This window comes from Nelumbo nucifera, chromosome 4, assembly GCF_055504915.1.
Source record: "Nelumbo nucifera cultivar China Antique chromosome 4, China Antique-T2T, whole genome shotgun sequence".
In the NCBI taxonomy this organism is placed as follows: domain Eukaryota; kingdom Viridiplantae; phylum Streptophyta; class Magnoliopsida; order Proteales; family Nelumbonaceae; genus Nelumbo; species Nelumbo nucifera.
This window is the reverse complement of record NC_142652.1, coordinates 8,672,353-8,727,016: the sequence shown is the minus strand read 5'-3', so window position 1 is coordinate 8,727,016 and position 54,664 is coordinate 8,672,353. Positions and strand designations below refer to the sequence as shown.

Genomic DNA, 54,664 nt, shown 5'->3' with positions numbered 1-54,664 from the left:
CAATTTCCCTTACCTTCCATGAATGTAAATCAAAGAGACAACATGTAAGATGGAAAGATGGAAGGAATTGTGACACCAGAAATTTCTCGCCTCGTCCATGAGTGTAAATCATGTTCAAAGGTTTCTCCACAACCCTAATTGTGTTCATGAACTTAAACCTAACATCCTGAATGAAAGAGGAAGGAAAATGGTAAAATGGCTCTGGCAACCCTAGTTTTCTTGGAGATTTGAGACTCTAATTATTAGGAATTGAAGAATTGCATTACCTGTGTGGGTACGTTATAGTCGACAAAGAAAAATCCAGGATTCTCAACGACGAGAGATGGACCTTTTAACTTTGAGCCATTGACAAAGGTAGCATCCATCATAAAAGCCTAAAGTTCTACATCTTCGACGTTAACAGCTAGAGTTGTTGAGACTGTGCTTTGGGTCATATCTCCCTTCAAAGAAGCGTTCACCATCTTGTGCAGAGAGAGAGAGAGAGAGAGAGAGAGAGAGGGATGAATGGAATGTGATATAAAGGATATTTTAGAAATTAATTACTAGTCACATGTGAATGGAGTGTGATAGAAGGTTAATGGTAAGGGAGGTTTTAGACAATTATCAAAGTAGTAGGAGTAATTTAGGATAATATGTAAACAGTGAGGGTAGAGTTAGCCAATTAGCTAAACCATACGGATAGTTTAAGAAATTTGCCATCTTTCTATTCATGAGATTGACATGGTCTATTGTGTTTATGAGTGATCATGGGAGTGCAGATCTTCTGCTCACAAGAACTTTGCCCATGTCTACCCACATAACATCGCAGCCACAAATGGAGAATATCTCATCCCCTATATAGCATTATGTATAGGAAGATGTTCCCAATGCACGAAGGTAGTGTGTTGTGGGTAGACGTGGGCAAAGTTCTTGTGGGCAAGAGATCTGGAGTCTGATCATGGGTTGGGTCGAGTTGCGTTTAGTACCTACTTAACATAAAGCGAAAATCCTTGATTAGTACTTTGTACTTTGTGCCTAGTGCCACTTTGGTCTCCAAACTTTAAAATGCAACAATTCAGCACCCGAACTTTCAAAACATGACAATCCAGTACTTGTCATTAATTAGCAGTTAACCTGCCATTAAGTGACACTTGAAAAGGACACAAATACCCTTCAAATGTCATTTAATTTTCTTTGTCAACCATCTAAACATTGGAAAAAAATTAACAGTCCCAAATCCTTGTTTCTTCCATTCAAGAAAGTTGGGGTTAAGTTTGAGTGGGCATTCAGATGACCCCAACTTTGTTGAACAGAAGAAGCAAGGATTTGGGACTATAATTTTTTTTGTCAATATTTGGATAGTTGATAAAGAAAATTAAATAACACTCAAAGGACATTTATGTCATTTTAAAATATCACTTAACGGTTGATTAACAACTAATTAACAACTGGTATTAAATTATCACGTTTTAAAAGTTCAAATACTAAATGAACACATTTTAAAGTTTGAGGACCAAAATAACACTAGACCCAAAATATCGGGTAGGAATCGAAAATTTTCCCTAACATAAACTCAGGCTCAGCTGTACATGGGCTTAAATGAAGAGCGGGGAGCCGGGTGTCACGGGGTCTCGTGCGGCGCTCGATGGGTCGAGAAAGCCTACAAATGCAAGCAACAACACACAAAAGGAAACAAGAATGCACACAAATTAGACAAAAGGCAACTTGTATTGCATTAATCAGTGGTAAGCACAAGCACACAGTACAGTGTCGAGGGGATTTCGTGCTTAACCTTTACACGCTTATGAGCTCACTTGACTACTTACCTCCCCTCAAAGAGTACGTCAAGCTTTTGGGGGAGTGACAGATTGATACATCAAAATACTGAATATTCATGCTACTATTTACATAATTTCCATTGGCATACCCCCTTTACAAAAAGAGTACAAGGACCCAACCCAAGACACTTAGATGGCGTGCTGAGGGCGTTGATGGTGGCTGATCCGTCACAGTCTCCCCCACTCAATTTAATATTCGTCCTCGAAGATTCTTCCTCAGGTACTCGTCCAGCTTCACTGCGAATGGAAGGAGGTCTTCTGCATGCTCCCAGGTGGCTTCTTCTGCAGGTCCCTTCCACTTCACCAGGTACTCCCATTCTGATGTTTGGGAGGATTGGGACAACCTATGGTTGAGGATGGAGTCAAGGGATCGGTTCTTGGGTGGTTGGTAGGATGGATGTGGGCGTTGGCTTTGGCTTCGGGAGGTATCTTGGTTGTCGGCATGGTAGGGTTTGAGTTGGCTTACATGAAAGACAGGGTGTACTTTTAGCCATGGAGGTAGTTGAGTTTATAGGCTGATGCTCCTACTTTGGCTAGGATTTCACAGGGTCCCTCATATTTTCTCACAAGCCCGGGGTGTACTCTTCGAAAGAACCTAAGGCAATGGGTATGGAGTTTTACTAAGGCTAGGTCACCTACTTGGAAGTTCTCGGGCCGTCTACCCAAATCGGCCCATTTCTTCATTCTTTTGGAGGCTTTCTCTAGTGAGGCTCGTGTGATGTCAAGGCATTCTTTCCATTCCCTGGTGAAAGTGAAGGCTCGAGGGCTTCTCCCTTGATGGTCGTTGACGATGTTGTGTGGACATCTTGGTAGTTGGCCGGTGATGACTTCAAAAGGACTCTGATTGGTGGAGGAGCTCTTCTGTGTGTTGGCGGAGAACTATGCAATGTTCAGCAATCGAACCCAATTCTTCTGTGTAGCTGATACAAAATGGCGGAGGTACTCTTCAAGGAGGGAGTTCATTCTCTCTGTCTGCCCATCTGACTCTGGATGGCTGCTGCTGGAGAAGTTCAAGTTCGAACCAAGAAGCTTGAATAGCTCTGTCCAGAAAGAACTAGTGAATCTGGAATCCCGATCACTAACAATGTTCTGTGGGACTCCCCAATATTTCACCACGTGCTTGAAGAAAAGGTATGCTGTCTTCAACTGAAAGGTGCTTTGGTGCTAGGATGAAAGTAGCATACTTGGAAAATCTATCAACAACAACAATAATGGATGCATAGTCTCCCACCTTAGGAAGACTGCTGATTAAGTCCATGGAAACACTCTCCCAAGGTTGTGAGGGCGTTGGAAGAGGTTGTAGGAGTCCAAGAGGCTTGGCACGCTCAGGCTTGTCTTACTGGCAAATCAGGCATGTCCTTGTGTATTCTCGAACATCTTGCTCCATATGAGGCCAATAGTAGGCATGTTGTAGAAGTGCCAAGGTACGCTGCCACCCAGGGTGTCCTGCCCATAAGCTGTCGTGACATTCACATAGGAGAGTCTTCCTCAAGTCTTCAACTCTCGGTACAAATATCTGCCTTCCCTTTGTCAAAATAAGGCCTTCTTCAACCCAAAATCGCCTAAGTCTTCCCTTCATGAGTAGCTGTCAATAAGCTCTGAGCAATGGGGTCCTTTTGGAGTCATTCCTTAATGCGCTCAATGAGGTCCAGTCTGATCTGGCTTTTAGAGGGACCTTCGCCTGTGGATAATGCTGCAAGCTTGGCCTTCCTGCTAAGTGCATCAGCAACCCTGTTCATCGGCCCTGGCTTGTATTCTAGAGTTATGTCAAACTCCGCTAAGAAATCTTGCCATCAAACTTGCTCAGGGCTCAGCTTCTTCTGTCACTGAAAGTAACTAGTAGCTATGTTGTCAGTCTTGACCATGAACTTTGCCAAGTAGATAGTGTCGCCATGTGCGGAGGCAGTGGACGATGGCTGTCATCTCCTTCTCTTGCACAGTGTACCTCCTCTCTGTATCATTCAATTTGCGGCTCTCATAGGCGATGGGATGTCCTTCTTGCATCAAGACCCCACCAATGGCAAAGTCAAAAGCATTTGTGTGTAGCTCATACGGCTTGCTTGGGTCAGGCAAGTCGAGGACAGGTTCTGCCGAGACAGCTCTCTTCAAATCATCAAAAGCTGTTTGGCAACATTCACTCCAGGTCCACATGCTAGTCTTCTTCGGTAAGTTGGTGAGGGCAATGGCTCGTGCTGAGAATCCAGAGATGAATCTTCGATAGTAGTTCACGAGGCCAAGGAAGGAGCGAAGTTTGGTGACCCTGGTGAGAGGTGCCCAATCTTGAATGGCCCTAACTTTAGTTGGATCCATGTTGATTGTGCCTGCTTGAATTATGTGGCCGAGGAAGGCCACCTCTTCTGTGGCGAAAGAGCATTTTCTCCTTCTTAACAAACAGGTCATTGTCTCGAAAGACCTGGAAACACTACGGAGGTGGTCAACATGTTCCTCCAAGGTTCTACTGTAAATTACAATATCATCAATATACACAACAACAAATTGGTCCAGGTAGGGATGAAATATTCTATTCATCAATGTACAAAAGGTGGCTGGAGCATTAGTGAGCCCAAAGGGCATGACAAGAAACTCAAAGTACCCATATCGGGTAACACAAGCTGTTTTGTGTTCATCCCCTTTGGCTATACGCACTTGATAGTACCCCGACCTCAGGTCTAGCTTGGTGAAGTACTTGGCCCTACTGAGCTGGTCAAAAGGGTCGGCCACCAAGGGTATGGGATATTTGTTCTTGATGGTGAGCTTGTTGAGAGCTCGGTAGTCAATACAGAGCCGAAAAGATCCATCATGCTTCTTCTGAAACAGGACTGGTGCTTCAAAAGGGGCCTTAGAAGGCTAAATCAACCCAGCATCCAACAACTCATTCAACTGCTTTCGTAGCTCGGCTAGCTCGAGAGGAGACATTCTGTATGGCGGGCGTGCTAGTGGTTTGGTTCCAAGCTCCAACTCAATCTTGTGATCAACTTCTCTCCTTGGGGGAAGCTTCTTCGGCAATGTGGGAGGCATGACATCCTAGAATTCTTCTAGTGCCATTGTAATTGCTGGCGGGATATGCCCGGTTGGTGGGTCAGGCAGGTCGGAGTCCACCAATGTGGCTAGGTAAGTGGTCTCTCCTTTCCGCACTCCATCCTTGAGTTGCAATGTTGAAAGCATCTTGGGGGTGGACTTGGTCTCTGGCACAACTGGAACCATGCAAGGAGCCTGATCTTCGAATATGCACACTGAGTTGAGGAAGGGCATGGGCACCGCCTTTACTTGAGTTAAGAAGTCCATGCCGAGAACAACCTGAAAATCATCCATGGGCACGACTGAGAGGTCTATCATCCCTTCCCAGTCACCAAGTTGCAAGACCACCCCACGAGCTACACCTTGTATGGGTTTGGCATTAGAGTTCACAGCTTTCAACCATCCGACTTCCTTGGTAGGTGCAAGTTCCATTCGGGATGCCTCCTCCATAGAGATAAAGTTGTGTGCAGCACCTATATCCACCATGACCCTTGTGGGCTTACCATTCAAGGGAATGTCTACATACATCAGTCCCTTCGGCTTGAACTTCGGTGCTTCATGCGAGCTCGCCTTCTTCTTCATTGCATTGAGTCTTCGTAGAGCCCCCATTCTTGTCTCCTCTGGTTCCTTTTCCTCTTCGCTGTGCTCATCATCACTAAGCTTTGCAAGCAAGGCATTGAGCTTCCCCCGACTAGGACAATCCTTGGTCCAATGTTTTCCCTCACAGATGAAGCATGGTGCTGGAGGTGTTCTCTTCACAAACTGATCGCTCGTATATCCAGAGTCCCCTTTAGGTCTCCTGTAGAACTTAAAAGTGTTGGGTTTACTTGGCCCGGAGTCTCCCTTGGGCCCGTAGTAAGGTTTCCTATCACCTCCTATTTTCCCTAGGCCCTGATATGAGTTGGGTTTGGGGTCGTCTTTGATTGGTCACCTGTTGTCTACCAGTTGTTTAGCAACGACCATGGCTGTGGCGAGGTCCTTCACACCTCGTCTCTGGAGTTCAAGCTTGGCCCATTGTTGTAGGTCGTCCATAAAGTTGAAGAGCAAGTCCTTATCTGACATGTTCGTGATCTCGAGCGATAATGCGGAGAACTCTTTCACATACTCATGCAATGAGCCCGTGTGCTTTAGGTTTTTGAGCTTCCGACGGACTTGGTACTCCACGTTCTCTCCATAGAACTGGCGTTTTATCTCGCTCTTGAACACGGACCATGTATCAATGGAACATAATCCTCGCTCCGCATCGGCACATCTCCTGCGCCACCATAACATAGCAACATCAGTAAGATACATAACAACAGTACGCACCTTGGCCACCTCCTCAACGAGTTCGGCGGCGGTGAAATATTGTTCCATTTGCCACAGGAAGTTGTCGAGTTCCCAGGCATCATGTGTCCCTGCATATGAGTAGACCTGTTCATGGGCCGGGTGGCCCGACGGGCCGGCCCGGCCCGGCCCGACCCCCGGACGGGCTTGAACAGGCTTTTTGGCCCGCGGGCTTAACCTCGGGCCAAAAAGCCCGGCCCGCATAAAATTCGAGTCGTGGTCGGGCTTTGCCAAAATAGCCCGGCCCGACTTATAGTTAAGCCTAAGTAAAAACCCTATGTGATGTCCATTTGAATAATTTTTTTGATTTGAGAAGGTTGTTGATTCACTTGTAGGCCCATTGTTCATTTAAATAGGGGAAAAAAACATCTGAATTAAAATAGATAATGTCTATTTGAATAGGGAAAATTTTGATTTTCTTTTATTAGGTCGGGCTTCGGGCTCGGGCTTCGGGCTTTTTATCAGAGCCGGGCTCGGGCCCAAGTTTTAGGCCCGTTGGTCAGGTCGGGCTCGGGCTCGGGCCTATTATTTTTCTATTAATAAACACTAAAAGCCCGGCCCGGCCCATGAACAGGTCTACACATGAGGTATGCTTGCGGACTTTTATCTTTGGAGGGGCTGGAGCAGTAGGTGCACTGGCTGTACTGGCCATCAGCCTCTTCAGAAGGGTCACCTCACCCTTCAAGTCGTCGAGCTGGATCTGTAGGCCCTTCACCAGGTCTTCTAGTGGGTTGTTTGGCCTGTTGGAGCTGTCACCGGACTGATCCTCCAATCTTTCCACAACCGCTGCTATGGTCTCAAGGTTGAGTTGAAGCTCGTCCACACAGTCACGAGTTTCACCAATCACTGCTTCACAGCGCATGATGCGCTTGTCCATGGTCTCAAGTTTGTCAACTGACTTGTCATGCTTGCTAGGCTTTGAGCTGACGCCTTTGTCTTTGGGAGAGCTACCTCTAGGCTCGTCCTCATCATAGACCCGTGAGATCCCTTCCTGGATCTCCTCTCGCATATCACACTTCTTCATCGGGATGGTGTTGTTGCAGGGCACAACCGTTGGGCTTGACAGCCGCTAGTGTCAACGAGGCTCTGATACCAACTGTCACGGGGCTAATCGATGGGGCCCCGTGCGGCGCTCGATGGGATCGAAAAAGCCTACAAATGCAAGCAACAACACACAAAAGGAAACAAGAATGCACACAAATTAGACAAAAGACAACTTGTATTGCATTAATCAGTGGTAAGCACAAGCACACAGTACAGTGTCGAGGGGATCTCGTGCTTAACCTTTACACGCTTATGAGCTCACTCGATTACCTACATCCCCTCAAAGAGTACGTTAAGATTTTGCGAGAGTAACAAATTGATATATCAAAATACTAAATATTCATAGTATTATTTACATAATTACCATTGATATACCCCTTTACAAAAAGAGTACAAAACCCAACCCAAAACACTTAAATGGCGTGTTGATGGCGCTGATGGTGGCTGATCCATCACACGGGTGCAGAAAGTGATCACTCTTAATCGTAATTTGCCATTATTACGAGGAGAACAGTAGATAATTCCAATTCCCGGACTTATTAGTACTGTAATACTTATTTTCAGATGCCACGTCATCAAACTGATGTGGTGTACGGTGATTTATCTAGTATTACGAGTACAGAGGACGCGCATAATACTGTAATAGTGACGAGTGAAAACCGTATAAAGATTCGACGTCAAGCAAAGAAAAGATGAAAGAGAGAAAGGCTAGGGGTGGAGGGACCACCAAAACTACATATTATCAATCAACATATCCCACCGTCAGATGGACCACGTTCTTTATTGGTCAGTCAAGGCAGAATTATGTGGCGGAGTCCGGATGTTGGATGTACTACCCCCGAGACCAAATCAGCCCCCTATAAGATGCCCCCCACAACGTCCACAGCACATGTCGGCTGTGTATTGGAAACATTTTCTCAAGATTTGAACTCGCTACCCTCTCTCACATATGACTATTTTCTCGGGAAATTTATAGTTGAGTCCACCTTATGGAATTTTGTTTTTTTTTTTTGAGTTTTATGTACCCAGCCCCTTCTTTATCAAGTTTCAACAAAGTATGAAGCCCATGGGCTCAGGATCAGATGCACACTTCTTGTAAATAAGCCCGCGCTTGGCCAATACTATAGTAGATAGTGGAAATATATTAGTAAAGAGTAATATATATTACTATCCACTAATATTATATTTTTATATATTATTATGAATACTAGTTTAGAAACACGTGTTATGCATGTGCGCAAGAAAATATTAATCGTACATGATCTATACTCAAGGCAAGTATTTTCTTTGTATAGTAGTCATATAACAATAACAATATATATATATATATATATATATATATTGTTACCAACACTTGGATGGACAAAATTGTCCATTATTAAAAGGGACCATTTTGTCCCATCCAAGTGCTGGTAACTTCCTTGCAGGTGGAAATGTTATTTACCCATTTGGAGATGGGTAAGCGATTCTCAGAGAAATTAAATTTCATTAACCTTACATAAATTTGAAAAAAAAAATATCATGAGTTTTTTGGTCAATGGAAACCAAATTCTATTGACCAACTTCCCCCTTCTCAAAATCTAAAATATGGATGGACCCTTAGAGAAAAAATTCAAGAAATACAAGTGAGGGTATTTTTGTAGGGTGACATAAACTTTTAAAGCAGTTTTAAATGTTAGGCAACCACTTTTTGCTGAATTCAAATTTGGTCAGTGCAAGCCTGTGCTAACACCATTCAAACAACCTCTTGCAACATTTTATTGAGAATATCTCTCCCCATGAAATAAAACACATAAGTATGGAAATATTTCCAATATAAAACTATAAAAACTTTGCACTGACCGAAACTGAACTTTTTTTTTTATTGGGTTGGGCAACATTCGGCATAGCCCTTCTATTCCGGCCTACCTTGCCTCTGCTAAGGTCCAAAATGTATGCACTCTAATTTCTGAGTGAGTGAATTCATTCCTTTGTTACCTTCATATATACAGGGCTTTCCCATAATGATTTATTCTAGGAAGTCTGCTTGTCTTTAAAAAAAAAAAATCTAGGAAGTCCTCCACCAAATGCTTTTAGGCTGTGTTTGGTTGCAATGCAAATTTATTTGCAATAGTACAAATGCACGAGAGTGTAAATGTAAAAAATGCAAATTCTTGTTTAATTTTGTTTTGGATTTCACTTTATTCATTTTCATATCTTAATTTACTTCATTTGCACTGCAATCAAATAAAAATAAGCTAAAAATTGAAACAAAAATAGATTAGAATTTACACTCAAATGATTTGCACTGTCATGGTTTTGCGTCAGTTCAAATTTATTTGCATTACAACCAAGCACAGCCTTAAGGTTAAGGTTAGAAAGTCCACTTCTTCTTCTTCTTCTTCTTCTTTTGTCAAAATAGTTCACTTTATTAATCAAACGGAAAAGTTACGTTGGTGGAATTTTATGAAAGGGCAATTTTGGAGAAAATGGGTTTCTCCACCCCCATTAAGAAAGCTAGTTCATAAGTGCCTCTCAACAGTATATTTTTCTCTGTTAATTAATGACTTATTTTCATGATAACATCCACCCACTGGCACAGGCCACAGGGGTCTTCGGCCAAGAGACCCGATTTCGGCTCTTCTGTTTATCTTGGCAATGCAGGCCCTATCAAGCATGTGGCTCCCTTCTTACAGAGAGATTGAGGTTCGAACATAATGGCCCGAGGCTGTCCAACTTACTCATGGCAGATGAAAGGCAGATATCCAGAATTGTGTCAAAATGAAGCAATTACTGGGTGAGTTCTGTGAGCAATCAGGCCTACGCATTAACTATCAGAAATTTGGAGTGCACATCAATGCTAACACCCACCGAAAACTCCACAAGATCATGGTAAGAATTCTGAGATTCCCTGTAGCAGAAGGAAATTCCAAGTAACTCTGTAGTTTGGGAAGCAACAAGAAAGACCTTCACGCCGGCATTCTGGACAGCTCCTTGGATCAGTTGAAAGGCACCAAGTAGTGATCAGTTTTGAGCAAGGCAGGTTCAGAAGTTATTGTGCAAGAACGGAGGCCCGATCTCTTGAGTTCAACTTCAGAACTTCCTGGGCCTTGTCATGGGCGAGTTTGGCTTCAGTCAGGGCAAAGCCCATTTGGGCAGTTTTTATTGCCTTGCATTGAGAATGTCTCCGTACTTGTGTGCTTTATTTCATGAGGAGATATTCCTTATACAAGGTTACAAAAGGCTGTCAGAATGGTGTGGGCACAGATTTGCTCTGATAGAAGCCCATCTCATCATGGACTGGGCCGAGCTATGATTCTACCCAGCTGCATTAGTTGTTTATTCGTCTGCATGGAATGGATCGTGCGTATTATATATATATAGCAAGATGGTTCATGTCAGCTTGCCTCTCCTTACTCCACTACCCATACTCTCTCTCCTCTCCCCTTCCCACCACTCCCACCAAACCATGTCACTGTTCCAACCCAACTACCTAAAATCTATCTCCTAACTCCCCAATCAATATCCACGTCAGCATGCTCTTTTGAGCTGGAGCATGCCTCTCTTCTAAGCCATTAGGAACCTATCATGTTACTCCACTCTCCAATCAATTCCTAAAATCTCTCTCCCCCAATCTATATCCACTCTCTCTCATTTAAAGTATCCATATTAATTAATAAATAGTTAAATATGGTTACTATTTAACCTAACCCATATTCAATGAGTATTAAATAGTGTTATTACCAAAAGTTAATGAATAGTTAATAAATTACCAAAAATTAAATATTCTTATTAGTACAATTACCAAGTTAATAAATATTGTTATTAATTAACTCATCAGACTTTTTAAAGTATTTTAGATAAAAACTGTTATATTCATGTTAATTAACAATATTTATAGAAATTGAAAACTCTTTAACTAATTTCTATAAAATTGAGAATTATATTTAACAATTATCAAAAAGTATACAATTTTAGTTATTGCTATTGTTATAGTTAACAACCAAATGTAGATGGGGGAATAAAATATTATAATATTGGAAAATGAAATTATTAATTAATTTATATTGGAAAAATAAAAGATAAATTAGTGTAATTTTGTTAATAAACTACCTAATAAAAATAAATATTTAGAAACAATTTAAAACGATTTTCAATAAATCTCCATAATTACATAAGTGTAATGAATTTTTCAAAAATTTTCATAAAACTACATTTTTGTAAAATAGCATTTTGGAAATTAAAACATATAAAATTTTTGAAAGTTTATTTAAAATGTATTACATAATTATTGAAGTTTATTGAAATAATTTGGAAACTTTAGGAAACTACCCACGTGTTGCTCCCCTCCCCCTTCAAATTTTGCTAACCGACCCAGAGGCCGAACCGGTTTTGCCTCTGGGTCACAGGTCACTAGTTCAATCGATCGGGCCAAACGGTTCAAATCGTGCCAGAAAAGTTATGGCTTTTTTATGCCAAAACAATGTATACATATTTATATACATATGTATTTAGATATATTATATGTGTTTTATATTTAATTAATGTTTTTTAACTCAATTTTTAATTTTTTTTATTTATAACAATATTAAAATTTGCAATTTGAGGCCAAAAAAGTTTTTTTTTTCAAAAATAGCGGGATACGGTGCCTTGGGATGAATAGATCTCGAAAAGTTACCCAAAATAAAAATAAAAAAATCACCCCAATCGAACATCGAAGTGCAAAGTTATGGCCTTTGAAAGTCTGTATATATTGAGTGTGCAACCCGCGACCTAGTGACCGGGTCGAACGAGTCAATGGTTGAACCAATCGAATCGAACAGATTTTGACCATCTAATAGGTCTTGACTGAACCGAACCCAAAATCTTAGCCAAGTGATGGTTCGAATAGTTTGACCGGCCGAGTCAACGTCGAGTTGAAAACACTGGTTGACATAAACTCACAACAACTTTGTCGTTGACACTCATAAACTTGCCTTAATTTGCAGATTTAGAGAACAGTGGCAAAGCACCATTTTCCGACGTAAAAAAAAAAAAAAATCCATGGTTTTCAAAATCGGACCGGAAAACCAGGAACCGATTAGGTGACCGGTGGAAATTTGTCTCAAACCGTTGATTTTGGTCAACAAACCGCTGACCTGGGCGGTTAACCGTTCGAACAGTTTTGACCATTTTTTATTTTTTTTGTCAGAACAGGCTGATCGTTCAGTTCGAACGATTGGACCATTCAGCGCAGTAACCGGACCCCTGATCGGTTCGGTCTCCAGGTCATTTTTAAAAACTATGAAAAAATTAACCAAAAAACACAAACGTTAAAACCTAGGAAATTTGTTCTATGCAATGTCGATATTTTTAAGAGGTAAGAACAGAACCGTAGATCTAAAATGTGTTCTGGTTGTTGGTTAATGGCCGCTAGTGTCAAATAGGTCAATGTTTTTTGTTTAAAAAAAAAGTCAATGTTTTCAAAATTGAATCGGATGGTCAGTCCGAAAAAATGGACAATCATCAGACTGGTTTCGTTTTACCCAAAATTAATTTTGGCCAAAAATTGTTGATTTGGCCAACGAGCCGCTGACCCAGGTGGTCGAATCATTTAACCAGAAATGGTTTTTGATCGGTTTTTTGTATTTTTTATTTTTTTGTCAAAACATTCGTTTGGATCAGACAGTTGGACCATTCGATGTAGAACGATTCTCTGTGCAATCCGGTTTTAAAAACCTCAAAATAGGTTGCTTTAGTTTTTTTACAATAAAAAAACAAAGACGTCTAAAATCTTATAAACAAAGGAGCACTTGCACGTTTAAAACCAAAGACGTTTTTCTACAATCAACCCATATGTTTAAAACCAAATGGATTGGTTTTGCTATAAATAATTGCTTCTGGCATCAAATGGGTCGTTTTGTTTTGTTTTTTTTTTTTCCCTGCATTCAAAAACCAACCAAGATCTATTCCTGTCACTCTCTACTGTGGTCTCCCAGTTGAACGACCACTGTAGCACAAGATGGGTCAAGATGATGATTGTCTGGGACCGGATTATGAGTATTCCGACCCAGATCTGTTTCCGCATCAACATAATTTTTTACATTATCATTATTGTAATAATAATTATTCTTGCTAATAATAATTATGCTATTATGAGTATTCTTGAAATAACTATAATTCCAGTAATAATTATGAGTATTATTTAATAATGTTTGGAATATTAATAATTGTTCAACAATTTATTTTTAAAAAATAGTGTCATTTATTTTCATTTAATATTTGATTTTTTAATGTGATATATTATTAACTTCTTATTTTAATCATTAATTGTTGAAAATTATCAAAAATTAGTGCAAATTTATCCAAAATTAGTGTAACTTATTGTTATTTTAATATTTAATTTTTATTGTAATTTACTTTTACTTTCTTATTTTTAATCATGATTTGTTGTAATTTAGTATTTAATTTTTATTATAAATTACTGATTTTTTTTTATGTTTAATCAATAATTATTGAAAGGTATAATAAATTAGCATAAAATTAACCAAATTTACTGTCATTTATTGTAAATGTCATCAAACTCTTACTTAGGGTTGATCATTTATTACTTAATCCAAACTCAACTCAGTTAGACATATAAAATTTTGAGCTCAAGCAATTATTTTCTTCTAAGCTAGGTCTAGAGCAGATCTACACCAACCTCACACATAATACAAATAATAGGACTATAAATGGATTAAATCTAGATCAGATCCATTTACATCTACATCCGCATTTGATTATGAAATCTATATATTTGCATTCACATCCCATTATTATGTCAGATTTTGGATTAGATTCAAATTTAATTCACAACCATCTTATTTTGTTTAAACTTGCATCTAATCCAATTATTAATTGGATGGAAGTGCTATCATCTAAATATAGGATAATTGGATTTGGAGTCAAATCGACTATTGGATTTTTGGAATCTAGTGACAACACTAGCGAACAGGGACCAAGCTAACCCCAAACTAAACCTAGAAGCTACATACGTACAAGTAAAAATTTTCATATTAATATATAAATATAATTTTTTATATACTTTTATAATAAAGTAAAATTAAATATAAATTTTAATTAACACAGACAATCATGTCATTGTCCCAAGCACAAACAAATATTATTAGGCCTGAGGTGTGGGCCAAGATGGGCAACCTATAAAATTGTTAATACACTATCAAAATTTAGGGTGAGATCTCATATGTTTTTTTGGTTCATTAGGCTACATAATGAGGGTAGCCCATCCCCATAGCTCCTTCAAATTCAGCTCAGGTGATTGTCACATTGTTCCTACGAGTTCAACTTAGGGGATTGGGTCAAGTTGAGGACCAACCAAAGCTTAACCTAAAGTTTTAAACCTTGAACTTGAGCTTAGATTAATTTAATTATGACTAAAAATTAACCTAAAGAAAATCATGACTACAACCTAATTTGATATATTTACTAATATTTAAGTAACATCTACAAAGAATTATAACTTTTAATCATTAATAAAGTAAAATAAATAGATAAAACATTAACGGATAATATGGAAAAATAATTATTTTATTAAGTAATTAATAACATTTTATCATTTTTATTAAAAATTATTAATATAATTAATCCAATTAACTAAGTTACTAAATTATTTTATAACAAGTTAATAAAATAAAGATTAATTATTTTAAACATTACATTCTTTCCTTATAATAATTTTTAGGGTAAATTACAAAGACCCCCCCGTATTTTGTTTTGCCACAAAGACCCCCTTCAGATAATGGAATACGTTAAATTACCAAAATACCCCCACTAAACTTTTTCTATTTTGTTTTTTTTCCCTTTTCGTTCTTCAGTTGTTTCTCCACCTTACTCTGTGGCTGAATTTGTGCTTATTGTGTTCTTGAGCAATGCAGGTACTCTAAGATGGAGACATGCTTAACTCCCCTGCATGTGGTGTCCGACATAAAAGAAATTGCCGGTGGAAAGTTGGAATAATGGCCAAACAGATTACATTCAGTCCTGCCTAGAATTAGTAGTGGAAGCCTAGATGGAGTTACAACAGAGACCTCCAGGGAAGATACAGAGCTCTGGAAGAAGAGAGTAGCTCATTACAAGGTTGTCAACAAACAGCTAGCTCAGAAGGGAAGGTACCGCAATTTGCTTGATATGAATGCTCACCTGGGAGGCTTTTCTGCTGCTCTCATCGATGACCCGGTGTGGGTCACGAATGTTGTTCCAACAGAGGCGAAGATCAACACACTTGGAGCAATTTACGAGCGTGGATCGATAGGAACATATCAGGGCTGGTAAGCTCTCTGCTCTATCCCATTTTCCCAGTAATTCAAAGTAAACTCATGAGATGCAAATGGTGATCTTGTTCCCCTGAATTGAAGGTGTGAAGCCATGTCTACATATCCAAGGACATACGATCTCATTCATGCCGATTCAGTGCTCACTCTCTACAAGGACAGGTAAAGCCTACATCATCACATCGAATGTTTTTTAACATTTGGATGTTTCATCAGTAATAGTCCTTAATTAATTAGTATTTACAGTCAATGTACTACTACACCGTGGTGGGGTAGGTTAGCAACGTCTACATCTTACTGGAGGCTTCTTAGGCGGATTGCTTCATCTCACCTCTTTGCACCAAAGCGCATTGCAGCTCACGAGCCAGGGCGTTAGATGGACTGCTCTGCCATGTTGAATGGCATAGCCGGGGAGCAGTCTGCTCGTGGTGCCGTGACCTTGTGCAAGCACCTTCAAGCTGCTGCGCTGAACAATATCATGGGAAGTGTATTTGGCAAGAGGTACGATGTGGGGCAAGATAGCGAAGAGGTGAGAGAGCTCCGTGAGATGGTGAAGGAAAGGTTTGAGCTCCTGGGCACTTTTAACTGGTCCGATTATCTGCCGTGGCTGAGTTACCTCTACGATCCTTTCCGTATTAACCAACGATGCTCGGCTCTTGCTCCTAGAGTGAGGAAGCTCGTCCGTGGGATCATTGAGGAACACCGACGGCGTGGAAGTGGTAAAGTCTCTGATAACGCCGATTTTGTTAATGTTCTTCTCTCTCTCGACGGTGAAGAGAAACTAGAAGAAGACGGTTTTTGCAGATGTTTCTTTGCGAGGGGAAAGGGGAAAGGGGAAAGGGGAAAGGGGAAAGGGAAGAAGAGAGATCCGGGGAGAAGCAGTGATGCATTATTCGTGTATTGTGAGGTTAGATTTCAACGAAAAACTAACGGAAAAGGGTCTTTATCTTACGACAGACCCTATAGTACAAGGGGATCTTTACAATTTACCTTAATTTTTAATTTTCATTGTAATATCGTGCATCGCCCGGGTCCTTAAGAGTAAACTCCATTACAAGAGTTATGTATGGATCTTGGGTTGAATAGTGCATACGCAACACGTGGCATTGTTTAAGGTGATGCAAATAGAATTCACAATCGGAGCTCAACGACTATTATATTCCAAAAAACTACTATATTCCTCAATCCTCATCGCCATCGGTTGCGGTTCCATGTTTAGCTTGGCAAGGAAGCCAGCTTGTCTCCTCTCCCCCTGACAGTGCTACGGGTTTTTTCGGGCTCCCACGAACGTTCAGCTCCGGTGCCGAACCTGAGGCTCTACCAACGAGCAACTTGAGTAGTTGAGTGGCGGCTCAGGAAACTTGGTGGCTTCAGGCTTCTAGCGCGGTGCCTAGCCTAGATATGAAATTCTCCGCGGGAAAAACTGCGGTTTTATGCCCGAGCCTTTTCTAACGGCTCCTGACTAAGTTTCCCGCGCACACTTTTATTCGTATGGTGGAGAAAAGGAAAATCATATAAATGGTACTCATCATCCATATTCGCTCTCGCTCTCGCTGTGTGGCGGACCTTCTTCCTTCTTCCTCTGTTTTAAGTTAACAACAATGGTCAAGTAAGAGCTAACAAAAAACGCAACATTATCTTTGTATTTAAGCTGTAATCATAGTATTTTTCTGATTTATGTTTATTTTTTCTTCTCTACTCCTGTATGATGTCCATGCTTATAGTGTTTCTTGTTTCAGTAGCTTCTCAAGTCTGTTAAGTGCTCGATTTTTATTTTCTCTTGGCATGCTTTCGATTCATCGATTGTATAACACGTCTAGGATCGTCTTAATTTTTTATTTGAGTCGTTCCTTTGCTTGATTATCTCATTCTCATCTTGAGATGGACCACTTTTTGGGAGAAATGCCAATGTGGAGGAGTATCCGACTTCTTTTCTTTACCTTTGAATGATTACGATTTTGTGTTATGTTCCAATTGTTTTCACTTGAATCAACTCCCTTTTATTCGAGAAGATGCTTAGGATGTATGCATGCTCTACTGCGTACTTTTTGTTTATAACAAAATCCTCCTTACTAACCTCCCCCCTCTCACCCCAAATAAACAAGAGGATGTAATTGCTTCTTTCGTCCTCCATTTTCTAAGAAAAACATTGAAGCTTCCATTGGGGATGCCTCCTCTAGAACGTATTATAATCTACCTGCTTATCAGGCAGTATATTGGGTTCTTTAGAAACTCATATATTTATTCTTATCAGACTCCGGTTCTTCCATTAGTAATTTGAATTGACAAACCATTAGGGGTATCCATGCTAGAACCACTCAAGTTGTGTCTAAAATCTCTGATATCTTGATGAGATAAGGAATTCATACATTTGTAGATGGAGCTACTTGGATGCAAAATTACCACATCTCTCGTATCTTCATGATGCAAAAATTACTGTATCTTTCCTACTCCAGTTATGATTTCCTTCGAACCATTTCTTGTACCTAATCATATGTCCTTTGTTGTTTATAGTTGCTAAAGTTTACCAATTGACTTTTACATCTGTAACTGATATTGTGTCTCTTTTCATGCAAAATCGGTACTGTGTATAAGGATGTTTATTTTAGCAAGCAAACCTCTTGTCAAAATTTTTTAAATTTCTTTAGCTTTAAAAACACTACTTCTTCAGGTCGTGGCTTATCGATGGTAGAGGAATTGCAGCTAAAGTGAAAAATGCCACTCAATTCTCTTCACATCAGGTCAAAGACTTGGGGGCAAATCGACAATGCCCTAACTGCCACCATCACATTGATAACAGTGATGTAAGCTTGAAACTTATTTGTAGTTTGATGGGATTGTCTATTTCTATTTTTGTTAATGTTTAGTATTTTATTTTCATCAGAATATTATTTACCTCTGTGCAATTACTTGTCCACATTGAGTCGTTGCCTAAAGTCGTGTTTTATGAAGTTGCACCGGTTATGTTTAAAATTAGATTATGCACATTGGTAGTAGCAAACATTAGACTAGTACTTTGATCAGACTAATTCAATACGAAGACATCAAATGTAAAGTGAAATCATTATATTTCTTGACAATGTGAATAGATAGAAACTATGCAGACAAATGTTAAACATTTGAAGTTATCTGGTTGCTCACATCAGTGTTCTGTCCACTGGCTAGGTGTAGAATTGCAACACAACTGGGCCAAACCTATGTGGTTTTAGGTCTATACCACAGGTCTCCTTTACTACTACGGTTCCCTGAAACTTCTTGCAAGCCCTATGGGCACAACCCAAATTGAAGCCTACTCAAAAAGGCAATTACTGAAAATCCTGGAAGAAGATATTTGTAATTCTTTTCCTTAAAATGTGTTATATATACAAATTATAGTTTCTATTTTTAGCCTTGCCTATAAGTGCTAATATACCCCTCTTCTGCCACATTTACGAAAGCATTAAGATCTACTCTACAACTTGTTTGCTTGGAGAAGTGAGATTCTTCTTCCTCACTAATGGTGAGACTCCATCCTTCCTATTCTCTTGGTTAGTGGGACTCAAACCAAAGGACTGTAATCTAGTAGTGCAACTCTCTTTATGCCAAAAGTAAACAAATAATAAGAAGCTTTCACTTGCATATATTTTGTTGAGCAATTATCTTGTAGCAGGATTATAACGATCTTTTTTTTGGGTAGTCCAGAATATAAGATAATAATGATCTTTGGGATCATATAAATATGTTAATTTGGTTATGTTGTCAATCCTGCCATGCTCGCTATTAATGCTTCTTAAAGTTCTTGTAAATTCTGCAACCTTTGTTGTAAGGCTGTCTTGGAGTTAATGCCTGCCCATGTAACATCTCCTCCAAAAATAAATAAATAAATAAATAAACCATCTAGTTAACATGCATGGGAACATATGGGATATAGGGTACCAAGAATTATTGGTTAATTTTCTTGAATTTGTCGTTTAAATCTTGAGAATACATAGTAAACTTAAGTCATCTTTCCTTCTTGTTTTCTAGTTTTTCTGATTCTATTTCTGTCAAGTAATTAAAAGCATTCTTGTCCATTCTATATGCCTTGATGTTTCTTCCAAGAAATTAATTTGGAGGTACTAATGGATGCTCACCTCTTGTACACCCTGCTGAAGGAAGTGCATTCACTCTGAAACTAATCATCATGTCTATAATTTCCTATTAAGTAGTGGAGAATAGCACTTAAATTCTCGCAATACTGTTTGCTTGGTGCATGCCATGATAGAAGTCCAAAATTTCTTTTGCCGACATACATGAGGGGGGTTGATGTCTGTGGAGTTCTCCACTGCAAACAAACCACAATGATACTAATTTTCCATTGAACTGCAGAGCCACAGCATGAATGAGTTTGTTTGCCCCCATTCAGCAGATCCCTGATCATAAATGTCAGCTCTTCAAACTTGCCACTGATGGAGCCTAACTTTAGCCAACCATCAATGATAAAATTCTGTGTCACTTATGCTTTGTTAATCTGAAGAGGAAGGATTTCTAAGTGACTGAAACACTTTTTACTTTTCTCCTTACAAATGTTAAAGCATGTACGCCTCTGGCATACACCTCCCACGCCGTTTAAAACACTGGCTGTGAATTATCCCCCCCAACATGCTTTTTGAGTTTCTCATTAACCATGAGCGATTATATCTTTGAAATTTTCTGATCATGTAGAACTTTGTCCTGGAACCAGTGGCTAGAAGCATTGAATGGAAACCATTTATTTATATGTGCACCATTTGTGTATCTTCATCCTGTTTCATGATTAGACTGCCATATGACCTTTTTGTCCCATAGTTATAGCATATATAGAAACACCTTTCTGGATGTAATTGAGCAATTCTAATGTTTAGAATGGATATGAATGATCTCATTCTTAGTTTCTTTGTAATTTGCAGGTTTCACTTGAATGGCCAGGCTTGCCTGCTGGTGTAAAGTTTGATCCATCTGATGTAGAACTTTTAGAACATTTGGCAGGAAAAGTTGGAGTTGGAGATTCAGAACCCCATTTGTTCATTGATGAACTCATTCCTACACTTGAGGGAAATGAAGGAATTTATTATACGCATCCTGAAAATCTTCCTGGTGAGAAAACAGATAGATATTGATGAAATCAAGTATTATAGATATCAAATGGAGAAAAGAACTATAAAGATGAATATTAACAAAAATTGTGGCTTTGCTTAACCCTGGGTAAAATAGGTTCTTGACCTTATTGTGTATCTTAAGATCCATTTTAAATTAAGATAACATGTTGAAAACTTAAGATTTGAAATAGATTCTGCTTCTGTTGAGTTCAGTGAGTGTAATCTTGATGGGTTACCTCAATCCTGATGAGGTCCAATCCCCATTAAGTCTTGATTGAGCCAAAAACAAAATGTTCAAGACAAGGTGATCCATGCACTCTCAAAACTGTCCTATATTCAAGTCCCATCTCAAGTCAATGAATAAATGGTTTGGTTTCTACATCTGGTTTGTAATCTGAATTTAGAAATCATATTTGGAACATAAAGTAGCTTGGTTTAGTTGTTTTTTTCTAGGTGAAGAAGTTCAGTTGACTTATGCATTGGTATCTTGATTCATGTCAAATGATCCATAGTTTTTATTATTATGTTTGGTTTTTCTTCAGGTGCTAAGAAAGATGGAAGTAGTGTTTATTTTTTCCATAGAACAGCCAATGCATATTCAATTGGACATCGCAAGCGCCGCAAGATTCATCATCAATGTAACAAGGGAGAGGAGCATGTCCGCTGGCATAAAACTGGTAAAACCAAACCTGTGGTTGAAAATGGAATGCAGAAGGGCTTTAAGAAGATTATGGTTCTCTATAAAAGTTCAAAGAAGGGGTCAAAGCCTGATAAGTACAATTGGGTGATGCATCAATACCATCTAGGGACTGAAAATGATGAAAAGGAAGGTCAATATGTTGTTTCAAAAATTTTCTACCAACAGAAGAAGAAGCATACTGATAAGAGTGATGCCGAAATAGAGATGGTCCAAGCTAGTCCAAGGACTCCCAAAACAAAGACTCCTGACATACGTCAACCAAGAAAGGGTGCTCTATGTGATGTCATCAATGAAGAGAAAGTAGACCACTCATAACTCATCTTAGCTAGTTATTTACTTTTTTACTTGGCAGAAAAGAAAATCTTGGTGCTGGACAGTCAGACTAAATGATCAACCAAATGCCCTGCAGTAAATACATCGGAATTGAGTGGCATTAAATTTGGTGGTGCCACATTAGGATCTCCCAGTCTCAAAGTTGACCCAATTGAATGACTAATCATCTCCATCAGTTGATTTTGATCATCAATCAGGTTGACTTAAGCTGTAAGATCCTTGGTGGAATCTAAGCATTGGTTGGTCCTAAGTCCTAACATGTCTGCAAGCTTCCAAAAGCATATTCTGTTGTAATTCTAAAATAAAAGTTGATATATGAATTCTTAATAGAGATACTCATGCATGGCAGTATATTTGGCTAGATGGGCTTCCTCACTGAAATTACTTTATGTGAATTAGGAAACAGAGTTCATTGAAAATGCACCTCAGCCTCCTCTCTCTGCTGTTAGTCTGGATGACGATAGGCTGGATCCTGCGTGGTGGGCGGGCGAATCTCAGCCTGTTGAAGACCCAGATCCAAATGCCATGGATGACTTACTGTTGTGCAATGAGATTTTTGATTCTTACACTCCAATAGATAATTCAGTGGGTCTCTCAGATTTAAGTTGTCACAGGAATGATGCACTCACAGATGTCAACACAGCATCTGGGATCCCTAACCTTGATGATGTAGAGATCGGTATAACAGATTTTCAGCTTGCAGTAAGTTTCATCTTCTACTAACCAGTCACCAATCGTGGGCAGTTAACCATCAGAGCAATACGTCTTGATATATATACCTAGGTTTCTGTTTCATCAATCTATTGATCTTGTGAACTTGGTAATTATACCTGGGTGTATGATTGACATTTTTTTTGCAGGATCTGCAGTTTGGTTCGCAAGAAAGTATTATGGGTTGGTTAGACCGACTATAGAGAGCGGACACGACCTAAGCTTCAAGACCAGTATGTTAGTATGTTTCTCCCCGCCCGTGCTTGGTGGGTTCTCTTTAGAAGGTTATGTCCATGGGTCTTAAAATGTATATTGTATGATGCAATGCCTGCTGCCAGCCTAACATGTTTTATTGGATTTGGGTACTTTGCTCATTCTTCTCCATGTCTCTGTTGAATGAAAGTTTTTTAACGCAGAGGGAGGTATTTTTCATCCTCTTTTAATCGTCATCAACATCAAAGGCATGCTAATTAGACGATGTAAAACCCTTGTGTATTCCCTTCTCTGTGTCTGGTTTGAAAGAAAATTAGAGAGCAACAGAAAATGGATAGAAAGTTCTCAAGAAATTTTACAAAATTTATTAGCAACTTTCCCTCAAGTTTTTATTTCTCTCTTATTTTCATTCAAATCAATCATATACCTCTTTTTTGGTATTTTTCTTCACCCTGCCCTTTCAAGCATGGTTAAAGTATTGATAAGCTTGACACTAAAAATTCACTATCTTGCATTTAAAAGCATCAATACATTGTTCTTTTAGTTCCAATCAATACCCACCCTAATATTATTTTTTGAACATGAAAAAATTCCCCTAATTCCCAATATATAGAGTATTACTAGGTTCAAAAGCCAATACATATGCATTGTGATATTTTAAAACTTGCTTTCAAGACATATACAGTTGTATGATTGTATCCCCTACAAATGGAGAAAGGTTTGGCTGGTTGGAAAAGAGAAACAGCTTGGTCTGTTCTGAAACTTTGACACGTTACCCTATTTATTTTTTATTTACTTTCTTAATTAAAAGAATACTGTTTTATATAGCTTCAAAACAGTAGCTTTTTCTTCCAAACAAACAGCCAAACTCATACTCATCCCCTACAAATGAGGGGTAATAAGACCACACAAAACCGGGATTGGAAGGACCCGTGATGAAATTACGCAATGTACCAGATGTGCGATATATGACGCATTACAAGGGAATAGTGCAATGTGTTATGATTCTTTTAATAATTCTATTAGTTCATATTTTGGCTTTGTTCGCTTTTCGGTAAGTTATTTATTCAGGTAAATGCAGTTATTTGGGTAAGTTTTTCCTGGGAAATACTTATCTTTGTAAGTGCATTTATTCATATTCTTTTATATCTCATGTAAATAAGGCAATGACCATTTTAGCCATAAAAAATCTATTATTAAAAGGGATATTTTTGTTCTATTCAAGTGTTGTCAACTTTCCCTCAAGGTGGAAAAGTTATTTGTCCACCCAGTAGATGGGTATCATTTACTTACATAAGTGGTACCCACTAAAAAAAGAATATAGGATTCTTGGTCAATGGGAACCAAAATCACACCCCCCTTTGTTAAAGTATGTTTTATGTTGAGCCACACAATGTACCAGATAGGGACATAAATATTACATCTCATATTCTTCTCGAGGAAATGATTTGAAACCTCCCTCCGCTTTGCTTACAATGTCAATGACTTAAGCTTTCAGATGCTTCCAAAATGGCCTCTCCTGTCAAATGACAATCAGAAAATATAAAGTAAATCAAAAAATATAAAGTAATTATCACTCAATAACCTTTAATATTGAGTAACCCGTTCAGCAAAAATGGCCAAAACACCACTAGCCTAGATGGGGGACCTACCGGATGTATCAGCTGTTTTTATAGGTGCCTGAATGTACCAGTTTGAGAGCAAAATAATGCTTGTCCAGGCCCATTTAATGTAGTTTCTAATCAATCTACCTCTTTGTTTGCAATCACATAGTTAGAGATGGAAATGGGCCAGGTTTCGGGAGGGTTTTGTAAATTTTAGATTCTATTTGCCTTTCTAAACCTCTTAATCCATACCCTCTCAAAACTTGTAGCAGGTTGGATTTTCAAAACCCAAACCTTCTCATACATGAAATGCAAAACCGTCCTTAACCTTACCCAAATGGTGGGTTGGGTTGGGTCTATAATCGATATCTAATTTCCTATTGTTTCTTATAATATATAAGTAATAAAAAAAGCAAAATAACATGAACAACCATCAAAATTTCCAATTATTTGATTAAAATATGTAGAAAATACATAAACTATCAATTGCCCTTCACATAAAATTCAAAATATTATGAAATTCAACACTTGATACATAAATTCATATGCCTTCCAACAATATACGGGTCAAGTTTAATCCAATACCATACCCTACCTATACCTGTAAAGGTTGTAAAATATCAAAATCCATCCCTGCCCCAAAATCCATTTTTCAGGAAAAAAAACACCTGTCAAGGGTACCTACTAGATAGGGTAGAAATTACCATCCCTATGCATGGCAAACCAAATGGCAATTTAGGAGGTGTTCTAATTTATGAAATTGCCACATCAGCAAAAAACAAAAACATGTTCTTGAACTCTCATATTTGGTTTAAAAAGTAAAAAACAAAGTTGTTGTAGAAGAAACAAATTTTGTAAAAATTATATAATTCATGGAACATGATATTAAATAACCGTATGGAAACATGTTCTTTAAACTAGAAATTTTGGCTCAATTTGAAAAGAGTACAAATACAAATATGCATAGTACAAATATATACAGAGTACAATGTTTTGCACCTCACATATTTGTATTTATATTCCTTAGGCTCAGTTTGGAAGGACTACAAATATAAATATGTATAGTACAAATACATACAAAATACAAGGTTTTGCACTCTACATATTTGTATTTGTACTCCTTCCAAACTGAGTCTCAGTTTAGGAGTACAAATACAAATAAATACAATACAAATCCATACAAAATAACAAAAAATACATAGTTTTACACTCTACAAATTTGTATCTGTACTCCTTCCAAACTGAGCCTTAAGAATATATTTTTTGGTATTGAAAAAAAAAAAAACATGTAACCAAGTATATGTTTGTTGTTTCTTTTTTTTTTCAAACCAACTAATTTGTTTTATTTTTTAAAACTTGCAACAAGTAAAACAATTCAGATCAGGGAATACCCCTTAAAGAAGGTACGTGATTTAAAAAAACCTTGTGACAAATGGGATTGATTATTGAAGGTCTTTTAAAAGTTGAAGTTGTAGGACGTCTTTCCTTCTTTTAATATTAATTAGCATCTGTTTATTTACAGCACAATTTCATTTCATTTTGCACTAGTATAGTAGTATATACTAAAGTTGTAAATGACTAAATGACAAGAATACGAATTCCGGTTCGCTTTTTCTTCAGTTTTTATTTTACTTTATCACTGTACTCGACCGAAATACGGTTAAGACAAACCAAACAAAAAATAAAATAAATTTTACACCAATGCAAATGAAATTACATTGTTGTTGTTGTTTGAAGAATGGGTATCACCCAAGTCAAATCATTAAAATATCTGGACGGTGGAAGAAGCAACACACGGAATTGATGTGTCGCCACTCACGACCGGGCGAAGAATTACAGAGTCCCAACACATTTGAGATGTTCTAACTTCTAATAGCCTACCACCTGTCTCGCATATAAAAAGACTACCGATTTATTAAAATCCTATGCTTAGAAACAGAAAGAGTGGATGGAATTTGTCACATTAGTCGCTCCATTACCAGATTTCATCCGTCTTGCTTCTTTTATGCCTCTTTTTTTTTTTTAAGTTTTAATTTTCGAAACTTACACAAGTCGTCCATTGTTTTCCTCTTGCTTTTTTGTTTTTTTTTTTTGTTCTACTTTTAAACTTTCATCATTTTTCCATGATAAATAAGTGGTTCTAAACTTATCCACCAATTAGCTAGAAGTAGTCAGCAGAAACTCCAGGACCGGGACTAGACCCATCTCCTAATACAAACGCTAGACCTGGAATCTTTTCCAAAATCAATTAGCTAGATTGTTTTACATTAACCAGTATTCTTCTTCCTGCGACGGAAGAAAGGACCACCAAGATCAAACCAGTCCCAGCAGTCCTTCAACTTCAAGGTGTCGCATGAACCTGGTTGGTATGGCAAAACACAAAGACTGCAACTAGTACCGTCTTGAGTACCGGAACAGACATAATAAGTGCAACCAAACGCTGAACTCCAATTGGATTAACAAAATAAACACCCTTGACTTTCAGAATTCAGACGAAATGGAACCAAATAGTATTAGTAATTTAGTATCTGCGATTTTGTCCTTGCTTTCTTTTTTTTACCCATTTCTTATTTCTTTGGTGGGTGGAATGGTGAGTAGACCGCACCCTCAGTCCCTCATGGCTCTAATACACAATGTCCCACCTTGAAGTGACCCGTCCGTCGGCGCTCGTCAACCATAAATTACCAACAAGCCTTCTAAAGAGTAAAGACGCCAGATGGAGATGGCGCCAATTCACAACTCGCCTAGAACCTAGGTACACCCACCCCATCCTTTGCAAGCTTTGGATGAAACTACAAGTCTACAGCTCTACAAGGGGAGAGGTAGGTACTATTATCCAAGACTCCAAGAGGCGGTTGTTTTTACTTGGGAAGCATATGTTTGAGATAATGCTCATATGGAGCTTCTCCCAGTAACATAGAATACCATTTACTCAAGGTCTGCGGACCGACCTTGGGTGACAGCATAGAATATTACTGAGAATGTAGAATGGGATCAACAAGAATACAGAAATGATGTGTTTTATAATGTGGTTGTCTATGCAGTTGGTTTGATGGTATCTCACTTTAAGTTATCCTGTCTATATTTGGTAGACATACAGCCTGGAGCTAGTGGAGGAGCTCAAGATGGCATGTCTAGTCTAGGCATGGCAGAATTAACAACAGAAAACCAGCAGATAAAATCAATTATCTGGTTCAATTCACAAGTTTGCCAAAAATATTGACAACCTCCTTAACAATTTGATTGGCATGGATAAAGAATTCAATCAGAAATATAGAGGAGATGTCCAAAAGAAATCAGATGGTACAAGAATTAACAAGTTAAATAACAGCAAAAGTTGTAAGCGTATATGAATAAATTAGTCTCAAGGAAACAAAATCGGCGGCAGTAGAAAGCTCAGGAAATGTGACTATTTGTTTCGCATTGGGGAACCAATATATAACAACAAGAGTGTGATACCGAAGCTATCCACAGAGATAAACTGTTCCCCACACTGCAAGCTCCATGTTTGGCAAAAGGATCTGACTCCACCGGGATGAAACCCAACAGCAGAAAAGGAAATATACAAAGCTTCACCCAGTAGATCCAAGAAGTCTCACACTCTCTCTAAAGAATGATCCAAGCTTTGTCTCATATCTGGCATATTGTTAGCAAACCGCACCACAGTCAATAATTGTCCCATTGACCATTCTCAGAGCGCCAAACAAGCTGCATCTCAAACTTTACAAAGCAAACCAAGAAACCTAATGGAGAGGGTAGTTAGCCACTTTCTCTTTTGCAGTTCCCCGGCAGGAGAAATTTGTATTTGTCAGCGTTCTCTAGAAGATATGCTGGAAGATGAACTGCCGAAAAAGAGGAAGGAATGGGTCCTAACTTTCCAATGATCTCCTTAAATGTGTACTCCTCCGGAAGCATGTCAAAAAGGTCAGCCCCTTTGCATATTACATCCTGAACCCTTTTGGCATTCAAGTAATGACGGAACCTAACCCGGTCAACATGGCTGTAGGCTTTCATCTTAAATATGAACTCACTTATACGGCGGAAGCAGAAGCTGCAATGCCAACCGGAATCTGCCAAGATATAGTCTGTCTGACGAAAATGAGCATACCTTGTCTTACCCGTCTGGTACCTGTGAACAGAAGCTCTCCAGCTCTTGTCATCCACCAGAAACTCAAAAGAGTAGAGGTAATTTTTGAGCCTAAGATGGAGGACAGGGGGGATGTCATCACACCATCTCAAGAGATTGATAGTATGGGCGCTTGGGATCTCATCAACATCAGACATTATCAACAAGTCATCATCGGTTATGCCTGCTATTCTAAGAAGTTGGTCCAATGCTACTCGCTGATAAGCCTCCTCAACAAATGGGTTCTCCCCCTTCTTAAATCTCCCTCCAATAGTCCCATAAGTTAGACGAGGTTCAATGAACTTGAACTGATCTCGGTGGCTTGCAAAAATCAGCGGCTTTGGCAAACCTGTGAAAGTTGAATTTGACTCGAGAAGAACAAACTGTGTGATGTAGGGGTACAATTCCTTCCATCTAATGGTCAGTATATCCACCTCGTTGCTGAAGAGCACAGCATCAAAGACACGCCTCGGGGATTCACGGATTCCCCAGCCGTGAAGCTTGCAGAGGTTCTCCATGGACACATTCTCGTGATAATAGTGGGGGATATCTATGAAGGGTTTGGGTGGAGATTCCCATATTGGCCTTAGAAAATATGAAATCTTCTGCCCATGCAAATAGATAACAAAGATGCATGTCGGAACCATAACAAACAGAAGGAGGAAGGTTTTAAAATCCAACCCTCTCAGCATACATCGGAGTCTTGACATGCTCAATGCTGCGCGAGTTGCATCCTGTATATTGAAGAAGGCATAAGTTTTGTCAGTTACCCAGAAAAAAGAACGAATGTATTCATAATCTATCAAAGGAAAACCATCCCATCATAAATTTGAACAAATTTCGGTGATTAAAACTCGGCATTCAATCCATATTTATGCCGCCATTTTTGAGAAAATGAAATTTTTTTTATTCAAATACCCAGAGTTAAGAGTCTAAAGACCACATGATCGTAGAATCACCTTGAACATGAACCAATTTTAGCCATTTGGTAATCAAACTGAAGGATTAATGCCTGAAAGGTTCGATTTTTGCCACGAAAAAATGGCAGGACTTGAAATAATTTCATCTAAAGCATACAGTCCTCCGATCCAGAACCCCAATTCTTAAGTTCCAAAATCCCCCTTCAATACATTGCCCCTTTTCAAGGACATAAATTTTCGGGAAAAAGAAAAGAAAAAAGTCCATGAGATCGTAGCAACAACAATCAACATATAAAATTTGCCAACAGATAATAACGAACAGCTAAGGGTTCAGAAGGAAATGGCCATGGAAGAAGTACATAAGAACACGGATAGAGACCGGAAAGTAATCCGTTTTACATTAATCGAAATTAAACATGGCGAGAAAGAAGATAAAACCAACAGTAAAGTAAAATGATAGAATCAAAAATAAAAGCAGATCCAATAAGGAGAAAAAGAGAGGAGGAGGACTGGTGGAGATAAAAGGGATGACTAATACCTGTCCACAAACACCTTCACAGATATCGTCCGTTTTCTTGGAGCAATAGTAACCTCCATCAGGCATCATGGCCACTAAATTGAAGAAAAGGATTGGCCTCTGTCGATTTAATCCACACTTTTTTGCCTCCCTTCTCTGTTCGTCTCAGGCTTTATAGGAAATCAGATCAGCTTTCAAATCGGCGATAAGGGTCGAAAACGAACTGTATGTTCCGACCGGAGAAAGTCGAAAACACGGTTATCTTCAGTGAACTTCGGCGATCTTCGGCTGCTCTGCTGGTCTCTGAGACGTGGAACGGAAAATTATAGCCGTTTGGTGGTTTTTGGCACCTTTACAGATATTCCTCACAACTAATATAGAAAACCCAAAAATAGGGGAAAAGAGAGATATTGAAAAACCCTAGAAATTCTCTCTCTTTTTTATGTTTTTTGATTTGAAAGATGAAAAACTCGGAAATAAACAAAAAAAAGGCTCAAATTGGAAAAGCCAGGCCTGCCCATCTGTAATGGGTGGCAGTTGTAAATATATAAGAAGGCCACTCCCCCACCCAACGAGCCGTTTCTCTTGTTTTCTCTGCCTCTACCCCACCTCGCTTTTAAGCTTCATAAAATATAATTTTACACGCTTTTACCGAAATACCCTTCGATAACTTGCCAGCTAAGAAAATTAATGAAGGGCATTTGAGTCATTTTATGACTAGACCTCCCCACGCGCCGATGACTAGGACTCAAGCGTCTCAAGACATCCGTTGCTTCCTCTGTACATATTTTACTGCTTGACGACTTCGTGGGCCGTAGACTCCCTCCCTTTCCTCTATACAAATGTTGGACCGAGTCCTCCACCACTCGCCATGTTCAGTGGGCGTTTATTGAGAGGTGTTTTATGGGATAAATGTTTGTTAAATAATTATTGTTTTTGTTATTTGGTTGAATCATTTTGGAGTTCAAAGTAATACGTTGTAAAGTTATTTTACACTCCAATCTTAAAGTATGCCACATAAATATTTCCTTTCAATAAATGTCTAGCACTTGGGGGAAATTAGAATTTAAAGTTTCCTCCAATTCTTCATGCATGGTTTTCAAAATCGGACTAAATTGGATAGTTGGATTGGAAAAATCGAGAATCACATGTAATTGGTTTCGTTTAACCCTAAAACTATTTTTTTTTGGCTAAAATTATTGATTTGGTCAATGACTCATTGACCCGAGTAGTCGAATCATCGATCCAAACAATAGTTTTTGGTCGCTTTTTATTTTTTTAATCAAAACGAGTCATTTGTTCGAACTGGATGGTCGGACCATCAACTTGGGAACCAGTCCCCATAATGGTTCCTTGTCCAGTCCAATTTTAAAAAACTTGGCCTCATGCACATAAATCAAAGCATTTTTTGTTTTTTAGTGTTTATTTGATAAATATTGAAACCAAAAAGTTATTTCATGAAGAATAAACACCAACAGCTATGTTGCACCGATGTGGTGGCATTTTTCCAATAAATGCCCATGGAATCAAATATTAGCCTAGTTTTTGGGTAAGGATCGCAATTTATACCATATCAAGTGGGTACCCGATTTGTTTGATTTTTTTTTGTTTAAAATACAGACTTTAGGATATGAATAGACCCGTATAGGTATGGGTAAGATACGATATTAGGTTAAATCTGATCTTTACCAACTTGCATATTACTGAAAAGTATATGAACTTTATGTATTAGGTGTTGAATTTAATAATATTTTAAGTTTTATGTAAAGGATAATTAAAAATTTATGTGTTCTTTTAATAAGTTTTAATTAAATAATTAAAAATTTTGATGTTTGTTCATATTTTTTATTTATTTATTATTTATAACAAGAATAATGAGAAATTAGATGTAGGTTCTAAACTCAATCCGCCTTACTCTTAAATGTGGGGAGGATAAGGTTGTGAGGGTTTTGCATTTTCATGTACAAAAAGAGTTTAGATTCTAAAACTTTCATGTACAAGGAGATAAAGTCTAAAATTTAGAAAACCCACCCTTTGGGTTCCCTAATTTTGAGTGACTAGTAAGCCAGTGCCTCTTCTTAATCAATAATGATAAATCAGTTATATCATAAAAAAGTAATAATTCCTATGATGCATATACATTATTGATATGCTTTTGAATTTTGATTAAGCAGATGGAGAAACAAGGCGAGCATTTGCATATTTCCCCCAAACCCCAAGAATGGGAATGGCAACGGGGCGGGTTTGGGGTAGGGATCATATTCCCCATTCCCGACCTTGATTATGAAATTAATCCCATTCCCGTCCCCAATCCCTGATAGGGATGGATTCTCAATGGGGACCCGAACCCTCAAAATTTTTTTAGATAATAGTATTTATTTGTAAAATAAATTTATTTAAATAAATAAATAATTTTAATTATAAATAAATTTTTAAATATGTTTTGATTTTTATATATAATATAAATAATATATATACATAATTGGGGTCGGAACGGAGCAAGGACCTCAATCCCCATTCTCAACCCTGACCCCGATCGGAAATTCCTATTAATCCTCGTCCTTGTCTCCGCTTCACCAAAACAATCCTCATCTCCAATTCTATTGGGGTGAGGAAAATCGGGTTTCAGCGGGGATGGGAAAAATTACCATCCCTACCCAAGAATAGGAATAGCCACATAGATCGTTCATATACCTAACCAAGCAACGAAAACCGACGTGGATAAGATAAGCCCAACCAATGTTTGGTATTTTATTTATAAGGAAAAGGAAACATTGAACAAAAATAAACTGTATGTTGGATACAAAGAGGGCCGTTTATGGTAATCTACACTATCAATTATCAAATAAACATGTATGGTACTCTACTGTTTGCACTGCCTGCCATTGCCAACGCCTATTTGTCAACTGACCAGGATAATTATAATATGATAATTTGGGCCCACAGCACATAGGTACGCGTTTGGAATATGGGCTCCTCCAGTCCAGATTGTCACTAATCAATGAGCGGGGTCAACGCTTGGCTGGAACATAACAAAACCACCTAATGACACATCGGCATATACCATATGATCCTAATCATGGGAATCCGTTATTCCATCTCTAATTTTAAGAAATACCCAAATAAAAATTAAAGTTAAAGAAATACAATAGCCCCTCTTGCTCATTCCAAGTGTGACAATGAATTCAACGGCTAGGAATTTGGTTGATCTTGATAACATACATTCTTTGGGTACGCCCAATTTGTGCTTTACTGCTTACACACGCTCGTGTCGTGCCTATTGTAATATGATATCTGGACTGAGCCTGAGGAGGGGTGGGGCCTCCTTTGCTTCACTACTTGAGCCTGTTTTGATTCCAATCAGTTGTCTTGGTATGTAGATCTTGATCATGTGGCTCACTTATTTATTTCCTTGGATGGTATGGAAACAACACACAAATAGTTTTAGGCCGTTGTTGTGAGGTAGATATATAATAGCAAATCCCACCACAATTATTCTATGATTCCAAATTGCGGCGCTGGCCCCAGCTGTATTGTATGCAGTGATGAATTTTTGCATTGGAATCGTGAAGTATAGCAAAAAATACATGCATAATCAAGAGAGGTGTGAGCCACCTGTCAAAACTAAAAGACAACATGTGCGGATGCCTCAAAAAGGAGTCCATGTGTCCATGTGTCCATGCATCCGGCATCACCATCTACAACATGTGCAATTGTGCGGTGCTCCCAACTCTTTGCATTGGCTTCCGTCGAGGCGTCGAGGCAAATCTTGTTATTATGCAAATCGGTCTTCGCATCTAACAAAAACAATGCACAATTACTGAAACACCCTCCCCTTATTGCCTTGAATTGACATATAAGCCTTTTTATTGCCAGCTGCCTCAACCTCCTAACACCTGCCGTCTAAACGTCAAACTGAGAGAGCACTATTTGTCGTTTGAGAACCCACCCACACTCAACTATAAACATTGTTCAAATATTACATATTTATAGCTCTATTTGGTTTCACGTAAAAGGAAAAACGGAAGAAAATTTGGATTTTTTTTTTGGAAAAACAATATTTAACGTGATAATATAGGAAAAATCTATGACATGGAAAAAATATGGTATGAAAAGAATTTTAACCAATCAAAATTGATGGTGCGTGATCTGGTTATTCTTAGCCGGAGGTGATCCGAATTCCAAATGGGCGGCGAGTTGGACCGATCCGCAAAGCAATAGATCAGAGAACCCAGGGTAGCTAACCCGGTGAATTTGCTTCGATGCTTAAATCAGTATTTATACTGTGAATGCGGCGGCCTGAATGCTTGAGAGCTTGAGTGCTAGTGAGTAGAATAATCACACGTACCTTTGCCTTGAGATTTCAAGTCATTATATATTGGAGTAATCGTGGGCCTTATGAAAGAGCTCCGAGATCCCTAGGTTGTGAAGATAAGGTTGGTTCCGTGTTTTAAGGAGAGAAGTATGTTGATAAGGTTTATCGTCTACCTCCGATTCAGGCGGAACCGGGATGAGTTCTTATCGTGGTCTCAGGAAATTCGGGATTTGTTGGCTCATCGTGACCTCAAGAGATTCGGGATCTGTTGGGAAGGCCTTTGGAATCAGTTACATGGTGTTTCCGCTCATTAGCTCTGAGCTGGAACTTCAATTCTTTAGTCCCAAACTGGATTGGGTGTCGATGTGCCTCTACACCGAGGTGGGTTTTAGGTCAAGGTGGCTGAATACCCGAACTCCGAATGTTGCGAATTGGGCTTGCCTGGCTGAATTGTCATCCTTCGATCTGATCACGCATACGTGTCCCCTTCTTGCTAGGTCGTGCCAAATCACCCTTCATTAAAAACCCATCCATGAATTTTCATAAATAACATCTGATTTGCTATTAAATGTATGATTCCAGTTGATTGGTCAGGTATTTTTTCGATATTATATATTTTTTACCCGAAAATAAATTGCACTCCCACTTGACTATTTGAGTTGAGATTCAGAAGATCAACTTCTATTTGACAAATGACTTAAGAATAAATGTTACTTTTCCACAATTATTAATATCGGATATTGTGAAAATTAATATTTGTTTTATACAGCCCCAAACAATCAAACGAAGTTTTCTTATTAGCAACAAATGAATATTTTATGGGTAGATTATAAAGATGCCGCTATTATCTTCAGAATTTTCATTTGTGACAAAGACCACCCTATACTATGTGGTTATTGGGTCAGACACGAAATGCATTAAATTATCACCTGAACTTTCTTTGTTTTTTTTCTTCTTCGCCCTTTTCTCTAATATCCTAATTGACCTAAAAATACTCCATTTCCAAAAGAAATTACATAAAATCGTTTTATTGACATAGGAAAAAAACAAGTTTATTTAAATTCTTATTTCATTTCACTGAGATGAATATCTCTTTTTATTTTAAAATATAAAAACCATCCATTCATTTCTCTAATAAATTGAAAAAAAAAATAAAACCTTAAATTTATATTTATCAAAAAGAAACCTCCTCCACTTCATTTAAATATTAAATACAATTAGAAATCTGCAAGGATCTATTAGAACAAACTGAGAGGGCTTCAATATTATATTTAAGAAATTAATTGAAACATAAATCATTCAAATAAATAAGCAAGGGGTAGTTTGGAGATTTAAAAAAATTTAAATAGATGAATGAGAATGTTTTTTTTTTAATTTAATTTAACTGATCGAACTCTAACAGAGAGGGGTATTTGATGCAGATATTGTTGCATTTGGTTGCAGTGCAATTTTATTTGCACTAATACAAATGGAAGAATGCTAATTCTGGTTTAATTTTGTTTTGGCTTTTATTTTATTCTCCTTTAGATCTTATTGTATTTCATTTGTACTGTAATCAAATAAAAATAAAGTAAAATTGGAAACAAAAATAAATCAGAATTTACACGTAAATCATTTACAGTTTTCCACAACCATAGTTTTGCATCGATACAAATAAATTTGCACTGCAACCAAATACTGGGGCTATTCTCACAGACCCCATAATACTGAGGCTATTTGTAATTTACTATATTTTTGTAGTCATAGGAAGGTACTTTATTAATTCCAAACAGCTTAATAGTTATTAGTTAATGGCGTTGTTATCTGTCGTTGCCCCGGTTGGTTGCTCCTTGGATGATTAAAATTGCTATTATTTTTACGATAGATTCTGCTTGGTTGTTAATTGTTAATGTTGTAATTTTAATACACGTAAGCGCGTTGAACTTTTCTTAATTTGAGGAAACGACGGACTTCTAGTCACGCATACGTAGAAGAGTCTATTGGACAAGTCTAAGAAAAAAAGAAAAAAAGAAAAACATATACATTGACTAAAAAGTGATGACCTTCCACGTGGCAAGTTGACGCTGTCAACAAACCCCAAAAAGAAAAGAAAATTTCTGGTGGGGTGACAGAGCGCAGAGGATGAGGATTGGAGGGGGCGATGAAAGGAGATGTATTCATACCAATGAGAAGGAAGGAGACCAGATCAAATGGTCCTATCTATCTCCTACCTTCGTAGAAGCTTCAATTGTTGGGGAATATAGTCTTATTTCTAAGGGCTCGCAAGAAACAGACGAGCTTAGTCTCTATCGAGAGATGGAGAAATGACTTTATTGTTTGTGAGCCGCGGTGCTTCCGTGCTTGTTTAAGCCACAGAGAAGAGTGTACAACAACAAATTGATCATTCATGTCAACGGACCGAAGGAGGGAGGTCATTTTGTTGGACCATTGAGCGAAGTTTGCAGAGAGAAACATGCATCAAGTCTTGACTCAGCTGGCCGGCTACTTCCTTCTTATTTCTCAGCCTGTCCTTTTCCTTAATACTGGCCTCTGCATACACTTGGTACGAATAAATATATAATCACTACTCCATGGCTATTATAAACAGCTAGCCATCGTTGTCAGTTGAGTCAATGTCTTGTAGATATGGAGGGAGGCATTCAAGTGACTCAGTCTACCTGCCCAAAGGATGAGTTGATGCTCAATTTGTTAATCACATACATTATATCGGTCACCACACCAGCGACAAAGATGCTTAATGAAAGAGATGGAATATATAGATATATATATATATATATATTTTTTGGGCCAACTTAGGCTTTTTTAGATTATCTCAAATTTAATTTTTTTCCATGTAAGATAGATGGGGATAGAATTTAATAAAACGTAAGTCCAAATTGCAATTGGTTTGGTGGTTAACCACAGACACAGAGAACCTGCACATGCAGTTTCATGGGTTTAAATTTTAATCCCACGACCATGGGAGTGATGCCGATTGCCGATCTCGATGACTCAATCTCAACTACCCAGTCTTCGGAAATCAGATGAGAGTTGACTGGTACAAGAGTAGACGCGTTTTAATTGGTGGGTCCCTCTAAGAGTAAGAGAGGTACATTACGTTTACCTATGGTAAAGGGTCGAGGCTCAGAGTCAGCCGGCCGGTCAGCCCCATGAGTGAAAAACCAACCGATACATATATAGCAGCAAACCGCGTTCCAAACTCAATCTCCATCATTCTGATTCAATGATCCACTCGGCGTATATATATTCTCTAAAAGTGATTATATATTCATCTCAACTCCACTTCCCAACTTGAATCATCATACGTACCGAGTACTGATGATCAAACACGAAAACTAATTGAAGAGTTCCAAGTCTGTGCACATCTACTATTGTACTTATTATTGGGAAAAGATCGGAAAAAAAAATTGCATATATAGCTGAATTAGGCTTTCTGAGTTTAATTTGTATGTATGGTTAATTTTAGCAAAGCAAAAGCAGGAGGATTAGGATTATGATTGGATCCACTAAAAAACATTCAAGGGTGGACCGGGCAATTGGGTTGGGTTTGGGTCAAGACACTATGGGTTGAATTTCGGGTCGGGTCAGTAAATGTTAGACCATAACTTTAAATGTTCGGGTTAGAACTGACTCATGGGTCAATTTGGGTCATTCCTAAAAATAGTAGAAATTTTAAAAAAATAAAGAAACAACATGAAAAATGTCAAAATTAAAGGATTTAGCTTTAAAATTCCAAACATAAAATAAAAGAATTTGAACATAAACAATTTAAAAGGTAGATGATAAAGAGTAAAGACTAAATAGTAAAGATGAAAGAGAGAAAGCTTCCAACAATATATGAATAATCCCGATTAAACATAATAATCGGGTCAGCGGGTTGACTCATGTTTTTTTTTTGGATTGGATCGTTCGGGTCATTCTCAAATTCAAATAGCTAAATATAAGATCCTAACCCTATTTACTCGAGTGAAATTGGATCAACTTTTTGTCAAGTCTATTTAAGGGATATACAACTGACTGAATCGTCGAAGACCACGTCGTCGTGCAGGGTCGAAATTCTTCTACTACTTGTAAAATTGGAGGCAAATTTAGCGATGGGATATGGGCGTTCCAACAATTATTCACGTCAACACGCTCATATATGGCTCGCTCTTGTAATCTTGTCTGGTTGTTTTTAATTGGATGATTGGATCAATGAATCCCCACCCAAAACCCAAAACCCAAAGTCTATCAAAAGTCGTCGTTTACAACTTTGAGACTTGAGAGAGATAGCGGTGTCCAACATGTCGTCCCATTTACATTTATTCATCTATTTAATAATTAAAATTATTAAACTCTTATTTTTAATATTCTTTTTAAAGAGGGTAAAATACAAAAAACCTGTTCTCAGTATTCAGACGTCGTTCTAATTCCTTACATGGTTACCCTCCAAACCACAAGGGCAGACGTCGTTCTAATTCCTCACGACCTAAGCAATCTACGCCAAAATCCTGCAACACCATCTGCACCTCAGTTAAATATGGAGTAGTACAACCAGCTTCTCAAATTGCTTAAAGACACAAAGCCCCTTTCTCCTGCTGCCAATTTCACAGGTAACCATTTGAGTCTTTTGTCATCTGGGCTAGACGCATATTGGGTCATTGACACTAAGGCTACGAACCACATGGTCTCAAACCCCACCCTCATTCACAACACTCATCCACCTACTACATCTTCTTGCATTATTTTACCTGATGGAACCTCCACTCCCATCTCCCTCATTGGGACCACACCCCTAAATAATCACATAACGCTCACCAATGTTTTCATGTTCCTTCTTTCAAGTTTAATTTACTCTCTGTCAGCAAAATTACAATGCTCTGTCACATTTTATCTTGATCACTGTGTCTTTCAGGACCTGATTGGACTGGGTAAAGAACGAGGTGGACTGTATTACTTCATGTCAGAATCCAAACTCCCGAACATATCCTTACTTTCTTCTTCTAGCAATTTTGATGTTTGGCACTGGCACTTAGGCCATCCCTCTGATGAATGTTTAAATAAAATTAAAACCAATTTTTTACAATTACCTCCCACTCCTACTGTTTCACACCATTGTGAAGTTTCTCCTTTAGCCCAACAAACCCGCACCCCTTTTTCCACGCTGTTTTAAGTTGGCTAAGGCACCATTTGATATTCTTCGCTGTGACATATGGGGACCCTATTCTGTCCCATTTTCAGGAACCCGTTATTTTCTCTCTCTTGTCGATGACTTTAATCGGTGCACTTGGGTCTTTTTCATGCGTCTGAAATCTGACGTGCATGATTTACTACTTTATTTTCACTCTTTACATTCAGACCCAATTTCGCGCATCCATTCAAGTCTTCCAAATTGATAATGGGACAGGATAGGGTCCTCATTATACAGTTTTGTATGCCCTTAGCTTCAATATGATTTGATGTACTTTTGATATTTAGTGTAAATAAATAAAGTGCATGTTTGATTCATGTTGTTTGGTATGATTCTGTGTAAGACCCTAAAATTGGACACTTAATGAGACTTGTGTTAGTTTTAAATATTCACAGCCATTGGATAAATCTGGGGAGATTTATCCAGCCAAGGCTGATACTGGTGTGCCGCCAAATGTTGGGATGGCCTGTCTCGGCCACCAGGGTAAGACCCAAGGCACATGCAGTATGGGATTACTCGAATCCTTGAACCGGACCAGATTTTCAGTATTGCCCTAGACCTTAGAGATAGATGGGCAAAACTGGAAAGTTACACTTGACCCCTAGACTCGATTATGATACATCACTAGATGTCGGATTGGGCTGTCTTTGATATGCCAATCAGTGAGATCCTTAGCGGGGATCAAAACTTGGGCATGTTGGGGCAGTCTGAGAATTCATCTGAGTGAGTGATCATAGTGATAGGATCAGCCCCTTTGTCGGACAAAGGTAATGATCGGGAATGCACTCTCTCTGATGGAAACCAAACTGCCGGCAATTGATTTCAATCGTTGGAATTTTGTTTTGCAAAATTTATATATATATATATATATATATATATATATATATATATATATATATATACGGTTTCAAAATGTTTGCAAATGGTTTTAATTCCTGGAATCCATGTGAGTAGAGAGTGCAGCATTGTTCCTTGCAGCCAAGGGAAATGTCCTCTCTTGTCGGGCAGTGTTTGATCATTATGGGCTGAGAGGTTAAGTGTAAGGCCATTTAGGATAATTCCTGATGGGCTAATCTTGCACCTGCCCACAGTCCCTGGGTTTTTATAAGATGGCTTGGCCCAAGGACCACTTAATATAAGTGTTGGGCTCATAGGGTCCATATGATGGGCTCAGGGGTTCACTGGGCTTCTTAGTGAATTCGGCTAGGCCTTGTAATAAAGCCTGGGCCGAACTCATGTGGCTGGTGTGTAAATCAATGCTTGGGTCCCACGCCATACAAAGAAGCCCAACTGGGCAGCAGATTGAAAACTAATTGAGCACTAATTATTTAATGGGCTAAAAGTTCATTTCGAACTGGGCTGATATGACCACCCACTTAAGATCTGAGATTAAGGTTAGCAAAAGGATTGGGCCTTTAACCTAATCCATTCTAGGAGACCAAATTCAAATCAGATTTGAATATGGTGTTCTCTGGATAAGATTAGGAGTTAGCTAACCTAATTTGCAGATATGATTAAGATCATCCCCTATCCAGATGTTGATTTGGATTGGGATAACTCATAATTAGGAGATTTCTTAATCAAGAAGAAAAGAGGAGAAATCCTAAGAGAGATACAACAGAATCTGAACCTAGGGTTTTTGAGCAAGAAAACATCCTGCGAATTGAGATAGGATCTCATACACAGTCCAGAGAGAAGAGAAGCAATCTTCGCCATCTTCATCTCAGGAGCTCTCCTCCAGCCGTCACCATTCTCTGAAAAGATTCGATCTTTGAAGAAAAGAAATCAATAAATCAGTTCTTGATATCAGTTTTGCAGAAAGAACTGAAAAGATTTGGTGCTCAGTGTTTCTAGAGGATTCTTGCGAAGGATTCAGTGTGTAGGACGCACTCTGCTGGTTCCGTTCCACATATTGCTGTGTCATCTTCAGCAGGAGCGGATCTTGGTGTCCTCTTTGGGCGTGAACACCAACTTTGGGAGATACTGCTTCTCTGGATCATGTATAATTCCTCCCTTGTCTTTTGGTTCAGATCTGGTTCGATTATGGTTCAAGTAGGATACTTGAATATTGTATTCTAAATTTAGGGAATATAATTCCCAGTTGGAAGAATGTAGGAAAATTTTTGAAATTTGCCCACCCATTCCACAACCTTTTTGGCGTCCATACGATGGATCCTACCATTCTTTCATTAATAACCTTGCGATCGTCAATGAATACAGTTGTTTTTACCATTCAACAAAATGGTGTCGTCGAACACAAATACATGCATCTCCTAAATGTTGCCCGTGCTTTACGATTTCAAGCTCATCTTCCCCTTGCCTTCTAGGGTGAATGCGTCCTAACCACTACCTACTTAATAAACCAAACACCCACCCCACTAGGAGGCCAAACTCCACAGGAGCTTCTTTTTGGTATTGCACCAAATTATACCCATCTTCGTATTTTTGGATACTTGTGCTTCGCTTCTACTAGCCACCTTGTCTCCAATAAATTTGATGATCATGCACGCAAATGAAAAATGTATTTTCATTGGATACCGCAAGGGACAAAAGGCCTACAAACTCTTTGACCTCCAATCTCACACCATTTTTACCAGCCGCAATGTCATTTTTCATGAAGATGTCTTTCCCTTCTCCTCTTATACAGACACATCTCCCACATCGCTCCCTTCGCTTGTTCCCGATGCCACGACATTCTCAATGGTGCCCCCTGACCCAACTGAACGCCTTCACTCATCCACACCTCTCCTCCATGCCTTACCACCACCCTCTCCTCCCTCAATAGCCGTTTTTGACACCCCAGCTCCTTGACGCTCTCAGAGGCAACGCTCCGCACCTTCCTATTTGAAGGATTACTGCTGCTCCGCTAAACACCCCTCCATTGCCGTGCTTGTCACAAGGTACACTTCCCTCCTACAACCATATATCACCATCTCACATGGCATTTCTCACCTCACTCTCTCACCACACTGAACCCACTTCGTATTCTCAAGTCAATGACCCCAATTGGTGTGATGCCATAGCTGCAGAAATCCGTGCCTTGAAAGACAATGGTATATAGACTCTCACTGATTTTCCAGCTGGCAAGAAAGCAATTGGCTATAAATGGATTTACAAAATAAAATACAAGTCAAATGGCACCATCAAACGCTACAAGGCTCGTCTGGTCACCAAGGTCTTCACCCAAGTTGAGGGATTGGACTTTAGGACACTTTTGCGTCAGTTGCTAAAATGGGTATCATGCGATGCTTACTTGCTATTGCAGCCATTAAGAACTAGTCCTTATTTCAACTTGATGTACATAATGCATTTCTTCATGGTGACCTCGACGAAGAGGTTTATATGCAACTCCCTCCCGGCTTCAGCAGACAAGGGGAGTGCACGGTTTGCCAACTTTGCAAGTCCCTCTATGGTTTAAAATAGGCTTCTTGAAACTGGTTTTCAAAGTTCTCTAATGCACTCCTTGCAGCTGGCTTCTCTTAGTCCAAATCTGATTACACGCTCTTCACACTGGGCTTTGCTTCTTCCTTCACTACCATCTTAGTTTATGTTGATGATATCATCGTAGCCGGCAATGATTCCAATGCCATTGCATCTCTCAAAGATCTTTTGCACTCCCAATTTCACATCAAAGATCTTGGGCCGTTGAAATATTTTTTGGGTCTTGAGGTTGCTTGAAATTCTTCAGGCATTTTTCTGTCTCAGTGTAAATATGCGCTTGATATATTATCTAATGTCGGGTACTCAGATTGTCAGCCTTCTGAATTTCCCATGGAGCAGAACATCAAATTACACGAAAACATGCCCACCCTTCGCCAATCCTTCTATTTACCGTTGCTTGGTTGGTCACTTGCAATATCTCACTATTACTCGACCAGAATTGGTTTACTCTGTTAATTTCCTCAATCAATTCATGAACGCTCCACATGAGCTACATTGGAATGTTGCCTTACGTATTTTGCGTTACACCAAGTTCACTGTTGGACATGGCATTTTTCTTAGTTCTAGTGGCCCTCTTACTCTTACTATGATTCAGATTGGGGAGGCTGTTCGTCTACTAGACGTAGGGATGGCAATTTCCCCCATAAAACTGATGCCCCGCCCCGCCCCGAATGGGCAGGTTTTCCCCGACCCTTAATGGGGACAGGGAAAATATCTTTTCCTCGAATCGGGGTTAGTGCGGGGATGGGTTTTGTATATAATTCTCCAAACCCGCCTCTAACCCGAAGGTAAAATTAGTAAAGTATCTCTAGGTTTAATATTGATATTTAAAATATCTCTAAGTTTTCCCTAAATTCTTAAAATCCTAGAATTCCATAATTCCAGTTTTGAAGTACCCCCAAAGTATTATAATTCAATTCCTAAAATACACCAAAATTCCTATATTATATGTGTAAATTGTCCACAAAATAAATAATTTTTAAGAAATTGCCTTGGAGTGGGGAAAATTCGGGGATTACCCGTCCCCGACGGGGAGTGGATCCCCGCCCCAAACCTGCCCCACCACCGGGATGGGGCGGGGATGAGGCAAAGTATCTTGACTTCGGGGCAGGAACGGGGAGGGGGTGCCCCGCCCCGTTGCCATTCCTAACTAGATGGTTTGTTACCGATTATTGCATCTTTCTTGGCTACAACCCCATCTCTTGGAAGTCCAAGAAATAATCCACTGTTGCATGCTCTTCTGCCGAATCCGAATACTGTGCCATGGCCACGACATCATGCAAAATACAACGACTCTCCTTTTTCCTTCATGACCTTGGCCTTTCCTTACAGTCAGTGGTTCTTCATTGTGACAATCAGGCGGCCTTACACATTGCTAACAATCTCGTATTTCATGAGCGCACTAAACATATTGAAATGGACTGTCATTTCATACGGGAATGGATACTATGTGGCTTACTTCGTCCTCAACATATTTCTTCCTATCAGTAGATTGTTGATATATTCACCAAACCCTTGGGACGAGAGGCTTTTCATCACTTCCGGTCCAAGTTGGTTCATACCATCTACTCCCCAACTTGAGGGGGAGTATTACTGATTATTAGAGACTTGCGATAGACTTCATGATAAAGTCCATCGCATGATCCTTACATGCGATGAACTTTATCATGATCTAATCGTTTCCTTATCGTGATAGATTTTATTTGATAGAGTTTTATTGTAACTTAAAGTATTCTCTTAACCTTTAGTGTTGTACACAAACTCAAACTCTAACAGTTGTATTGTACTCAGTATTTCTCTGGTCATCTATAAATAAATCAAGGTCCGATCAAATCATTATCGAACCATTCACTCAAACTATCTGCTATTCAAGTTATCTATATTCACTCAGGTCGATTTGAGTTTTCAGGTTGCGATCTCAGCGATGAATTCTCTCATTCCTTGGGTTGTATTATGCGAAATTCTCTTCACTGCAACTTGAATCCTTGATTTGGGCAGCACCCCTCCTGGGTACGTTCCTCTTCGGTTTAACGTTTTTTGAATCAATCATTGACAAAAGGGTGGTATTTATCCATTTTTTCGAAAATAAAAGGAAGGCTTTTGTTAAAGTGAAATTATAAGAAAGATTTTTGTATTTTACCTAAAAAATATGATTCGATTAGTTGTAAACATTGAATCCCCCTACCTGAAGCCGGCCCATTCCAAAGTCCAACAATCAAATGATTGATGATAGTAGATGGAGCCGCATCGACTTGGATCTTGGCCCAATCCGAAAACAAAAAAAGCAAAAAAGAATTGGCTGAGTAGATCCGGTGGAGATGAGAATGGGGCCTGTCCAACTATTTGTTTTTCTTTTGAGAAATGCAATTATTTGGACGAAGACCCACAAGGATCGGAGTTTCGCATTTAGCATGTTGTAGGCTTAATTTAACTTAGTTAAAATATATGGGTTTTGAGAACAATAGCTAACAAGTATTAAATAATGCCACTAACACCGTGTCACCGTCCTGCTAACAAAAAACTTCTCACAAAGTCACAAGCATTCATTCAACATTCACGGCAAAATAGTTCTATATTTATATGTTTTTTTTTTCATTTACAGTTGTGTATTAAGAATATTCTCGTATTTATATGTTTTTTTTCATGGAAAAATATTTTCGGTGTAAGACTGCAAGAAATCGTGGAAAGGGTGTGAACACAGTCTTGTGAGAGGAATGAATCGATTTCGGAGTCCCCACCGCTATTTCTTAAATTGGTCGATGTCGATCGAAGCCCGGAAGCAAACCGGCGAATAGTGGTGAAGTCCAAGCAGAAGACTAGCCTGTCCAGTGAGATTTTGAGAATTTCACTGATCATGATGGTCATGGCCCAGACCCATATATACACCAATTTATATACTTTCACAACAGTGATGACAACTGAAAGGTTAAATCAAAACTGTCTCGTCTATATGACTTTCCATTGTCTAACTATATACGCATATATAGTCAGAGTCTACTTCCCTCTTATATTAACTTGAATAAAACTATGGGCGGATATTGTAATATTAGCCTTGCAATTTTCATAGACCAAAAAGTGCATATCCTCACACCAACCTCACAACATGTCTTGGCCGTTCATCGAAAATATCTCCCATATCGTATGTATATTTATTAGGGTTAAGTACTTTGCAATCCAATACAGAACTCTGAATGACAACCCCCTATAGTCTATTAATAGCCCCTCCCAATCCCTGTCCCCCTCAAATCACATCCTGCCTGTGAATTTGGCATCAATTCACGAGCAGGATTCATCCCCCTGTTATGGACACATTCCTCGGAAAGACGTATCATCGCCGCAAGCAGCAACAGGAACCTGACCCACCGCCAGATTAAATTAGATCATCTTGCTTGTTCTTATCTTATTCTATTGCTCTTATCTTATTTTGTTAGTAAGTTATCAGATTAGGATTAGTTTATCTTATTATCAGATTAGGATTAGTTTATCTTGTTATCAGATTAGGATTAGTTTATCTTATTATCAGATTAGGATTAACTTATTTTATCCTTAGCAAGATAGAATTGGAAGTCTCCCTATTTAGCAAGGTGATTCTTTAAGATTATGACTCTTGTAATCTCCTATTTAAGGAGACACCATTATTGAATGAGGATATCGAATATTCAGTCAAGAAAGAGAGTAAAGGAGAATTAGGTGATCTCTTGAACAAATCACCATTAAGGCGCCTAAATAGGTCCATTAAGGAGAATTAGGTGATCTCTTGTAAAGGGTAAAATATGTATTTTGAAAATTTGATTCACCGGTTTAACGTTTTTTGACTTTCTGATTGACGGAAGGAAGATTTTTGTCGAATTCTTTAAAAATCTAGGGGAGGTTTTTGCTGAAGTGAAACTTTAGAGAAGGTTTTTATGATTGTTAGGGGAGGTTTTTGTATTTTACCCTTAAAAAATGGGTAACTTACAAAGACCTCGTTACTATGGTCCATGGCCCATGGGCATAGGGACAATTACCCCTAAACTTTCATTTGTGACAAAGATACCTATGAACTTTCACTTTGCCACATATACTTCTTTCCGTTAGAGTTCCATCATTTTAACTTCGAAAAGAATTCTCCTTCAACATTTTAATTTTTTTTAAATCCCCAAATTACTTTTCTCTTATTTAAATAATTTATAATTCAATTAGTTTTCTAATAGATATAAATTTAAGGTTTCATTTGGTCTTTCTTGATTTATTGGAAAAATGAGTGGATAATCTTTATATTTTAAGACGAAGAGAGACATTCATGTCCAGTGAAATGAAAAAAAAAATTTAAAGAAACTTATTTTTCTCTCTCAATAAAATGGTTCTTGTTATTTTAGTTGTTTCGTTTAAAAAAATTGGAGGTATTTTTGGGTGAATTTGGGTTTAAAGGGTGAGAAAAAGATAATGAGAAAAGTTTAGATGAATATTTTGGTAATTTAGCACAATTTCCAAATGAATTAATGAATATGATAGAATGGGTTGTTGGTAGTTCCCAATTACCCTTAGCCTTAGTGCGGGACAATCAAATGGGCACTAAATGCGGTTGGCAGCTCATGTATTGCTCAACCTTTTCGAATGATTCAAAACTCTTTTGGTTTTTGCCTTTTTGGCGATACCATTACAGGATTCAATCTATTATATATCGATCTCTTCATGTTTATGAAAGAATTTCTTATAACACATGGCTACATGATTGATTGGCTTACCAATAGTCATTGCAAGAGCAAATTCCTTCTCTAAAATGATGGAAGCGATTGTGATCTCTGACCACAATTTCCCTATTGAATACCTTTGATATCAACTTGGTTGCACTGTGGCAATCGGTGCACACTCTAAGGTTCTTAGATATCCTAATCGTAGTTCCAGGTGACGTTCTAATGAGACCAAATGCAATGGCCAACTTCTCGCTGTGGTGAGACACTGACGATTCCTTCTCATCTTCCTCTGCATCTAATCTTGCCTCCGCTGTGTTGGGCACGTAGCCAGCTAATTTGATTCGTGACATTATTCCCTCAATTGCACTATAAATCTCCTTTGAATGTGGATGGGCACTGTCTTCTGCAAAAAACTCATGAATCATTCCATCCAACTCGATCAAGCTACACCCTGGCGTCTTCTTAATCCCCTTCTCCTTCATCTGGCCCCTCACATTTAACGCATCCTCCCACCTCCCAACTGATGCATAAACATTTGACATAAGTATATAATCCCCACTATGTGCAGGGCCCAATGTAACTAGTTGATGAAACGATTTTTCCCCAATTTCAACATTTTTATGAACCTTGCATGAAGCCAATAATGTCCTCCACACAATTGCATTTGGTTCTATTGGCATGTTCTTTATGAACTGATATGCCTCTTCAATCAAACCAGCCCGACCAAGAATGTCAACCATGCAACCATAGTGCTCAATCCTTGGTTCAATGCCAAAATCCCTGCTCATACTGATGAAAAAACTCCGACCCTCTTCCACAAGACCGCCGTGACTGCAAGCAGATAGGACACCAATGAAGGTCACGTCGTTGGGTTGAATCTCTTTTTCCTGCATGACAGAGAAAACTTCTAGGGCCCTTCTCCCTTGTCCATTGCTAGCAAGGCCTTGGATTAGCACCGTCCAGGTCAAGACATTCTTTGAGGGCATCTTCTCAAACACTTCAATTGAGTACTCTACAGACCCACATTTTGCATAGAAATCCATCAGTGCGGTCCCAAGCGTAACGGTGAGCTTCATCCTCTTCCTCTTTATAAAGGAATGAACCCACTTGCCCATTTCCAAGGCTCCCAGGACTGCGCAAGAGGAGAGAACGCTGACCATTGTTACCTCGTTGGGGGCCACATTTTGCCTCTGCATCTCGTGAAACAGACTAAGCGCCTGCTTACATTGGTTAGATTGGCTATAACCGGAGATCATGGCACTCCAAGCAACTACATCCCGTCGAGGCATCTCATCAAACAATTTCCTTGCAGTGTCCACCCGACCACATTTTGCATACATATCTACAAGAGAAGTGATCAAATTGAGACTCCCCTTCAAATTCTTCGCCTCTATATACTCATGAATCCATTCCCCCAATTCCAAATCCCCCAATCTACCGCATGCGGTAAGAACACTAATCAGTGTAACCTCGTCAAATTCAACATCAGACTTGAGCATTATATCAAACAAATTCACGACCTCCTCCCAGTGCCCACTCTTAGTGTACCCTGCGAACATGGCATTCCAAGTAATTATTTCCTTCTCTAACATTCCATCGAACACCCGACGAGCGACTTCAACCTCCCCGCAATTTGCATACATATGTATCAAAGTGTTCTGAACAAACCCATAAGACCCGAGACCGAATTTCGCTATCTGCGCATGGATTTGCTCACCTTCTTCCAAGGCCCGCAGTCTGGAACAAGCTTTTAAAATGCAAGGAAATGTGTATTTATCGGGTAGGACTCCATCTTCTCTCATTTGCCTGAATAGCATCAATGCATTTTCAGGGAATTGCTTTGATGTAAAACCTCTGATCAAGATGTTGTAAGCAGCGGGGTTGGGTTCATCGATTACACGGAAGATAGAGAGGGCGTAATCCATGCTACCGGGGAGAAGGATGGCGGAAGACTCCAGGAGGTTTTCGGCGACTCGGGGGTTGAAAAGGTAACCGGTTTTGATCACATGGGCGTGGATTTGGTTTAAATCTTTGATGGTTTTGCATTGTTCTAATATCAGGGTCTTAGGGTTGTCGGGAAATGGTGAGACGGTAGCAGCGGTGGTTAGGCTTTTGGCGGAAAACAGAGAAAGAGCAACAGCCATGCTTATTTCCTGTTGGCCGCTGCCTGGGCTGCGGGTGCCCGGTGTGGGAACTTATCAGCTAACAATGCTCCTTGATGAGCATAGTGGTTAGTACAGTTGTCAAACTTGCATTCGTCATTATGCCTCATACACCGTACATCAGGAATATTATTTCCTGCCCATGATAACTAACACCGGATCAGAGGATCACACAAAATATAATACTCCTGAAGTTCCTCAGCACTAGTAGTAAGATGTGCGTGTGAGCTCAGTGTGAGGCGCCCTATATGAGGAGCAAATCCGGTCTCCACCGCGTTACAGCACATTCCAACCGTGTATTGAAGCACCTTTCATGACAAATGGTAGATATTCGCAATATATAGTTGGGATGTACTGTAGGGCACCCTCTGTGGGGGCGCAGAAATAAACTCGTCTCGGTCCCGGTACTACTGGCACTGGGCCGTCCTCAAAACATTTTCAATTTTCAGAATCTCAGGGCAGTTAAGCTGAATTAATATTGCAAAATTTATACGTTAGCCCATACCTGTTACTGGGCCATGTTAGGCCCAATTGTCATAGTTTAAAATTTATGAATCCAAACCAAACGGTCAAACGGCCCAAACCTGATTGATTATATTAGGGCTGTTCATAAGAAGGCCCAACCCGACCAAACCGATCAACTCGAACTGACCCAACCCGAGTCAGCTGGGTTTTCCTCAGCATGGGTCGGTTTCGGGTTGTATAAATTCCTAAACCGATGATTCGGGTCAGTTTCGGTTTTCACACAAGAAAATCGAAACCGACCCGAACTGAACCGACTTAGTTCCTAGTTCAAACATGAAGTTCCAAAACCCATTAGGCCACCTAGTTTTTGAATGGTTGCAAGAAACTTTGGATTAGTGAATAGTGATTAATGAACAATTTTTGTGATTAACTTTTCATTTAAATTTTATCATAGGAGATGGCTGAAATGATGTTCAATTTATGACTATTTTTAAAATTAGCAAGATTTTATCACAGGGATGAACTTAGAACCGAAACCAACCCAACCCGACTCAAACCAATCAGGTCGGTTTTACTTAACACTGGGTCGATTTCAATTTCTATGTCAAGTAACCCGACCAGGTCGGGTCGGTTGGAAAAATCACAATAAACCGACCCAACCCGACCATGAACAACCCTAGATTATATGACTGTGAGAGCGAAAAATGTGCTCCAAGCCAAAATGCAAGAAACTCCCAAGTCTGGAAATCAGAACCGAGATAATGAAAGCCCCATCCAGATCCTAAGGTCAACGATTGATTGAAAATACTGATCATGCAATGTGATTTTTAATTTAATCCTTCTCTTATCATTTGCGCAAAACAATATTTATATGTGAAGCTTAGAAGGCTCACCGATTCCAGAGCATCACAGTCCAAGGTTTTTAGGAACCGTAGCTTTTTTTTCTTGTTAAACTGTTCAACCCTAGCCCCTTAGGTCGTAGCTGGACAAACTCATTTTTTAATTTTCTTCCTCTCTTATAACGAGTCATCTATTTCTAAAGATTAAGATTAGTTGCAAGGCCAAAACAAAAGGGAGGAAATGGCCACAGAAAAGATTTCCTTGTGAAGCCAAGCAAAGTTGAACCGAGTCCCAATCCCTTAATTCCCTTAAATCTTTTGAGCTGTATCTGGTTTGAAAGAAAATGTAATGAAAGGAAGGGGAGAGACTTGTTTGGTTCAAACGGGAATCAAATTTACAATAGGAATAAGTTAGAATATGATTCTCATTTCCAATGGAGGGAATGATTATTCCTTTAAATGGGGGAATGTCATTCCACCAGAATCCTATTTAAGTTGAAGTAATGGTGATTCTCAACAGTCTAGAGGTTTTGAGTATGTACAAAGAGGAAAATATTGAAGTGGAATCGTGACTGTCAACTTTTGGTGCAAGTACTTAAAACTAGAAATATGGGTTCAGTTTCGGATGCAAACTTTCTATTTTTAGATATAAAGCTATTGACTAATGATTTAGCTATCTCTTTTGGATATGTAAATAAATCTTGTAATACTGCAGCACACGTGCTTGCTAAGAAAGATCTAGTTGAGTTTGGGTTATTTGTCCAGGATCCACTGGAGTGGATTCAAGCTCTATCGAACCAAGACTTAGCTAGACCTTAACTGGTTTTGTCTTGTATATTGTGACTGCGTTTATTATTAATGATATCAGCTTGCTAATCTTTTACCAAAAAAAAAAATGGACCCTAAGATCAGATCTGCGATTATTGTTTATGGGCAGCAAGATAAATTGGAGGGGAAGAACTCCAATCCTGTAGAAAAGGGACAAATTCCAATTCCAGTATTCCACCCTGGACACGTCCAATGATGTACTCAACTAAACTGAAATTCGGTCGATCCGCTGAGGAATAACATTGTTCAGGCGCTGGTTTGATAGAAACCACTATGGGGAGGAGATGTTGGTAGAATTGTAGCAAGAGCCATTAAATTACCATCCTGTGTTCTTCTGCTTAAGTGACAGCGATGATTTTAACATTGAAGTCGAAGGAGGTGCTTTATTAGTGTCTAGTGTGAGGGCATGTGTACTGGTAAGAGATAAAGATGTAAACTAATACTATATAATTAATCAAACATATTTGTGTATTTACATGTAATATAAATTGTAATTGAAATATTAGTTAAATCTGCTGAGTTGGAGAGTTGGTTATAATAATTAACTTTTCTCTATATATATGGTTGTATATCTAAGATGGAATGAACAAGAAAGAAATAAATCTTTCTCTCAACTTTTCTCTATATACAAGGATTGATTATTAGGAGACTTTTAGCCTTGTTGCAAAACAAACTACTGTGAGGGTGTTTCTTGCTTTGGCAATTCATTTTGGTTGGTATCTGGCTCAATTTGACATTAACAATGCTTTCCTATATGGTGATTTGGAGGAAGATGTTTATATGGATCTTCTTTTGGGTTATGCTGTTGATAAACCTCCTCACTGTCCAGCAGGATCCAGACTAGTGTGCAAACTAAATAAATCATTGTATGGTCTTAAACAAGCATCAAGACAATGGAACACTAAATTTTCTACAACATTGTTTGAGTATGGTTTTGTTCAATCAAAGGCTGATTACTCTATTTTTACAAGGTCCACTGCTGAAGGATTTATTGCATTATTAGTTTATGTTGATGACATTGCTATAGCTAGTAACTCCACTGCGCTCATTGCTGATCTCAAAATGTTCCTTAGCTCCAAGTTTAAATTTAAGGATTTTGGTTCATTGAAGTACTTCTTAGGTCTTGAAATTGCAATATCTGACAAGGGGATTGTAGTCTGGCAAAGAAAATATGTGTTGGACATGCTGAATGACCATGGGAAATTAGGCTGCAAACCTGTCTCTATTCCCATTGATCATAATCATAAGTTGGCCAAGGATAGTGGTACTCTTCTTGCTGATGCTTCATATTACAGACAGTTGGTTGGGAAGTTGATTTATGTCACTTTCACTCGTCCCGACATCTTTTATGCTGTGCAGATTTTATCTCAATACATGGATAAACCTACTGATCTTCACTTACAAGCTGCACATCGTGTGTTGAAATACTTGAAATCTTCCCTTGGAGTTGGCATTTTCTTCTCTGCAGGTTCTTCTACACAGTTGAGGGCTTTCTTTGACAGTGACTAGGCTGGTTGCCCAGATACAAGGAGATCCATTTCTAGCTTCTGTATTTTCTTGGGTGATTTTTTGATCACATGGAAGTCTAAGAAGCAGAATTTGGTGGCATGAAGTTCAACTGAGGCGGAGTATCGCGCTATTGTAGCCACTACTTGTGAAATGATGTGGCTTTCTTCTTTGCTCACTAATTTTCGCATTACAGTTTCATTACCTATCTCGTTACATTGTGATAATCATTCTGCAATCTATCTTTCTCATAATCCTGTGTTTCACGAGCGGAGTAAACACATTGAGGTGGATTGTCATTTTGTTTGGGATCAAGTTCAAAATGGTTTCCTGCATTTCCTGTATTTGCCTTCTTCTGATCAGGTGGCAGATGCATTCACCAAGGCTTTGCAACCTTCACATTTTCAGCGCTTAATAGGCAAGATGAACATGCTCAATATCCATATTCATCTTGAGGGGGGCTAATACAAATTGTAATTGAAATATTAGTTACACATGCTGAGCTGGAGAGTTGGTTACAATAACTAACTTCTCTCTATATATATGGTTGTATATCTAAGATGGAATGAACAAGAAAGAAAGAAATCTTTCTCTCAAGTTTTCCCGCTTATTTTCCTACTCTCTGTTTTTTTTTCATCTCTGTTAACATGGTCCATCTATTGCTCCCAATTTTTTAATTGATTATTTATCTTTTTGAAAAACCGATTCTCTGTAGTCAGGATTGTGTTATGAGCAGTTGATGAAAATTTTTTCTTCCGCCTTGTGGCATAAAAAAAACCAAAAAAAAAGGAAAGAGAAATACAAATACGTAATGAAGGCTCATTTGAAAGGAGTACAAATACAAATACAAATACGTAGAGTGTAAAATCTTATATTTTGTATTATTTTTTATGTATTTGCACTACACATATTTGTATTTATATTCTTTCCAAACTGAACCGGTCTGTTTTGTTTGTAGTACAAATTTGAATCATATACAAATTTTGTTACACGTCCAGTTTTGTTTTCATTTGTTTGTAACTATGATTTATATTCATACCTGATACAAAATTTGCACTCTTGTCTCATTTGCACTTATTAATGATGCAAATTTTGCATCCTAAAAACTGATGTAGAATTTGCACTGCAACCTTCTTCCTACCTCAATTCTCTTTCATAAAAAGTGGGAACCACATCATGTTACTTCCTATCTCATTCCCAAAATAATCCTCCTACCTACACTCTCTTTCATATAAAGTGGGAATAACATCAATTTTGCTTTCTATTTTACTTCAACAAATAGTTCAATTTCAAATCTGAAACAAAAGAAAACCACAATTTACATTCACCCTTTTTGCACTCCCATAACATCTATACCGGTGCAAATAAAATTCACACTCCAAACAAACTGAGCCTAAGTATGCAGTCATCATCTTGAATTTGTCAAAAATTAACTCCAAATTATAATCAAAACAACGATCTTATTATAAACCTTCTTTAACTCGATTAAAAATATGATCCAAATGAATATCAATGTCATGAGCCATATATTCCCGGTTGGCTATAT

At 38.7% G+C, this 54,664-nt stretch overlaps 2 protein-coding genes and 1 pseudogene across 4 annotated transcripts; 1 reads left to right on the top strand and 2 right to left on the bottom strand.

Annotated features, from left to right (window-relative positions):
- The first annotated feature begins 15,050 nt into the window (after positions 1–15,050).
- Positions 15,051–22,718, top strand: LOC104591507 (SUPPRESSOR OF GAMMA RESPONSE 1-like). Of its 2 annotated transcripts, XM_010250359.3 has the most exons (7): positions 15,051–15,493; positions 15,581–15,658; positions 18,168–18,300; positions 20,404–20,590; positions 21,135–21,592; positions 22,025–22,327; positions 22,486–22,718. In XM_010250359.3, exons 1-7 carry the CDS (start codon positions 15,354–15,356, stop codon positions 22,537–22,539), a joined length of 1,353 nt encoding a protein of 450 aa, XP_010248661.1. In that variant the 5' UTR covers positions 15,051–15,353; the 3' UTR covers positions 22,540–22,718. The 2 variants fall into 2 exon arrangements, with proteins under 2 accessions (XP_010248661.1, XP_010248662.1); XM_010250360.3 differs by lacking the exons at positions 15,051–15,493; positions 15,581–15,658 and adding an exon at positions 16,680–17,105.
- Positions 22,719–27,329: 4,611 nt separating this feature from the next.
- On the bottom strand, positions 27,330–30,244 carry LOC104591508 (uncharacterized). Its single transcript, XM_010250361.3, has 2 exons — positions 29,738–30,244; positions 27,330–29,013 (listed from the first exon to the last, which is right to left on the bottom strand). Exons 1-2 carry the CDS (start codon positions 29,804–29,806, stop codon positions 27,913–27,915), a joined length of 1,170 nt encoding a protein of 389 aa, XP_010248663.1. The 5' UTR covers positions 29,807–30,244; the 3' UTR covers positions 27,330–27,912.
- A 16,946-nt stretch (positions 30,245–47,190) lies between these two features.
- Positions 47,191–49,648, bottom strand: LOC104591509 (pentatricopeptide repeat-containing protein At1g08070, chloroplastic pseudogene; annotated as a pseudogene). The gene has a single exon (XR_016085346.1). The product of XR_016085346.1 is annotated as a pentatricopeptide repeat-containing protein At1g08070, chloroplastic pseudogene (transcript).
- Between the last annotated feature and the right edge of the window lie 5,016 nt (positions 49,649–54,664).

Excerpts from the sequence above, each read along its gene's own strand:
- LOC104591508 (XM_010250361.3), bottom strand. The coding sequence starts at position 29,806 with ATGATGCCTGATGGAGGTTACTATTGCTCCAAGAAAACGGACGATATC. Across the intron at positions 29,014-29,737 it reads GTGAAGGTGTTTGTGGACAG|GATGCAACTCGCGCAGCATT; the intron begins GTATTAGTCATC and ends TTCAATATACAG.
- LOC104591507 (XM_010250359.3), top strand. The coding sequence starts at position 15,354 with ATGAATGCTCACCTGGGAGGCTTTTCTGCTGCTCTCATCGATGACCCG. Across the intron at positions 20,591-21,134 it reads GCATCCTGAAAATCTTCCTG|GTGCTAAGAAAGATGGAAGT; the intron begins GTGAGAAAACAG and ends GTTTTTCTTCAG. Across the intron at positions 21,593-22,024 it reads ATGTCATCAATGAAGAGAAA|GAAACAGAGTTCATTGAAAA; the intron begins GTAGACCACTCA and ends TATGTGAATTAG.